The sequence below is a fragment of the Salarias fasciatus genome, chromosome 2 (genome assembly GCF_902148845.1).
Source record: "Salarias fasciatus chromosome 2, fSalaFa1.1, whole genome shotgun sequence".
Lineage (NCBI taxonomy): Eukaryota > Metazoa > Chordata > Actinopteri > Blenniiformes > Blenniidae > Salarias > Salarias fasciatus.
Genome location: NC_043746.1, coordinates 16,278,033 through 16,331,999, shown reverse-complemented (window position 1 = coordinate 16,331,999; position 53,967 = coordinate 16,278,033). Strand labels below are relative to the sequence as shown.

Below are 53,967 nucleotides of genomic sequence, written 5' to 3'. Positions count from 1 at the left end.
TACACAGAATCCACATTATGTAGCATGTGAACTATTCTGAAATAAAAAATATCAACAAATGTTTCTTTTATGATTATTGGAAAAAGGTGCTGCTTCCTTTTACTTCACTGCTTTTTAGTCAACTTTATTGAACAAAAGTTGTTTTTAAGCCAAGTACCATTCTTGACCAAGTGAGATTTTTTGTTTGTCGAGAGCTGACAAAGAAAAAAAATGTCAAGAAAAGGATGTAGAAATAACTTTAAAATCTGTTAAATTTGTAAATGAGACATCTGGCTGAACAGCCTCATGAAGCAGTTGGTAAATTTTGACTGCTTCCTGTTGTTGTTCTGGGATCTTTTCCAGCATGTCAGTAATAACAGTAATAATCTCATTTTTAGGCTCCTTGTGGGTCATTTTCTCTTTTTCTGCATTTTCTATATTTTGTAGTCTCTCTAAAATAATGAAACCACCAATTAAAATGTGTCTATTGCACATTACTGAATGCAGACCAACAAATGTAAATCATAGCGATGCAACCTGCTCACTAAAATGATTACAAATGTTTTTTTCTTTGTTGAAAAATAAATTCAAATAATTCAATGCAACTATTTCTGCTAAGACTATTTATTGATCTTCCACTAATAGGGAACGTGAGCTGGGTTTAGAGTTCTAGTCTACTGATGTGTTGTTGAAACAGTAATGTTGCTGTAAATGAACAGCAGGGGGGAAAACAGTAATAAAAGGATCACCAATAATACTAACACATTTTTTTTTTAATTCAGGAGGCACAAAATAAAGAAAAGACTGGAGGGTCACTGTGGAGCTATAGCAACTTTTTATTTATACTTCATATGTGTGCTTATTGCATGCAGGTTTTGCACATATAGAAAACTTCTTTCACAATCTAAAATACATTATCAGCAACTAGGGGTGGGACGAGACACAAATTTCACGGGACGAGATGTCTCGCGAGATTGAGTCCACGAGATCGAGACGACACGAGACCGGGGGGGGGGGGGGGCAGCGCGGTACTCACATGCAGCGTCGGAGCATGGAGTGTCGGGTCGGAGGGCCCCTTGTACGGCCACGGCGCCCTCCGCTCTACACTGCGCCCTCGGCGGCCGCCTCGTTCGCCTATTCCCATTCAAACCGCGGCGTACAGACGACGCCATGACTGCATTTGCACTTCATGCCACCAGGTGTGCTGTTTGCATGTTCAACCTTATTTTACACAGACACCACAGAGGAAGAAGGGCGCCGCAGCCGCTGCAGGCTCTCTCTGCTCTGCATGTTGTTAGAAAAAGAGTGTGAGCCGGTAAGACGAGGTAAAATGTGCATTGATGCGATGCACCGTTTTTTCAATAAAAGAGAAGAACTGAACGATCGTTTCCGCACATTTTCTTTACGTCGTATCAATTAAACTGTATCACAAGTAGTTTGTGGACTCAAAAGACCAAGATTCCTTGCAGATAGAACATGCGCAGAACAGTATTTCATGTCCTTTTCGACCAGGTTTTAAATATGAATATGAGCATATTCAGGGTTTTGCACGTGTTTATGTGGCTGTGCGCCATGTAATGTATCCGTCAATATTCCAGTTAATAAAGAGTTTTTGCCTTATATAAACGTGCTTAATCTCGCGGCATTCGATCTCGCGAGATCTCGCGGCATTGCGATCTCGCGAGATCTCGGTCCCATCCCAATCAGCCACCATCTGAATTTCAAACTCAAACATTTGAACTTGGCACTTTTATAGAAAACAGTAGGGGTGGGACGAGACACAAATTTCACGGGACGAGATGTCTCGCGAGATTGAGTCCACGAGATCGAGACGACACGAGACCGGGGCGGGGGCGGGGGGGGGGGGGGGGGGGGGGGGCAGCGCGGGTACTCACATGCAGCGTCGGAACATGGCGTGTCGGGTCGGAGTGCCCCTTGTACGGCCACGTTGCCCTCCGCTCTACACTGCGCCCGAGGCGGCCGCCTAGTTCCCCTATTCCCATTCAAACCGCGGCGCACAGACGACGCCATGACTGCATTTGCACTTCATGCCACTAGGTGCGCTGTTTGCATGTTCAACCTTATTTTACACAGACACCACTGAGGAAGAAGGGCGCCGCAGCCGCTGCAGCCTCTCTCTGCATGTTGTTAGAAACAGAGTGTGAGCCGGTAAGACGTGGTAAAATGTTCATTGATGCGATGCACCGTTTTTTCAATAAAAGAGAAGAACTGAACGATCGTTTCCGCACATTTTCTTTACGTCGTATCAATTAAACTGTATCACAAGTAGTTTGTGGACTCAAAAGACCAAGATTCCTTGCAGATAGAACATGCGCAGAACAGTATTTCATGTCCTTTTCGACCGGATTTTTAAATATGAATATGAGCATATTCAGGGGTTTGCACGTGTTTATATGGCTGTGCGCCTTGTAATGTATCATTCCGTCAATATTCCAGTTAATAAAGAGTTTTTGCCTTGATATAAACGTACTTAATCTCGCGGCATTCGATCTCGCGGGATCTCGCGGCATTGCGATCTCGCGGGATCTCGTGACACGAGATCTCGTCCCATCCCTAGAAAACAGTATTTGTCAATCTCACTTTTGTTCTCTGAAAGCAGAATGACTTTGTCCCAAATCACCCGGCTAAAGACAGATGAAGGTAAACATGACCACATTTCTTCTGGATTGTAGATATTGTAAGATATTTAGGCAGTGGTATCAGTGACACTTTGCTGATGATCTGGGAGTTCAGCTTCTCTGAGGAGGTGACGCTGGGCTTTGCATCAGTGTGTGGCTTTGTCTTCTTTGTACTTGTCTAATGACATAAGGACAGCCTCAACTACGGCACCAGGCAATCTCTCCGTGCTTGCAATTTTGGCAATGGCAAAGGCTTCCACTGTGAATTTGAATGCCGTCACGACCTGCACAGAGAAACAAGCATATTTCAGTCAACAAGCAGGACGTCATGGAGAACTCACTTCACAACATTCAGAAATTAGTGTCATTATGCATAATACAGTCTGAAAAAGAGTTTGTTTTTTTTACCCCCCCATAAACATTTTGAGTTTTACTTCCATCCATCCATCCATTATCAACTGCTTATCCGGGGCCCTGCGACCCGTGGGATGTTGAGGCGTTCCCAGACCAGCCGAGATCCAAGGTCTTCCCCGGGGCCTCCTGCCGGTAGGGCATACCCGGAACACCCCCCAGGGAGGCGTCCAGGAGACATTCTAAAAAGATGCCTGGGCCACCTCAGCTGGTTCCTCTCGATGTGGAGGAGTAGCGGCTCTACTCCCAGCTCCTCAAGCTATCTCTAAGCCCAGCCACCCTCCCAAGGAAGCTGATCTGGGGTGCAGTGTGGATTGGGCAGGAGTTTTACATTTAAAGCAATATTGCATTTTTAACAAGTTCAGCGAGATATATTCTGGAAGAAGAGTTTATCTCTCCACTCAGACAAACCAGCTCCAACAGGCCAATCTGTATCCAACATAAATAACCATTTCATGATCTCCTACCTGCTGGGACTCTGGCCTGCCGTAGCGCAGCCCAGTGGAAAAATGTTCGCAGTTCTTTTTGACGATGTCGTACGGCATCTCTCTGCCCACCAGAGCACAGGCCTCTCTCACGATGACATCCACCGACTGGGGTCTGTACTTCTTGTCCAGGATGTTGTTGACTGTCCAGTCGTCTGTTCCAACTACGTCCTGCAGCTTCTCTTTCATCACCAGGCCATTCGCATCCGGATCAGACGACAAACTGCCGGAACTGCATCCAACTGGGGACAAATATGATGGAAAGACTGAATAAAGAAATGCTTCATCTTTCTATTGAGGAAACACTGAGGGATATTCTGCATTTTGAGCAGTTTAGGATGACAAATGATGTAAAGGAAATTAAAAGGGTGTCGAGGGCGGATGTTTTGCGTATGAAGTTATGTTTGGTGAAAAAACGTTTTGAACATTGTAAAAGTGAAATTCATAGTTGTGTATAGTGAGTCATGAAGGGCAGGCTAGGGAGTGAAACGTGTGTGTGTGTGTGTGTGTGTGTGTGTGTGTGTGTGTGTGTGTGTGTGTGTGTTGTCAGTAGTCAGTATGTAAGGACTGTGAGTTAGACAGCATTCAGTGTTTTGGATTTGGAACTCACATCTCGTCAAGTGAACAACGTAGCCATCGCCAACATACACGGCCCAGTGCTGATAGGTGCCACGAGAGATCTCAATCAGGTCCCCAGGCTCTGGATTCTGATTGTAGTTGGACTGACAGACAAAACAGGGGGAAGGTCATATTTCAGTCCCCAAGCAGGACATCATGGAGAACTCGCTTCTTAACAGTGTCATTATGCGTGATCAAGTTTGAAAAGCACACAACATCCTCATGTTCTCAGAAGTTTCACATCAACCAAAATGTGTTGCTTCGCATGAAATGAAGGACCTGTAAAGTGTGATTGTCCTTGAATTTTTTTGTTTTGTTTTTAAACCAGACATTTGGATTTTTAATTTGGAAAAGTTATTTTATTTTTTTAATAAGTTGAGGTGTATTTCTTGCAGAAATGAACTTATCTATCCACTAAGCTAGACAAACCAGCTCCAACAGGCCAATCTGTATCCAACATAAGTAATAATTTCATGATTTCCTACCAGCTGGGTCCGCTTCTTGCCGTAGCGCAGCTCATTGGCAAAAAGCTCACAGCTCCTTGTGGCGAACCAGTATCTCCGATTTCTCCCCTCCAGAGCACAGGCTTCTCTCACGATGACATCCACCGGCCGGGGTCTGTATTCATTGTCCAGCATGTTGTTGACTGTCCAGTCGTTTGTTCCAACTACGTCCTGCAGCTTCTCTTTCTTCACCCGGCCGTCCAGATTCAGAGAGAAAAACAAAAATCTGAAACCAACTGGGGACAAATATGATGGAAAGACTGAATAAGAAAATGCCATTTCTTTCTATTGAGAAAACACTGAGGGATATTTTGCATTTTGAGCAGTTTGAGATGACAAATGATGTAAAGGAAATTTAAAGGATGTGGACCCCCACACCAGACGTAGAGGGAGGATGTTTTGTGTATGAATTTATATTTGGTGAAAAACGTTTTGAACATTGTGTGTGTGTGTGTGTGTGGTGTGTGTGTGCGTGCGTTCTCGTATTTCTATCCTTGTTGGGGCCAAATGTCCCCACAAGGATAGCAAAACGTGGAACGAGGTGCCTTGTGGGGACCTTTTTCCGGTCCTAAGTAGGAGAAACAGTGTTTTCTTGACCATGTTGTTGTTACTGAAAAAAGTAAAAGTGCAAAAACATTTCTTTAGGGTTAGGCTTTGTTGTGGTGTGGGTTAGGGTTAGGGTAAGGGTCAGGGTTAGGGGCTAGACATGAATGGGAGTCAATGGACGGTCCCCACAAGGATAGAAATACAAGACTGTGCGTGTGTGTGTGTGTGTGTGTGTGTGTGTGTGTGTGTGTGTGTGAGAGAGAGAGAGATATTTTGGATTTGGGACTCACAGGCTCTCGTCAAGTGAACAACGTAGCCATCGCCAACATACACGGCCCAGTGCTGAAAGGGGCCACGAAAGATCTCAATCAGGTCCCCAGGCTCTGGATTCTGATTGTAGTTGGACTGACAGACAAAACAGACTGTTTGACTTGGCAGCAGACTTTGTTTGGAGCCACCTTCAACATGTTTAACCTACTCAGACCATCTGATGTAGTCTAGACAAAGACAAGACAATCAAATATAACCACCTTGTGGATTCAAGGTGATGATGCCAGGAGATTTTCACTGATTATAGAACCAATTACAGCTTCAAAGTGCAACAAAACAACAAAGTTAGAAGATGGAAATAAGAGTGATCTCCTCACCGATGCGTTGCCCATGTTTGTCTTTATTTTGTTCTTTAACCTGTATATTCGACTGACTCGATGACTTTCAGTTCCTGTAAAAACAAATATTAGGACACAGCAAGATTTCATCTTTGAAATTAATTCATCAGTTTTGAAGTAATTGATTAAATAAAGCTCGGTATTTAAAGAGTGAAGTATATTCTGTCGTCAGTGTGCACTGTTTGCCTGGAGGTAACAGAAACAAGTCCAGCACCTCGTGTCGGGTCACTGCTCTGAATCGCTGAGTCCAAACTGCTCCGGCTGCGTCAGGAAGGACACCTGAGGTAAAAGATGAGAATTATCAAATCTTTTGGTCACGCTTTTACTCGCACTCATAACATTCTCACTACGGTCCAGTAGTTCTGTAATGAATAATGAACGTGAGGCGGTCACTGTTTGGCCCTGCCCCCATTTGGACCTTTCTGCTATAGCGACCCGGACCTGTACATTTTGTAATCCACCACCAACGGTGGTGTTGTCTGGTTGTCAGCCAGTTTACACATTATGTCAGTTGCTTCACTTAATATCCTCACATATTTTCAGAAAAAATTAATGTGCAAAAATGAATGATTGTGTTCATACATTCCAAAGAGAGAGGGATGGTGTCCAAATCTTTTCTCAGAATGAAATGTTTTCCTGTCACAAAATATTGACCCCAACCCAGGAACCTCCTTAACACTGATACTCCTGAAGAATTCAGAGGCAGGTCAGGGCTTGATATAACACACATTAAAGCGACACGAAGGAACTTTCAGTTTTCGTTGATTTTGGCGGCGCCAGTGGACAAAAGCGGTAGTGTTTTGCCTGAACAAATACCACAGTTCCCATGAGGACTAGCGCGTGGCCTCGTAAAATGCTGCTCCTGGTCGCATGCTGTCGGACTGAACTCGCCTACATTTGCTTCCAGTGGCTGTGTGAAGGATGGATAGTGACGAGGTAATGCATCTAATGGTGGCTAAACAATGTTCTATCATGATGCTGAAAATAAACATTTAACTTTGGTCAACGTAACTTTGTTTTTGTACCGCTTTCTTCTCTGTTGTCCACCTTCCGCCATGTTTGCAGTACCTGGAGTTTTGTCCTTATAACGAAAGGGGGAAGTGACGCATGCCGTAGAGCAGTCTGCACATTTGGAGTTTTTTAGTGTGCAGGGTTCCCACCACCCTCCTCACAGTTGCTCAGTCCAAGTGAAAGCAATACTGACGCCCTCAGCCCGTGACAGAGGGGTCATTCAACTAGTTGTAAGTCGATGTATCATCACAAAAGATATTAAAATGTTTTATTAAGTTTGAAAAGTTATCAAGTGTCGCTTTAATGAAGCCTGTTACCCAAGTTAGATCAAATCTAAATTTGGATTCAGTCCACAAACATGAGCTGTGGTTACATGGACCGAAATTATTCATGTTAAATGCAGACCTGATTAAATTTGCACCATATAAACACTTCAGTCTGATCACATTTCCACCATCCGATTGAAACCTTGATCAGAGCGGATGGAGTGGTGTAGCTGGGTTTTGATCTGATCGTAGCTCATGTAAACAGCACACGGGATTATTTCCTACAGTCAGAGCTTTGTGCATGTCTGTCACATCGGCTCACCTGACGTCATGACCTAACTGTGTAAACACGTCAACTTTTACATGATCTACGTCCAAGGATCGACTCCACATGTCTGTTTCTCTTTCAAGCGTCTTAGGAGGGAGACCAGACCGCATTAACCTGCTGTCCTCTTTAGTGCAGCAGCCTAAAGAAGGCCACAGTCCAGCTTCTCTGTGTTCACAGGCTGTTCCTCCCTGAACTCAAGGAACATGAGAAAAAAGTCCAGGAGAAGCTGTTTGCTGAGTCCTATGCTTCATGGTACCTACACACCAGTATGACAACAGCGTAGATCATGTTACAGTTGATTAGCCAATGGGCAAGGAGCTGACCCCCAAACCCCGCCCCCTCATTTACATATTGACACAGAAAAAAATTATGTGTGGGGAAAAAAACTAGAGGAAGAAAATCCAAAACTTGAAATAATAAATATGTAAATGTGACAGTTAGTTAAAAAAAAATGTCAACAAATAAATCAATGAATAAAATGTCAGATGAAGATAAAATACAAAAACAAATAATTGAGAGAAAAGAAAAGTGAAAATAAAACAATACAGAAATCAATCCAGGCATCAAAATTAATGAGGAAAGAAATTTTAAAGATCACCAAATAAATAAATAGACTGAAGCGAAAATGACAAAATAAATATATACTTTCAGTCACATTTTATAGATTTTCTCATGAAAAAAATACTTTGTATGATTTACTGGCACATACATTTATATATTGACCCATTTGAATATTTCTTTCTATTTTTATCTTTAATTATGTTAGTTTGGGTCCTTCATATCCAACGTGGTCTTCTTTTAAAAAATACAGTCAACATGCTCCATTTTTATTTTCACAAATCCAAAGAACCCACATAGCAGAGACACTTGGGCCACATCTGGCTGGAAGCTGGCACAGGTGGCATTCGGTCGGCTGCTGCACTGACGCTCACACTGACATCAAGGTGGAATTGAGGACGGAAATGAGACAAACGGTCGTCTGCATGTGGTGGGGGGAGAGAGGCAAAGGGGGAGGAAACTGAGAGCTTCTTTCAACTTTACTTGCATTTCTGATCGACTTATGGTTTACTTTCATATACAAATTCAAATAAAGAACAGGCAAAGCGTGTGAATTGTTGGTTATTGCTTGGGGAAGGTTTGGTTCTGAAGGACATTGGTTCGATCCTAGATGACACCATGAATATCTGGTGAGGATTATTTGAGTAGCTGTTGTGAACTTCAAGATTCATAACTTTGCCGTAAAATATGAGTGGTTTGTCGTAAATATATTGTTGGCTGGTCAGACCTGCAATAAAACATTTTATGTATGTGATATCACATTATGTAGTGATGAGATCACTGATATTCATAAAGTTATTTAAGCATTTGTTTTTGGCTTTTCTAATGGTGATGATACTCTTTCAAACAAGACCAGTTTGATCAGTTATGAAATGGTTTTGATTGTGAGTTCCTTAAATGTTGTTTTTAGCTTGACTTCACAAAAGTCTGTGTCTGTGTGACTTTTCTACAGATATTTATGTGAAAAACAATCCAAAAGCATTGCTGCTGAAATAAAAAGCAGATTTATTGAAAAATACAGACATTACTGGGGCATGACACAAAGAGATGATGGCGCTCACTCTGTAAAACAGAATAAGGGCTATAAACTATTTTACTAGAACTACAGTATATACAACACAATTAAAAAATACATAAAAATGTCATTGAAGAACTGTGCTAAGAGTGTTTCAAACTATCAAGAAAGATAAGCAACACAGACACAAATCATCAGTTCACACATCTAATGATTAGTCTGCTCTGATTCCAGAGATTTCTCACTCTGGTGTCACTCTGTCTCTCTTCTGAGACAGGAGCCATCTGAATTCCATTCCTGGAAATTCATCTCTGGTCCAGAGCAGTAAAGTTTTGGTTCATGTGGAGAGGCTGGAGGGAGCAGTCAGAGGTGGAGCAGAGGATGGGACACATGCAGAGGTCACAGAAGTCAGTGTGGAGGACAGTGGGAGGAGAGAAGCTGAGGAGACGAGCCTGATGCTTCCTGGTTGTTTCAAAAGAGCACTATAAAGACATCATGATGAAGATCAAATGATTATTTAAGTTGTGTTGATGTGGTGTCTGTGAAGCGTTTATAGGAGGGTCTCTGGTGTGGATTTGTGAGTGGCTGGGTGAGCACAGAGTTCTTGAACGCTTTGTGCTTTGTTCATTGATCCAGAAGTTTAAATTCAAAAAGTTTATTCATGAAATGTAATAGTGAACATGATCTCAATCAGGTCCCCAGCCACACTGATGATGAAGCTGGGCCCATTTTACTGAAATTCATCAAAGAGATTCTGTTAATTTGATCTAATCCAGAAACATTTGGATAACAACATTACATCTCATGAAATTCAGAAAATATCACACTCAGATAGAACATTCCATCTCTAGCTCTGATTCTCGAGTTGAAATGAGACGTTTTCTCTTTGAGAGCTCGAAAAACTGAGGCAGAACTTCACTGACTGGTTCTATTTACAGAAAAAAGATTAAAACAAAGCAGCGCCACATTGAACATTAGCAGAAATTGAAAACCTGTGTTTTGTATGTACCGAGTTTGTGTAATGAAGAAAAGAAAAACTGGTCTACAAAAGCAACAGAAAACCGGGTTTGAATGTAAAATTGAAAAAGTTGTTTAACTTAATGTTGTAAACGAAGTTCTAAATTCAGAACTGTAGGGACCAGAAGGCAGGAAATGTTTGTGAAGGAAATTAAAAGGGTGTGGACCCCCACAGCGGATGTAGAGGGATGTTTTGCGTATGAAGTAATGTTTGGTGGGAAAATGGTTTGAGGAGTGTCTTCCTGAGAACTTGAAGGCAGAACATTATCTCATATCAAAAGCGAAATTCATAGTTGTGCATAGTGAGTCATGCAGATGAGACCAGGGAGTGAAACTGGCGTTTGTGTGTGTGTGTGTGTGTGTGTGTGTGTGTGTGTGTGTGTGTGTGGCAACACACATCATTTTTGTTAAAGAGTTCAATAAAAAGCTCCCAAAATCAAGTTTTCGTCATAGTACTTTTTTCATAATGTTACATCTCACCGCAGAGTGTTTTCCAGCAAACCCAGGCTCTGGGGTGGATTGCAGTATTTCACTCTTTGTGTTTAAGATACACATTTCCTGTTTGTGCTGCAGAGGTAACACCTATGTCATTTCATAGCAGCCACTTATTTTTACTTGTATTTACCGTAACAGTTCTGTGTATTCTCACATGTTCCAGTAACGTGGTGTTCTGTGTCAAATAGTGAACGGCCGGGCTGTGCCATCTAAGCTACCTCACAGTTCAAATACAATTCAGCGTGCTATGATTAGATTAGTCAATGGTTTAAATTCAAAATACAGAAAAAACATTACATTTACAGGAGGCCTGAGCACAAGGACAAGAGACATGGAGCATGTAACCAGAGTAATCACTGAGGCCACAGTTAAAGCACATGCAAAGCATAAAACAAAGACATACAAGCAGGCAGCAGCAATGACCATGTCACATCAAACACACATACACTAACAAAGGTCAATGTGGACATTTAGTCATCTATGATCCATTTTTTTAGTTGTGTTGTAAAGATGGCGTATCTCTGTATATTTTTAATGGTGTTGGCGGAGAATTCCAGTTTTCTTTTGCTTTTACTGAACCTGACTGCTGATCAAAAGTGCTCTTACTAAATGGATTTAGAAGATGCCCTCATGAGCTGCTTCTGGTGATTCAACTGCTGTCATGTTGGATAATGAATGAACTTAGGAGGAGCAATGTTGTGCTGAATTTTGTAGACAAGGCAGATGTTTTTGTATTTGATCACATCTTCCCTGTTCAACAGTTTACAGTTTGCGACCTGAAAGACAGGAAGTTCTTTCTTGTTTCCTGTAGGAAATATCATCAGGAATGACTCCATTAATTTCCATTGTTATGCAGATGACACACAAATCTGCTGAAGCCAGATGACACTGATAAACTTGTCAAATTAGAAGCTTGTCCTGAAGACATAAAAACCTGGATGAGTCGTAACTTTCTCCTCCTAAATTCAGATAAAACAGAAGTTATTACATTTGGCCCAAAACATCTGAGAGAAAAAATATCTGAACAAATATTGACCCTAGATGGTGTTGCTTTAACTCCCAGTAACACTGTGAGGAACCTGGGAGTGACCTTTGACCAGGACTTATCCTTTAACTCCCACATTAAACAGGTCTGCAGGACCTCCTTCTTTCACCTGCATAACATTTTTAAAATTAGGGAACATGCTGACTCAAAGCGACACTGAGAAAGTAATCTATGCATTTGTCACCTCCAGAGGAGACTACTGTAATTCCCTGTTATCAGGGCCCCAACAACTTCCTGAAAAGTCTTCAACTGGTGCAAAATGCTGCAGCAAGAGTTCTCCCAAGAACCAGCAGGAGAGATCATTTCACCCCAATATTAGCTTCTTTTCACTGTCTTCCTGTTAAATCTAGAATAGAATTTAAAATCCGTCTCTTTATCTTAAACAGCTATCAGTCCCACACTGTCCCCGGAGAAGGCTTCGCTCTCAGAGTGCTGACCTGCTGGAGGTTCCCTGGTTTTCTAAAATTAGAACAAGAGGCAGAGCTTTCAGCTTTCAGGCTCGTATTATGTGGAACCAGCTCCCAGTTTCGATTAGGGAGGCTGACTCAGTCTCTGCTTTTAAGGTTTAAGACCTTTTTATTTTGTAAAGCTTACAGTTAGGGCTGGTTCAGACCTCCCTGGAACATCTTCTTAGCGGTGCTGCTGGAGGTTGAGACTCAAAATTGCATCCTCATAACAACAGTGAACAAACAATAGGAACAAAAAAAAGAAAAAAAAAAACTTCTCATTCTTCTCTCCTCACAGTTGGAGCGGCCAGTCCCGGCAGGGGGAGAGATTCAAGCCCATTCAGGCTCCCTCTCCATGGCTCTGGCTCTCTCGCACTCCTTCTCTCTAAAAACACATCCTAACCAGCTTAACAATAGCTGGTTAGCTGGTTAGAGGGGAAAGCCACCACCATTGAGCCTGGTCCGGAAAAGTTTTTTTCCTTTTAAAAGGGAGTTTTTCCTTTCCACAGTCGTTTACTTGCTCATGTGGATCTGTTGGGTCTTCTCTGTAAAAGCAGCCTTGAAATGACTATGTTGTATTTGGCCTGATATGAATAAATGCTGAATTGAATTGAAGTTGATTTGGGGCCTTTCTGTGTGGAGTTTGCATGTTATCCCCGTGTGTGCGTGGGTTCCCTCAGGGTACTCTGGCTTCCTCCCACGGTCCAATAACATGTATGGCAGGTGAACTGGTCACCCTAAATTGCCCCGAGGTGTGAATGTGAGTGTGAATGGTTGTCTGTCTATATGTGTTAGCCCTGCGACAGGCTGGTGATCTGTCCAGGGTGAACCCTGCCCTCGCCCGAAGTAGCTGGGATTGGCTCCAGCGGATTATAGTCAGGTCGACACCAATCCAAGTCAGCCCTGGACAACTCGGCACCGCCTCCGGGATACAGTCAAGTCGGCATCAAAGCCAAGTCGGCCTCGCGGGAGGGGCTCTCAAGTGGCCGAGTTGGTCGGTGCCGACTTGACTGTAACTTGACCTCAGCGGCACAGGCAGACGGCGTTATGCAGGTTGGGGGTATCAGAAATAAAGGCTTGTGACCATAGGCGTCAGTTTAGGGGGGGACGGGGGGGACGTGTCCCCCCCACTTTTTGCCAGGGATATTGTTTTCTCCACCACACACAAATCCTTCACGTGTAGCCATTGTAACCCCGGTTATTTTCAGTAATACAGAACATTCCGACGCTCCTGAACGCACCATCCGCTCGGCAGAGACGCAAACAGACGTTCAGGAGGATTAAAAAATAAATAAATAAACGTGCTTCTGCTGTAAATGTGCGTCTGTTCCAGTGGAAGCTCCGACCCAGAGCAGCTCTTTCTTCTGCAACACCTGTGGTGAGTTTGAAAACTTGGTTGCTATAGTTTAACCCTGTGATTATCCCATGTTATATACATATGCAAGAGGCGGTAGTTTGTTTTGAAAAGTGGATATGTCCCGAAGAACTTTACTCTCAACATGCTAACAACCCTCGTATGAATCATTTTTATTTTTTTTTATCGCTTTGTTTCATGGGATTGCAGTGGCGAGGTGCGCCTGCAGCGGGAGCGCTTGTTTTGTGCCGCCTAGGCCGCGTGCGACGGGCGGGTTCGTTCACTTCCGCATTGACGGGAGAGCTCCTTTTGAACACACGCGCATTCCAGGCGCATTCCAAACAACACAACAGGTCGGCCACGATTGTTTTTAATAAACTGGTTTCAACACTGCCCGCCTGGAATGCGCGCATAGGCGTCAGTTTAGGGGAGACTTTTGCCAGGGGTGTTTTTTTCTCCACCACACACAAATCCTTCACGTGTAGCCATTTTAAGCCCTGTTATTTTCAGTAGTATATAACATTCCGATGCTCCTGAAAGCACCATCCGCAAGCATCAGAGACGCAAACAGACCGTCCACGAGGATTAAACAAACATAACAAAAAAGTGCGGCTGTTCTAAATGTGCGGTTGTTCCAGGGGAAGCTCCACACAGAGCGGCTCTTTCTTCTGCAGCACCTGTGGTGAGTTTGAAAACTTGGTTGCTAGTTTAACCCTGTGATTATCGCATGTTATAAACTTTATGCAAGAGGCGGTAGTCTGTTTTGAAATGTGGATATGTCCTGAAGAACTTTACTGTCAACATGCTAGCACCAACATTTTGAGGCTGTTTGGCCTCATTCTCATCTCAGCTAATGTTCATCAATCAATATACTTATCGTCCTGGGGGACCTGCTGCTTTTGATTAAAAAGAAATGCGAGTTTTATTAAAATATGTGAATGGGAATGAATTTCATATTTTTATATTCAAACTATATTGAAGAAGAATGCATCAAAGATACTTTATTTCATTAAGGAAACACAATTTATTTTAAGATAGGTTTAAATGTGCACACTTTAGTGCAGATTTTTTTTTTTTTAAATCTGCCCCTTGGTTCAAATCTCACTGGACATTTAACACTGAACATAGAAAACAGCTAAACATACTCAGACACTGTCTTTTGTCCCCAACACAACTGCAGCTGTGAGGACTGGAAGTCCTACAGGTCCAGGGGCCTCACCTATGAAACTCTGCGGAAAAATCTGACAATAATTGTGCGTGGGAACCAGTGGCGGCTGCTGGTCTTCCAAAGAGGGGAAGCTCATTTTCAGCATACATTGTAATATGTGTAATCTGTTTTTTGTATGTAAATTCTATTAGCTTTCATGCCTTTTGTATGCCCTGTCAAAGTTAGACAGATCCTCAAAGCCCACTTGTGACCAGACAACACCTCCCTGAGATGGTTTCATCCAGAGGCATGGCCAGCAGGACATTTTATTGGTCACAGCGCTTCCAGTCAGCAGCTCACCTGGTCAGACCAGGACAGCTGAAAGGACCTGTTACTTTTTCCCACCTTTCGGCACCAGCTCAGTCTTCGGAGTTGATCTGTTATGCAGTGTAACATCAATTTTCTCTTCGTAAGGAAGACTATCAAATGGCTTCACCAAAATCCGGTCCACAACATTCACATTGTCTGCCGTTGTGTGCAGCTAGCGAGCAGCTGGAGCTGCTGGAGGCTGGAGCTGTGTGAGAGAAGGGGAGAAGCTCCACAGCTGCTCGTCGAGGACAGAAACTACAGAGTGACCGAAACGAGTCTCCAAACACAACGCTAGTCGTTTTTCACAAACACAAAGTCTCCAGGGATCAGCAAAGCCTCCGAATCAACTCAGCACAACAGAATGAAAAACTTCAGAAGCGCTTCGGTGCATTGTTTTACTTCAAGATCGCTGATTTGCTCATTTGGCTGTCAATCAAGCTTCACACAGATCATCCAATCACCACGCAGAAGCTCAGCGTCCAGGCGAGCTCACTGCCCCATAGACCCCCAGAGACGCTGAACGTCCGTGGGCGGGACCAGCCCAGCATTTTATCCAATGAGCGTCCAGTTTCACTGCAGCAGAACAACCCACTCTCGCTTCCGCATGGACGCTCAGCGTCCGGCTGTTTAAAGCGCCGTGCCGCTGCGAGGAGGAGTGAGAAAAAAGCCGAGTCAATTACTTGAGATAAGTAGCCGATTCTGAACAAAAGATGAACGTGTTGTAGCGCATATTTAGTCAATGAAATGTTCACACAACAGTAAATATTGGACCACTTATTTTTTGACATTTTAGGGGAAGTTGAGCTTCCCTTGCAGTCTTAGAGCAATCGCCACTGGTGGGAACGCAACGCAAACTTCTGTCCGCAAAAAAAAATTCAGGAGCAAAACCTAAAAAAAGTCCGCCGCACAGCTGTTCGCAATTTCCAAGTCATGGTTTCAAATCTTGCGGAGAACGTGAAGGTGGCCGATCACACCCACAATCCCGCCCCAACTCCACCCCTTGGCACCATATATGGGTATGCAAATGAACTCATGAATGAAATTTGGGTATATTAGAGGTGCGGCGCACCGCTGAGCCTGCAGATAACAGCGGATCGGGCGGATGAAGTGTCGAAAAATTAAGATTTTAATGACATTCGGGCGGGTTGCGGTTGAAGCACTCAAATAAAAAAAAAAGTAACATTTTAAATCTCATTCCAAACATAAAGAAACAAACGAAAACAATAGAAAAACACTTCTTGATCAGCCAAACGAGCAAAAGAGTGCATAATCATGGCATTTACAATTTAATCGCACATTCAGCAGAACACAACGCAGCTTTTCCTTTTCAAGACGATCAGCGTCTCGCTGCAGGCAGAACACAAGTGTCGGCCGGCAGGTGAGACGCGCGGCATGCAGGCGGTGGATCTGCCGCTGTGGAGGATTGAGGTGATGCTGCTGCCCTTATTGGTGAGGTGGAGAGCCGGTCTGCTGTCCTTTCTGGAGGACACAGCAGTGGAGAGACAAACGGAAAAATATTGAGTGGGAGCAGGTGACCACAACGTGGTCAGTGCCATCGGGCCACTACTGCTGAAGTGAAAGAAGTGGTCCGACTTGAAGGCGAGTTGTCATAATTCATAGTGTCTCAACATTGCAGAAACACCTTAAAAAAAAAAAAAAAAAGAAAAAAAAACTTAAAATAAAATGTAGTGAAATTGGTTGGACAGTATGATTGTGCGTCCATGCATTATCAAAATTGTTTTGCCTCTGGAGTCAACAGGGTTTAATGCGCTGCAGCACATAGAGGCTGTGAACCCGGGATGATTCGGGGTTCGGACGTCAGATATGGCCATGGCTAAATAGAAAGCATTTTTTGTGTCAATTTGCCATTTAATTGAGAACAATTTTGAAGTGTGTATCATGAGAAAAATTATGTGACAAGTGACAGTCGGTATTTGTAAGTGCAGAGACAAAGACATTGTACGTGTTTTTATTACGTGATGTGTCTGATTGCTCCCTTTGAACTATTTATTTTGTGTTTATTTTAGAAGATGTAGAAAGCGGAGGGTACAGGATGAAAACATTCCAAAGCGCACTGAAAAACGTGACTTCCTCAGTGTCTCTCCTCATGTGCTCATCACCACTCACTGTCTATCTTAAATGTATATTTAAATTATATCGAACTTATGTCTGTTATTCATTTCGTTATATCTGTCTTGGATCTTGGTGTAAATTCTGTTTGATTTATATCTGTAGGCTTCTATCTATTATTTAATTATATGTGTCTTCGATTTATTTCCGTTATATTTAATTTAACTTAAATAATTAGTTGTGTCGGTCAGTATATTCCTGTTATGCAGTTATATCTAATTATATTTAACTTTTCTTTGTATGGTTGGGCTTTGTATTTTTCTACTTTTCTTTCTACGTTTCTTGCTGCTGCAGCCCTGCATTTTCCCCATGCGGGACAAAAAAAGGACTTTCAATTCCGTTTCCTTCTGCTTTGTCGCCTCCACGTAGCTTTTCTGAATTGTGCGGTCCTGTACAGCAGCTATTTTGTTGGCGGTGAGGACCGCAAAGTCATGCGCATTTTTTCCCTTCGCAAAATGTGTATAGGTACCAGCAATATAAAAATTATTTCTGAGCTCTGCCTTCGTCTCATAGACCCCCATGTTATCCGAAAAAGCGCCAGTCAGCTTCAGCCAATAGAGTTCGAGCTTCCGCTCTGTCATGCTGTCAATCAACGTGCGTGCGCAGCCGGAGAGACTTGACACTTACCTTGGATACATCCATTGTCTGCTAAACATCCACTGTAAACAGCTAAACATGTAGGATGCTGTAGGACTCAGAGGCACTCATTTTCACCCAGCAGGTAATGCGCGAGCACAATTAAAGGGGCGTGGCTTGGTCGCTCATGGACGCAGAGGGAGGGCGGAACCTCGAGACGTTTGATTAAAAAAAACTCTCTCTTTCAAAACTCCGGACACGAGCTTTAATGCAAGCCGAAAGAAGGACAAGGGTTATTGCCCATGACATGCACGAGGAGTGGGCACACTGGACAACAGAGTAGGCGAGCCACCCAAGAACCACAAGATTGGAGACCCTGCGTTGTGCTGGTGAAACCATCGCTGCACATCAACAGATGGATTGGGGTAAAACTGCTGCCAGAGTGGTAGGAGTGTCAAAACCTCTTCATCCTATCTCCTCTTTCCTTTTATCAACGCAATTTGAGGACAGAACTGGATTTTTGGTTACACTGGATCAAGCCAACTGTTTTCTCTTTTCCTCCCTTTGAACTGGAAATCTTCGGTTTGATTTGGAATAAATTTTAACTGAAATTGAAACGATTTCATTTGATTTTTGATATTTAATACTGTACCTATGTTTGCAATATTGTCACGCCCTGTGCCCCTGCAGCCATGTGGGGGCGCTCGCGTCCTGTTCTGTGTTTGTCTGCCCTCTTGTTCTCCTGTCAAGTCACCTGCCCTCATGTTCTCCCGCCTTGTTAACTCCCTAATGTGCCTCACCTGCGTCTACCCCTATTTAAGTCTAGCTCTCCTGGTGTGTCTTGTCGGTTCGTTGTGGGTTGTCCGTGTGTTCCTGTGTCCCTGCCTGTACCTCAGCTCAACTTGTTTTGCGTTCCTGTACCCTGCATTCTGGCTAATAAACAAGCTCAACCCTGCCTGGCTGCCTGTGCGTGAGTCCTTCCATCCTGCAACTGTGACAAATATATTTCATGATTGATCTAAAACAGTATTTTGCCTGTTGAAAGAAAGCGTTAACTCAGAGATAAAGAAACTAAAATGGGAAAAACCTTTTCATCTAAACTAGGTATTGGTTTCTGACCGGTCAAATCAAACTAAAAGGTTAGATAATACATTTGAGTTGAAAACACTAAACAGTGGATTTTATTTTCTCTAAACCAGTTTTTATTCATTTGTTTAAATCCCTGCAGCGTATGTCATTTCATTGCTGTTGTTGTGTTGCCTTGTTTAAACTATTTCATAAATTTAGTTTTTGAACTTGAAGTTTCTGGTCTTTGGCCTCCTTCTCCACTGTTGTCCCACTCTGAGAGCCAAGATCTGGTCCAGTAGCTCTACTTTTACATTGGTCTATAAGAGTGCTACAATGGGAAGAAAAGACATATGTGTCGACTTTAGTTTGCACAGCCATCACTGTATTTTGCAGCGCTGACCTGAAAGGTGACACATTTGGCTGAAGATGGAAAGGCTCCCAGTCCAGACCCAAGAAGGATCAATGAAAGACAAAAAGTCACCAAAGGGAAACTGGTTTCAAGGAAAATTCAGTTTACAGACCCTTTTCTGTCCCATCAGGTGTAGAGGTGGAGGAAATCAAACAGCTTTCACACTGAGGTGGTGTCATATATTTGTTTATTTGGTTCTTCTGTTTATTGGAGACAGTACGGGAGCTTTTTCCCCACCAGAGCACAGGCGTTTCTCACGATGACATCGACAAGCTGGGGTCTGTAATTGCTGTCCAGGATGTTGTTGATTTTCCACTCGTTATTTCCAGCTTTGTCCTTCAGCTTCTTTTTTCACCAGAGCCGTTTTTTTGGGAGCAGACGACCTTTTGGACCTGGACACACGAAAATCTACAAGGGACAAATGTGATTGAAAGACTGAATTAAAAAATGCTTTATCCTTTCCATTCCTTCCCATCCCATTGGAATTACCAAAACGATGAGTCCCACACTGAAAGCGAATCCGAGTACCTTCAATACCTGCACAGAGAAACAAGTATATTTCAGTCACCGAGCAGGACATCAGAACTCGCTTCACAACATTCAGAGTTTAGTGTCATTATGGATTATACAGTTTGAAAAACACACAGCATCCTGATGACATCAAAAGTTTCACATCAGCCAAAATGTAATACTTTGCATGAAATAAAGGACCTGCAAAGTGTGATTGTCCTTGGAAGTTTTTTTTCCCCCCTCAAACATTTTGAGTTTTACTTCCATCCATCCATTATCAACTGCATATCCAGGGCCCTGCGACCCGGCCCCAGCAGTGTGAGCAGGGATGTCCAGTCTTCCCTGTCCCCAGACACTTCTTCCAGGTCTTCCAGGTGGATCCTGAGGCATTCCCAGACCAGGTGAGATCCAAGGTCTCCCCCGGAGCCTCCTGCCAGTGGGACCAGCCCAGAACACCCCCCCAGGGAGGCGTTCAGGAGGCATCCTAAACAGATAGCCGAGCCACCTCAGCTGGCTCCTCTTGATGTGGAGGAGTAGCGGCTCCACTCCCAGCTCTTCAAGCTATCTCTAAGCCCAGCCACCCTCCCAAGGAAGCTCATCTGAGGTGCAGTGTGGATTGGGTGGCAGCTGACAGCAGGATACCCGGCAACCCATTACCCGGACACAGAGACCGGGTCTGGGAGGAGTTTTACATCTAAACAATATTTTATTTTCAACAAGTTCAACAAGGTATATTTCTTCTGGAAAAAGAATTGATCTCTCCACTCAGACAAACCAGCTCCACCAGGCCAATCTGTGTCCAACATAAGTAACAGTTTCATGACTTCCTACCTGCCGGGACTCTGGCCAGCCGTAGCGCAGCTCAGTGGCAAAATGTTCGCAGTTGTGACTGGAGAGGAAGTACGGCAGCTTTCTGCCCACCAGAGCACAGGCCTTTCTCACGATAACATCCACCGGCCGCGGACAGGAATCGCTGTCCAGGATGTTGTTGATTTTCCACTCGTCTGTTCCAGCTACGTCCTGCAGCTTCTCTTTCTTCACCAGGGCCTTCTTATTCGGAACAGACGACAAACTGTTGGAACTGGAACCACGGACATCAGCTGGGGACAAATATGATGGAAAGACTGAATTAATAAAATGTTTTATTCTTCAATTGAGGAAACACTGAGGGATATTTTTAATTTTGAGCAGTTTAAGATGACAAATGATGCAAAGGAAATTAAAAGGGTATGGAGGGCGGATGTTTTGTGTATGAAGTTATGTCTGGTGAAAAATGTTGGTGACATGTTTTAAAAGTGAAATTTATAGTTGTGTATAGTGAGCCATGTAGGGCAGGCCGGAGAATGAAACTGGCGTGTGTGTGTGTGTGTGCGTGTGCGTGTGCGTGTGTGTGTGTGTGTGTGTGTGTGTGTGTGTGTGTGTGTGTGTGTGTGTGTGTGTGTGTGTGTGTGTGTGTGTGTGTGCGTGTGCGTGTGCGTGCGCGTGCGTGCGCGTGCGTGCGCGTGTGTGTACTCGTATTTCTATCCTTGTGGGGGCCAAATGTCCCCACAAGGATAGGGAAACCTGGAACAACGTGCCTTGTGGGGACCTTTTTCCGGTCCTAACGAGGAGAAACAGTGTTTTCTTGGCCATGTTGTTGTTACTGAAAAAAGTAAAAGTGCAAAAAAATTTCTTTAGGGTTAGGTATTATTTTGGTCTGGGTTAGGAGTTAGACATGAATGGGAGTCAATGGAAGGTCCCCACAAGGATAGAAATACGAACCTGTGTGGTGTGTGTGTTTGTGTGTGTGGTGTGTGTGTGTGTGTGTGTGTGTGTGTGTGTGTGTGTGTGTGTGTGTGTGTGTGTGTGTGTGGTGTGTGTGTGTGTGTGTGTGTGTGTGTGTGTGTGTTTGAGAGAGAGAGAGATATTTTGGATTTGGGACTCACAGGCTACCGTCAAGTGAACAACGTAGCCATCACCAACATACACGGCCCAGTGCTGATAGCCTCCACGAAAGATCTCAATCAGGTCCCCAGGCTCTGGATTCTTGAATTGACAGACAAAATGGGGGGAAGGTCATATTTTAGTCACCAAGCAGGACATCATGGAGAACTTACTTCCTAACATTCAGAGATAAGTGTCATTATGCGTTATCAAGTTTGAAAAGCACACAACATCCTCATATTCTCAGAAGTTTCAGATCAACCAAAATGTGTTGCTTCGCATGAAATAAAGGACCTGCAAAGTGTGATCGTCCTTGAATTTTTTTTGTTTGTTTGTTTGTTTGTTTTTAAACCAGACATTTGGAGTTTTAATTTGGAAAAGTTATTTTATTTTCAATAAGTTGAGGTGTATTTCTTGCAGAAATGAACTTATCTATCCACTAAGCTAGACAAACCAGCTCCAACAGGCCAATCTGTATCCAACATAAGTAATAATTTTATGATTTCCTACCTGCTGGGACTGCTTGCCGTAGCGCAGCTCAGTGGCAAAACGTTCGCAGTTCCTTGTGGCGATGTTGTACGGCATCTGTCTGCCCTCCAGAGCACAGGCCTCTCTCACGATGACATCCACCGGCCGCGGTCTGTATTCATTGTCCAGGATGTTCTTGACTTTCCAGTCGGCTCTTCCAACTATGTCCTGCAGCTTCTCTTTCCTCACCAGGCCGTTCACATTCAGAGGGGAAAACAAACGTCTGAAACCAGCTGGGGACAAATATGATGGAAAGATTGAATAAGAAAAAGTCATTTCTTTCTATTGAGGAAACACACACTGTTCACCAAACAGTTATATTTGGTGAAAAATGTTTTGAACATTGTAAAAGTGAAATTCATAGTCGTGTATAGTGAGCCATGAAGGGCAGGCTGGGGGGTGAAACGTGTGTGTGTGTGTGTGTGTGTGTGTGTGTGTGTGTGTGTGTGTGTGTGTGTGTGTGTGTGTGTGTGTGTGTGTGTGTGTGTGTGTGTGTGTGTGTGTGTGTGTGTGTCTGTGCAGTTTGAGATGACAAATGATGTAAAGGAAATTTAAAGGATGTGTGTGTGTGAGAGAGAGAGAGAGATATTTTGGATTTGGGTCTCACAGGCTCTTGTCAAGTGAACAACGTAGCCATCGCCAACATACACGGCCCAGTGCTGATAGCCTCCACGAGAGATCTCAATCAGGTCCCCAGGCTCTGGATTCTGATTGTAGTTGGACTGACAGACAAAACAGACTGTTTGACTTGGCAGCAGACTTTGTTTGGAGCCACCTTCAACATGTTTAACCTACTCAGACCATCTGATGTAATCTAGACAAAGACAAGACAATCAAATATAACCACCTTGTGGATTCAAGGTGATGATGCCAGGAGATTTTCACTGATTATAGAACCAATTACAGCTTCAAAGTGCAACAAAACAAAGTTATGAGATGGAAATAAGAGTGATCTCCTCACCGATGCGTTGCCCATGTTTGTCTTTATTTTGTTCTTAAACCTGTATATTCGACTGACTCGATGACTTTCAGTTCCTGTAAAAACAAATAATAGGACACAACAAGATTTCATCTTTGAAATTAATTCATCAGTTTTGAACTAGTTGATTAAATAAAGCTCGGTATTTAAAGAGTGAAGTATATTCGGTGTGCACTGTTTGCATGGAGGTAACAGAAACAAGTCCAGCACCTCGTGTCGGGTCACTGCTGTGGATCGTTGAGCCCAAACTGCTCCGGCTGCGTCAGGAAGGACACCTGAGGTAAAAGATGAGAATTATCAGACCTTTTGGTCACGCTTTTACTCGTACTCATAACATTCTCACTACGGTCCAGTAGTTCTGCAATGAATAATGAACGTGAGGCGGTCACTATTTTGGCCCTGCCCCCATTTGGACCTTTCTGCCGTTGCGACCCGGACCTGTACATTTTGTAATACACCACCAACGTTGGTGTTGTCTGGTTGTCAGCCAGCTTACACATTATGTCAGTTGCTTCACTTCATTTCCTCACATATTTTCAGAAAAAAATAATGTGCAAAAATGAATCATTGTGTTCACACATTCTAAAGAGAGAGGGATTGTGTCCAAATGTTTTCTCAGAATGAAATGTTTTCCTGTCACAAAATATTGACCCCAACCCAGGAACCTTCTTAACACTGATACTCCTGAAGAATTCAGAGGCAGCTCGAGCCGTGAGAGCTGTGGTTACATTGACCGAAAGTATTCCTATTAAATGCAGACCTGATTAAATTTGCACCATATAAACACTTCAGTCTGATCACATTTGCACCATCCGATTGAAACCTTGATCAGAGCGGATGGGGTGGTGTAGTTGGGGTTTGATCTGATCGTAGCTCATGTAAACAGCACATGGGGTTATTTCCTGCAGTCAGAGCTTTGTGCACGTCTGTCACATCGGCTCACCTGACGTCATGACCTAACTGCGTGCACACATCAACTTTTACATGATCTATGTCCAAGGTTCGACTCCATGTCTGTTTCTCTTGCAAGCGTCTTAGGAGGGAGACCAGACCACATTGCCCTGCTCTCCTCTTTAGTGCAGCACTAAAGAGGAGAGCAGAGGTAATGTGCAGCAGCCTAAAGAAGGCCACAGTCCAGCTTCTCTGTGATCACAGGCTGTTTCTCCCTGAACTTAAGGAACATGAGAAAAAAGTCCAGGAGAAGCTGTTTGCTGAGTCCTGTGCTTCATGGTACCTACACACCAGTATGACAACAAGTGGATCATGTTACAGTTGATTAGCCAATGGGCGAGGAGCTGACCCCCAAGATACCCCGCCCCCTCATTTACATATTGACACAGAAAAAAATATGCATGGGAAAAAAACTAGAGGAAGAAAATCCAAGACTGGAAATAATAAAGATATAAATGTGACATTTAGTAAAAAAAGTGTCAACAAATAAATAAATGAATGAAATGTCAGATGAAGATACAATACAGAAACATACAGCATAATTTAGAGAAAAGAAAAGTGAAAGTAAAACAATACAGAACTAAATACAGGCATCAAAATGAATGAGGAAAGACATTTTAAAAAATCACCAAATAAATAAATAGACTGAAGTGAAAATGACAAAATAAATATATAATTTCAGTCACATTTTGTAGATTTTCTCATGAAAAAAAAATTATTTTGTATGATTTACTGGCACACAAATTTGTACATTGACCCATTTGAATATTTCTGTATTTATCTTTAATTACGTATGTTGGTTTGGGTCCTTCATATCCAACGTGGTCTTCTTTTAAAAAATACAGTCAACATGCTCCGTTTTCATTTTCACAAATCCAAAGAAGGTTTCACCAATCAGACACAGTGTTTTGATGAAGGTTTAACATCTTTAGAATAATCAGCTGAAATCCACAGCTGTCCTGCAGAACACAGTTTCACCACATTCACAGCAGAGTTTCAAAGTGTCTTACCTTTTGAGACCTTGTTTGAGGAACGTGTCTGTACGCTGCTGCACATGAGCTCACACTGACATCAAGGTGGAATTGAGGACGGAAATGAGACAAATGGTCGTCTGCATGTGGTGGGGGGAGAGAGGCAAAGGGGGAGGAAACTGAGAGCTTCTTTCAACTTTACTTGCATTTCTGATCGACTTATGGTTTACTTTCATATATAAATTCAAATAAAGAAGAGGCAAAACGTGTGAATTGCTGGTTATTGCTTGGGGAAGGTTTGGTTCTGAAGGACGTTGGTTCGATCCCAGATGACACCATGAATATTTGGTGAGGATTATTTGAGTAGCTGTTGTTGAACTTTGTGATACTTCTGACTTTGGTGTAAATTATGAGTGGTTTGTCGTGATATCACATTATGTAGTGATGAGATCACTGATATTCATAAAGTTATTTAAGCATTTGTTTTTGGCTTTTCTAATTGTGATGATACTCTTTCAAACAAGACCAATTTGATCAGTTATGAAATGGTTTTGATTGCGAGTTCCTTATATGTTGTTTTTAGCTTGACTTCACAAAAGTCTGTGTCTGTGTGACTTTTCTACAGATATTTATGTGAAAAACAACCTGAAAGCATTGCTGCTGAAATAAAACCAGATTTATTGAAAAATACACACATATTACTGGGGCATGACACAAAGAGATGATGGCGCTCACTCTGAACAACAGAATAAGGGCTATAAACTATTTTACTAGAACTACAGTATATACAACACAATTAAAAAATACATAAAAATGTCATTGAAGAACTGTGCTAAGAGTGTTTCAAACTATCAAGAAAGATAAGCAACACAGACACAAATCATCAGTTCACACAGCTAATGATTAGTCTGCTCTGATTCCAGAGATTTCTCACTCTGGTGTCACTCTGTCTCTTCTTCTGAGACAGGATCCGTCTGAATTCCATTCCTGGAAATCCATCTGTGGTCCAGAGCAGTAAAGTTTTGGTTCATGTGGAGAGCTTGGAGGGAGCAGTCAGAGGTGGAGCAGAGGACACATGCAGAGGTCACAGAGGTCAGTGTGGAGGACAGTGGGAGGAGAGAAGCTGAGGAGACAAGCCTGATGCTTCCTGGTTGTTTCAAAAGAGCACTATAAAGACATCATGATGAAGATCAAATGATTATTTAAGTTGTGTTGATGTGGTGTCTGTGAAGCGTTTATAGGAGGGTCTCCAGTGTGGATTTGTGAGTGGCTGGGTGAGCACAGAGTTCTTGAACGCTCCGTGTCTTGTTCATTGATCCTGTAGTTAAAATTCGAATAAGTTTATTCATGAAATGTAATAGTGAACACTTAATCAGCCACACTGATGATGAAGCTGGACCCGTTTTACTGAAATTCATCAAAGAGATTCTGTTAATTTGATCTAATCCAGAAACATTTGGATAACAACATTACATCTCATGAGATTCAGAAAATATCACACTCAGATAGAACATTCCATCTCTAGCTCTGATTCTCGAGTTGAACTGAGACATTTTCTCTGTGAGAGCTCAAAAAACTGAGGCAGAACTTCACTGACTGGTTCTATTTACAGTATAACGATTAAAACAAAGCAGCGCCACATCGAACATTAGGAGAAACTGAAAACCTGTGTTTTGTATGTACCGAGTTTGTGTAATGAAAAAAAGAAAGACTGGTTTACAAAAGCAACAGAAAACCAAGCTTGAATGTAAAATTGAACTAGTTGTTTAACTGAATGGCGTGAATGAAGTTATAACTTTAGAACTGTAGGGACCGGAAGACAGGAAATCCCCCACAGCAGATGTAGAGGGCGGATGAGTCAAACTGGTGCTTGTGAGTGTGTGTGTATGTGTGTGTGTGTGTGTGTGTGTGTGTGTGTGTGTGTGTGTGTGTGTGTGTGTGTGTGTGTGTGTGTGTGTGTGTGTGTGTGTGTGTGTGTGTGTGTGTTTAAAACAGAATGAATTTTGCCCTGTAATCACATGGGAAGTCAATAATTGATAGATTTTTTGTGAATTGCCTTTCTCACAAATAATAGAGTCTGTTGGCTGCTTGTGTGTCTTATGGCCGTCACCGCTCTCTTAAGTGCAACACATTTTTAGTTCATTTACTTTGTGCAATAATAACATAATATCTGCATTTTGAAATCCAGCCTGTGTGTTACTATCAGGCCCGCCGACAGGGGGGACAAACAGGTCTGTTGTGCCGGGCCCAGGGTTGGGAGGGGGCCCATCCAGCACCCCACTCATGGCTCCCGACGCAGCATGCAGGCACCGCGCCTCCCCACCGCCCAGGCCTACACTGCATGTAAGCACTGTGCCGCAATGTTCCCCGCATGTCGCACGCTGCAACGTTAAATTTCAAGTCACAGCACCTGCAATCAGAACCATGTCTCCTACTCTGAGTTTACGGTGGACGATGCTCTACAGGCCGTTTTGTCTTCAGCATCCTCTGAGCAATCTGACTGAGCTCTGTAGAGTTATTCCATAAAAGATCAGACATTGCATTATTGTAGCCACACAGAAACAGAGCAGAACCTCGGAGTGCTGAAACATTCTTTAACTTCAACAAGGCTTTGTTCATATAAGCTGCAGTGATTTAATTTTTGTCTCACTGTCAAGATGCTCCTGCAGGAGGACTTTAGCTGTTTCAAAGCATCTGTCTGCACCACAGACTTCATATAAAAGGTCTGAACTCATGTGAAAACACTGCACAACATCTCTTGGACGCCCTCTTATGGATCTTTCTAGATAGTACATGCAGTACCATCTCGTTGCACTTTTATCTACAACAATGCTTTCATGAACATCTTAAATTTTAACGGGTCAGCTTCAAACACTGTATCTCTCTTGGTGGAAGTTGACTCTACCTTTCTTCTTGCAGAAACAGTTCAGATATATGATTTTGCTTCTGTAAAATCTGAAATATGTTATCCACTGTATTTTCAGCATTTTCATCCTTGCTTTCTCCTCTTTCCACTTCTGACACAGATACATGTCCTGCTTTATTTCCTGTCACCTCCTTGGATCGTGCATCAGACATTTGTTTGCTTTAGTTTGTGCTTCTCAACATACGGAGGAGTCCATTCCATCCTGTTCTGCTGAAAACGTTTGCAACACAGACACTTTGGCTTCTGGAGCTTCAGTCTCCATGAATAGATTCCAAACATAAGTTTTCCAGATATTTCATGTAAGTGAAGACTGTTATCATAGAATGACTTTCACTGAATAGCTTGTAAATCTTTAATTTTCTATTCTTATGTTGTGGAGCAGCTCACAGATAACACACCAATAACTAGCCATTAGTTCTGCAGCCAAGCACAGAGCTCCCACACAGAACTAACAACTAATTGAGTAAACCACTCTCAGACTGATCGAAACAGAAACAAAAAGGTTTTTCAGCCTTTGTGTGTGTGTGTGTGTGTGTGTGTGTGTGTGTGTGTGTGTGTGTGAGTGTGTGAGTGTGTGTGTGTGTGTGTGTGTGTGTGTGTGTGTGTGTGTGTGTGTGTGTGTGTGTGTGTGTGTGTGTGTGTGTGTGTGTGTGAAGAATACAATATAACTGGAAAAGATGCCAGACTGTTTTGTCCCTCTTATGGATGTTTTAATAGAACCAGATACTGTAGAATCACTTTTCACTGGCAAAGTGTAGATAAAGAATAACATGGAGGGAGCTGGTTGTTAAACAGTGAAATAAACCCAGACTGGACAGATTGAATCCCTGTACTCTGCCTCCAGGTTCTTCACAGAAAATACAGCTGACTTCACATTATTCACCATGTTACAGCTGCTTACTGCTTTGGGCAACTGTGGTTCAGTGGGGAGAGCAGTCGTCTCACAATCAGGATGTTGTTAGTTTGATTCCTGTCTCTCCCTGTCTGCATGTCAAAGTGTCCTTGGGCAAGACACTGAACCCTAAATTGCCCCCAGTGGACGGACTGAGCGCCTTGCATGGCGGCCGTCTCCACTGGTGTGTGAATGTGAGTGTGAATGGGTAGATGTGATGATGCAGTGTGAAACGCTTCGGGGTCTGTTAATGCAGAGGAAAAGCATATATATATAAGTGTAGTCCATTTACTGGTGAAATAAGGAACTTCAGACCCTATTTAGACTGAAATACATTAAATACATGAATTGCTTAGTCCCGCTGATCATGGTTTGTAACAAACTATGAACAATTATGATCCAAAAACTCTCATGAAATCATGAAATTATTAATTCTAAAACGTTTTGAGTTTTCAGATATTTAATTTTCTCAGTTTTAGGTTTTTTTGGGGGTTAAAATTTTAAAAACTGCAGCTTTTACTTTTCCCAAAGTTGGTTGACTTCAGTGGATGCTAAACCTGACCACAAGAAGACGCTGGGAAGATTGCAGGAAGATCAGGCTAAACCTGGACGAGGGACTCTGATGCTGGACACCATGGCCAGAACAAGACATCATCAATAAACCAGTATTTTATAGTTCTAGAAGTTTGTAGGTATGCAGATGTTTTAATGAGACAGATGTTGCATCCGAGGCTTTCCTGTTTATGGTATTTATCATGTTGAAACTCAGTATGAATCAAAAGAAAATATAATAATTAATATGGAAACAACAATATTGTGATGCCTCAATCAGTCTGAACAGTTTATGAGTTCATTTCGTTCTCTTTATGTCTGTGTGTCCTCCATGTCTAATGTTTATAATAAACTGGAATAGTAGTTGAACTCAATATGCTGTGGAAGCGAGGTCCATCCCGGAAAACTGGCCGCCAGGTAGGCTCGTCAGCTCTAATCCACAGCAGCGTGAAAGAGGCGTCTATGACGTCTGTGAGGCCGTTAAACAAACATATTTTTTATAAAGCATCTGGACTTTCCCTTAATATTAATGAGTGTGAGTTGCTTCCCATCCATTCATGCACAGATAAAGAAATTTCCTCAATTAAAGTTGAAACAGAGGTTTGGGAATTATGATGTGCAAAAACTTGATATGAAGAGAAGATAATATTGTTAAACGGACAGGAGAAATGAAAGAATCACAGAGTCGCTGGCTGTGCAGAGATCTTACTATTCTTGGAATAGTACTTTTATCCAGAACAGGTGATCTTTCTAAACTGATTTACCCATGTTATTCACTCTATATTTCAAATAGTAATGTTAAAAAAAGCAAACTCCATTATCTTTAATTTCATTTGAAGGAATAAAATGCCAAAAAATCCCAATTGGTGAAAGACTTTAAAAATGGTGGCATAAAAGCTCTAGATTTTGAGTCACTGGTTGGAATGCGAAATATTAAATGGTTAAAGCTGTGTTTTTCACATCCTGACTCCGTGTGGTACCATATCCCAAGATCTCTTTTTAAAAGACTTGGAGGGCTTGAGTTTCTCTTGAAATGTGATTTTGATGTGAACAAGATTCCTGTCAAATTGTCGAATTTCTACAAGCAAATTTAGCTTTTCTGGAAAACCTAAGCAAGATGGTGATTTGACCCATCTAAGATGGCGATTTGAAACCCAGCACAGCCAATCCTGTCCTGTTTTCTCTGACATCACGCCCTTTTGCAAGATAAGCCCCTCCCACAAGGACGTGCGACGAACGCCCCTCAACCAATCACTGTTAGAGCCTCATGGGCTCTTCTGGTTGGTCAAAGATACCTGGAGCTGTTGAGATTCCTTTTCAGCTCAGAACAAGACAGATGGAAATGCTGCGCCCTCGCGGTAGTGCAATTATGCTTCACTCCTAAAGGATTATCAATGGATACTCTCACATTTAATCCAAAGAAAACAGAAAAATTAGCATTGACTAGCAAAATCCTGCCTACAGCACTTTTAATTGACGTTGACTTGTGTTGATTTCCTTGCGCCATGTTTGATTGTTAGCTTTGTAATTGTTATCTTTTGCTTGTGTTCTTTTCTTGATTGTTGAGCATTTCCTCCAAGAGAGGTTTTAAAAAAAAACAGCAATTAAACAGAAGGATTGAAGTCAAGGAGCCTGAATCTAAAACTACAAGAAACATGTTAAAATGTCCCACGCACTAAAAAACAAACAAATAAAAACATCAGGGACGTAATATGAAGCTTGACAGCTGCAGTGGGTTTTTTTTTTTCACAAACAAAAGTGTAAACTTTAACTGAAAGGTAAGGCGGAAAATGTAAGAGTGGATAAACTGTCAGGCACTTTTATGGACTCCCCTCTCACTGCCGCTCCGCCAAATCCTCGGGTATAAAAGGCCCTGCACGTCTTCTCAGCGTCACTTGTGTCTTGTGTGTGAATCTTAAACATCGGCCGAAGGACAAACGGATAAATTGGTGAGTAACAAGGCTTGATAAAACCTCGAAATGAGCACGTCTTTTTCAGGCTTCCTGATGCTTCTGTTCTTTGGTAAAAGTAGGGTTGCCAACTCCCAGAGACTGAAATAAGGGACGTCTCTCGCGGGCAGCAAAAAAAAAAAAAAAATTGCATTTTGCCACAGTTATACCTATTACAGACTATTAAAGCACATTAGGCTACTGCATTACACTTACAGTAACAATATAAAAACTCATGATCAGTTTGATCTGTTTGTATTTGAGGCCTACGGTGAGACAGTTATCATTCAAATATCATCCATCATGGACAGCAGCTCTCAGCCACTGCACTGGACGGTAGAGGAGCTCAGCAGCTCCTTCAGTGGTCGACTGAGACACTCTCAGTGCTGGAAGGAGCTACCACAGGCCTCTCATCCCCACCACTGTCAGACTGTACAATTCTACTGGGTAGAATATGTGCAATAATCCTGGACATTATAATATCCTGCACCTCCCCCCCTTAAGACATTCAGCGACACTTTATCATCCATTCACTCTGCTAAAACATATTGTACATATTATATATCGTACTGTATAGTTGTATATTGCATAGTATATTGCATATTGCATTGTATATATTGTATATATTATATATTTTCTGTTATATTTTTAAGATTCATGTTGTACATACAGTTAGATCTTCATTGTCTTCAGCTTCTATTATCAATCCTGCTATGATTTGCACTATTACTTGTTAATTATTGCACCATTCATTACTTTTGCACCCCGCTGTGTGTTCTATGAGCCTATACACCTGTAAACTTCTCCACTGTGAGAATAATCAAGTCTTCTATTCTATATTTATTGCTAAATGTGCAAAATAACATTAAACAGCTGCTGTCTCTTCTGGATTTTAACATGTTCTTTTTTTATTATTTTCAACTGGAAAAGTGCAAAATCAAAACTGAACAACCTTCTGAACAAAAAAGCCAACAAGGTGCAGTATCTATACTGAAAACACCACAGTCTGCAGCAGCAGACACAAATCAATGAAATAAAACATACCCGATATGGAAACGGCGCAAACTTACATGTCTATGGACGCACAAGTGGCAGATCAAGAGATAAAAATGGAAACTTGAACTTGGACGAACAGACAGATACACCAAACTCCACATAGGGTTACAGTGTTTAAGCCTGGAAGGAACCCACGCGCACACAGGAAGAACATGTAAATTGACACAGAGAGGCCCCAGGCCCCCGCTTTTCTCTTCTTAGCTCTAGTCTTTCTCTGCACCTTCTTTTGAGTCTTTTTTTTTTAAATTTCTTCTAGTTATCCTTTCTGCACTTCTCTCTCTGTGAATGATTGATTGATTGACAGCTGTGGCCAAAGGGGTCACATCTATGTGAAGGTGTCCCTTTCACATAGATGTTTTGTATTTCCTCAAATTAGAAAAAAATTAGATTATCTTTACAGGACACTACCACTAAATTATGGAAAATCAGGGGCCCATTCTTAGACCTGATTTGAAGAATGGGCCCCAGCTGATTTCTGACTGAGGATTGTGTTGAATGCTAATTCTGTGGAACATTTGTAGGTCAAAACCTGACTGCAATTGTGGCAGGCATATAGCTCGTGTTGTGTGGCTGTGAGCTGATTGAATTATACATTTATCAATTTCATGGGGACATATTTGAACTTTTTTTTTGTTTGAGTGTTTTGATTCTCCCTTTTCTCCCCTTTTTCTCTATTTTTCTGTTTTCTCTATTTTATCTTAAAGCTCGTGTCCGGAGTTTTGAAAGAGAGAGGGTTTTTTTTAATCCAATGTCTCAGGTTCCCCCTCCCTCTGCTTTGATGAGCGACCAAGCCACGCCCCTTTAATTGTGCACGCGAATTCTCTGTCGGGTGAAAATGAGAGCCTCTGAGTCCTACAGCATCCTCCATGTTTAGCTGTTTACGGTGGATGTTCAGCAGACAGTGGATATATCCGAGGTAAGCACGGCGGCTGCTGCGGAGCTAACTCACCTCTGCCTGGGCCAGCGGCTGTGCTCTCTGGCTGCACGCACAATTTTGATTGACAGCACGAGAATGCAGAAGCTCGAAATCTATTGGCTGATGCTGACCGGCGCTTTTTCGGATAACATGGGGGTCTATGAGAGGAAGGCGGGACTCATAAATAAATTTTTATATTGCTTTATGCTAATATTGTAGTATCGAACCAGACTGACACATTTAAGCTCTGTTGAAAAATTATACATAAGTTGGAAACGAAACTCCGGACACGAGCTTTAAGTTAGAAATGTCATTGATGTAACTTTTCTTGGTTCGTGTTTTGTTTTTGTGATCTTTACTACTGTTAGGTTATGTACCTTTTTTCTTTTCTTATTTTTCTGTTTTTGAAGTTCAGCTGTTCTGTTTGTTGGGTAATTTGCAATTTATGCTGTTCACAGAGCTCTTCGTTTTGGATAAACACTATTTTTATTTCATGTGTCTGATTGTATTTCAATTTAAAAAACTCAGTTTGCAAAAAAAAAAAAAAAACACCGTCCAGTTCTTCCGCTTGCGTTTGACTTTCCTGCTTCCTGTTTACTGCGTACGTCACTTCGTACGAGGGAACGGATTTCCAGGGAACAAATAATCCGCCCGTACAATCCGCTCCACTGTCAGGCGTGGTTTATATGAGGCACAAGCGGATTATCGATTATCGCAGACTACCTAGTACAATCGGATCGGAAATATATAATCCTTAAAATTCGCCTTCTCCTCCGTCGCCAGGGCAGTGGGTTAGGCAGGTTAGAAGTATCTTGCATCTTTCGTTTCTTTGCTGTCTTCCATGCTAACACATATCACCAAAACGGCAGGACAGGTTCCACTGAGCTCCCCTAATAAACAAATGCAAATTAATATGATGATCTCCAAATTAAATGCTACAGTCTTCCTCTCTGCAACACATGGAATGTCCTCATTACAATGTAATAACATAAACCTGTGCAGAAACAACAAAATAACATGAGAATAAACTAGTAATGCTGTAAACTCTGTGAAAACAACAGGCACTTTCACAGTACAGTTGTTTATTTTTTTTCTTGTCTTTTCCAATGTCTGATTAATGTCATAGAACACTCATGAACTGGGAAACAGTACCACACCAGTGCAGTACAAGCAACAAACACAAGATACTAAATCCACAGCCTGAAAAATGTCATGTTACAAAGACCCTGTACTAATGTCGGGGGCAAATCCTGCTCTTTTATTGTGTGTGAGTGTGTTGGTGTCCACCTTCAGCAGCAGAGAGCAGGATGCTCCTGGATCGAAGACGAATGGAAAACAGTGACAGACACACACATAAGCAGAAGCAGGCTGTTTATGTATGTATGGGTTTTGGCAAACTATTTTAGAATAAAAACTTGCATATTTCATATTGATGCTTCAAATACAGAAAGAAAAAAACCTACGTAAAATTCATTTAAATGATTTTTTTATTTATACTTCATATGTATGTTAATATGCAGATGTTTGTAAATTATTTCAGCAGTGTTATCAGTGGTATATTGCTGGCTATCTGGCAAATGCTGGGCTTTGGATCAGTGTGTGGCTTTGTCTTCTTTTTAGCTGCTTCTGAACAGAGCGCCAGCCAGAGTTGCAACAAACCCAGTGACGACTACCACGACGCTTGACAACACAACAGCGTCTTGTGCCAGTTGCACCTGCATAGAGGAAAGGTTATATGTCAGTCACCATGCAGGACATCATGGAAAACTTACTTCCTAACATTCAGAGATTAGTGTCATGCATTATGAAGTTTGAAAAACACACAACATCCTCATAATCTCAGAAGCTTGACATCAACCAAAATGTGTTATTTCGCATGAAATAAAGGACCTGCAAAATGTGATCGTCCTTGATTTTGTTTGTTTGTTTTTGTTTATAACCAACTGACATTTGGAGTTTTAATTCTGAAAAGTTATTTTATTTTCAACAAGCTGAGGTTTATTTCTTACAGAAATGAACTTATCTATCTACTAAGCTAGACAAACCAGCTCCAACAGGCCAATCTGTATCCAACATAAGTAACCATTTCATGATTTTGACGTCAGCCATGACTGAACCTACCTGCCGGGACTCCGGCTTCCCGTAGCGTAGATCATTGACAAAGTGTTCACAGTTGCTTTTGAGGACGCAGTATGGCAATTCCTCGCCCACCAGAGCACAGGCCTCTCTCTTGATGGTTAAAACCTCCCGGGGTTTGTACTCCTTGTCCAGGCAGTTGTTGATTTTCCACTTATTGTTTCCAACAACATTCTGCAGCTTCTCTTTCTTCACCTTGCCCCTTTCAGTTTGACTGGTCATCATACTGCTGGAACCAGCACCGTTGACCTTAGCTGGGGACAAATATGAGGGAAAGACTGAATTAAAAAATGCCTATTAACAGTTTTTATTGAGGAAATATTGAGGGATGTTTTGCACGACCCTGATTGATGGTGCGGTTTTGATTTTTGTTATTAAGACTGATTTTACTATTTAGCACTTTGCACTGTTTTATTTAAAGTGTAAAGTGCTCTATAAATAAAGATTGATTGATTGATTTATCTTCATTTTAAGATCACTGTTTGTGTGTGTGTGTGTGTGTGTGTGTGTGTGTGTGTGTGCATGCGTGCGTGAGTGAGTGCGTGTGTGCGTGCGTGTGTGTGTGTGTCAGTAAATTAAGACCGTGAGATAGAGGGCCTTTTGTTGCACACTTTGGATTTGGGACTCACAGACTGTCGTCAAGTGAACAACGTAACCACCGCCAACATATATGGCCCAGTGTTGAAAGGTGCCGCGAAAGATCTCAATCAGGTCCCCAACCTCTGGTTTCTGTACAAGGATTAAAAGACAAAAAAAGAGTTAAAAATTGCAACAGAATTTGATCTGATGGAGTCCAGACATGGACAAGACAATCAAGTATGATCACATTTTGCATTCAAGATAATGATGCAAGGAGTTTTGCTCCAATTATATAACCAATTACCGCTCCAAAGTGCAACGATCAGATCAATAAAACAACAAAGTTATTAGATAGAAAAAAGAGTGATCTCCTCACCTGTGGAGCCATATTTGTCTTTACTGTGTTCTGTAAACCTCGACTGACTCGATGACCTTCAGCCGCTGTAAAAACAAATATTAGCACACACCATGATTTTTTTTTTTAAATTAATATTTTCATCAGTTTCAAACCAATTAATTTTGCAAAACTAGGCATTGAATAGTGATGTATCGCTGATTCAGCGGCTCGTAGGCAGCTGCAATAACGCCCCCAACCCAGTGGGCGAGACGCTGTGAGGACAGCGGGGCTCCACGCCCCCTGGTCCCGAACCGCCCAAACAGCTGGTCCGTGGTGTGAAAGCCAGATGTGCGCTCAACGTAGCAATCCAGAGCCCTGACTGGACACAGCAACTGCAGCCGAGGGTCATCCCCTGACGAGCCAGTCAGGGAGCCAAGTGTCCTGATCCGGATCACTCTCGACCGGAAGTCCGAAGCGATCACCTTGGGATGAAAGGCCGAGTTAGGCCAAAGATGCACCAGTCCCCCATCCTCACTGAACACCATGCAGGAGGGGTGGACCGACAGAGCGCAGAGACCCCAACCCTCTTGGTGGATGCCAGCGCCAACAGAAGGGCAGCCTTAAAGGAGAGAAAGCGGTCCTCCGCCTGCTCCAAAGGCTCGAAGGGGGGCCCCTTCAGACGAACCAACACCGTGTGGAGGTCCCACGGGGAAACCACATGCCTGGGGGGCGGTCACAGTCGACACGCCCCGCGCAGAAACCACTTCACCAGTGGGTGACTGCGCGAAGCAAAATGGTCGAAGCCGCCATGGCCCGCCGTGATGGCCGATGCGAACACCGCGAGAGTGAATGCAGCGCGACCGCTATCCAGCAGGGCCTACTCCGTCGATAGCACAGGAAACTGGGTCCAGACCCCTCTCGGAGCACCACGATGTGAAAAGATGCCACCGAGACCTGTAAGCTCTGACAGTAGAGGGGGCCCTGGCGCTCTGGATGGTGGAAACCACAGCTGGGGGAAGATCTAGTCCCACTAGTCTGACCCTTTCAGCTTCCAGGCCGAGAGTCTCCTGCCCAGGACGGGGCGTGACTGTAGGGTGCCTCCTGCCTGTGATAGGGCGTCAGGTCTATTGGGAATCGTCCACGGATCCTCGGCTGCCAACTGAACCAGGTCCGGGAACCACCTGGCGCTGGGGGTATCCGGGACCACCACAATCACGTGGAGGCCCCGCACCCTCACCCTGCGCAGCAGTGGGGTCAAGAGGTGGCTCGGAGGAAACGCATACAGGAGGCCTGGAGGCCAGACCCTGTCTGCAAAGGCATCCACCCCGAGAGGGGGTCCGTCTGACGACCTGAGCGAGAAGCAGAGCGGGCACTGTGCGTTCTCTGCACTGGCGAAAAGGTCTGTCACTGGGTGGCCGAACCGGGACCAGAGTCGGGCTGCCACTCATGGGGACAGGCCCCACTCGTCGTGGAGTGGGCCTTCCCAGGACATTCTGTCCGCACCGACGTTGAGAGCCCTGGGCACGTGTCGCGCTGTCAGAGAGGACAAGTGCCGGTCCGCCCACAGCAGGATCCCCACCGCGTTGCGATGAAGGTGGGGAGATCTTGTCCCCCCCCCTGCTTGTTCAGGTATGCCACCACCGTGGTGTTGTCCGACCTGACCAGCACGTGGCTGCCCTGCAGCCTGGCTTGGAAATGGAGCAGGACCCACTGCATCGCCGTCATTTCCAGCACATTGATGTGAATGGGTGTAGAGTCCCAGGCACCGCCCACCGCGAGGTGGCCTAGGGTGCCTCCCCAACCTGCGAGGGACGCATCTGTGAACACCTCGACGTTATGCGACATGCAGCCCATGGGAACTACTTGCAGAAGAAGAGCAGGATCCATCCAGAAGAGGAGATTCTGGGGCCTGAGGCGGGATTGAGACCTTCCTGCGCCTGTCCCCAAGAGGCGGAGGCGATTGAACCACCGTTGGAGCCTGCGCATGTGCAGAAGGCCCAAACGAACCACCGGGTGGGCTGCAGCCATCAGTCCAAGGACGGTCCTGACCAGGTGGACCCAGACTACGGGCACTGAGATCAGGGACCTCAAGGTTAACAGGAGAGAGACTCACCTCTCCGCGGAGCGGTGGGCTGTCATGGTGAGAGCGTCCAGCTCCAAGCCCAAATAGGCCATCTGCTGAGCTGGGATGCACACTTCACGCCACTTTACAAGTAGTTTGCGACTCGATTCGTGCCAATGCGTGCCACAGAATCGTGCAAGTGTAAACCTGGCTTTAGGGTTAGGGTTAGGGATGATGACATGATTCCTTCACATCTTCACTTCCGCTATACTTGCCGCTATGGGCGTGTTTTGTAGGGGCGTGTTTTGTAGGGGCGTGTTTTGTAGGGCCTGTGGTCTGCAGCTGGACCCTCCTCTTCCCGCCGGCAAAAACCAAAACACAGATGATAGAACTTGGTCACGGAGATTGAACAAATTGAAAAATCATATTAAAGTCTGCTCTGTGGCCAGTATTTCAACTTCCTTTATTTGATCTGTATTAACAAACGGGATATTGAAAAACAAACCAATTTTCATTTATTTGTTTTTATTTTAAAAACTATATATATATATATATATATATATATATATATATATATATATATATATACGTATATACATATATATATATATATATATATATATATATATATATTCAATATATTGTTTTTTGATTCTAAATTGAATATCAATTGAACAAATGATACACAGATTATTTATGCTTCATGTTAGCTCTTCATATTGTGTTTCATACATCCATTTCATTTTTTTTTGCATTTATTTGTCTATAATGTATTATCTTGTTGACTATGCTGATTGGGAATTTGGTTTCTTTAAATAAAAAAAGAACAACTGTTAATGACAAAGGTATCAAGTTTCTTGTGAGTATACAGGTGATACAAGGGAGGCGCCACCTAAAATCTTGAATAGGGTACCAGATTGGTCAAGCCCGGGCCTGGAAAGGGGTATTGTTGACTCATAGTCAGCATTAATAAAGCTTTCTTTAATTTACTTCTTTGTTCAGTTATGTTTTTCAGCAACAGCAATAATATATTGTAGAGGCGGCAGGTGCCGCAGGGGGCCGCCATACTGTTTGGTGCCGCAAGGCATCATTGGAGGGGATTGTTCTGGGCGTTTCATGACGCATTTTGTGTTTAATTGTGTGAAAATGTACTTCGTTTTGTTCTAGATGTGTTAAGTTATTGTTTTTCTATGAGTTGATGCCGTATTTCAGGTCTTTTTATGTTAAGTTTCATTTACATTATGTTGGACCAACAGTGAGAAGGGTCTGTGTGAGAGCGAGGGGGCCTGTCTGCCAGAATTGGCTTACCTGTGTGACAAGTTCCCAGCATGCTGTAATTGCAACAATAAAAGCATTGATTGAGTGAAAACTCAGCAGTCCCGCCGATCGTTGCCTCCACCACCACTGCCACAATATCATCTATTGATTACAAATAAGGTGACTTGTGATCCGCTGCTCTTGATATTTATTTTGCAGTTTTTTCAGTTTCGCTTTTACTATGCAAATATGTGCACACCGCTAAAAAGCGTGTCAGCTGACTTGACTGTTTGTCAGAGTGTCAGCTGGCTTGACCGCAGTCTCCTTCCACGTCATCTTCTCCACTTGCTCAGCTGTTTACTCTCTATTTCTCTTTGGTGAGAAAATACTACTTTTGGTGCCTTTGCTCTTCATTTCTGTAAATTTCAAAAGATCGTCCTTGGCAGACAAATCAATATGAGCTTTTTAGCCTAACTTACTCAGAAATAAAGTCAGAACCAGCTAATTACTAGTATAATTGGCAAAATAACATTCAACAACCTGACATTTATCATCTTAAAATCAGAATTTCAACTACTGTGCTTTCATTACGATCACATTTCTTAACAGAAAATCAGTTTTTACCTCTTTCCTCCCAGGGCACATCTCCTGCTTTCATGCGCTTTGAGACACTTTATTTATTCACAAACTCCTGCCACTCTGGCATCCCATCGTACTACGTTCCATGCAGTCGCACATTGGAAATTCATGGTCGTCAAAGTCAAGTCGGCCATAACTTTTGTTTTAATTTGTTGCTGTGAACTGGGATGGCAACTGGGGTGAAACATCATAACACTCACAATAACATTTCAGCGTCTTACCTTTTGTGTGCGCCAGACCTTGTTCGAGGAACTTGCACCAGACCGTGACTGTCTGTCCGCTGTTGCATATGCCTGCTCACCTTCAGGGTGAATTAAGGCTGAAATGAGACTCTTTTTTTTTTTTTTTTTTTTTTTTTTTTGGCACAGTGTTGATTCAGCGAGGTTATATCAGGTTATGTCGAGAACTGCATCTTGGATGCCAAATCAAACCTCATAATCTGCTGTGTTGTTCCCAGAATCTGAAAGATTGTGAAACACATGGCTGGATGGTGTTTTCTCGCTCTCTGAGGAGAAACGACACTCTTTTACTTTTACAGTTTGTTTTCCGTCAAGAATTATTGAGGTTGTATAACACACTAGTTCACAGTAGTTTCTTCATATATCTCCTCTGGGACTTCAGCAGTAATTCTACATATGATATGACAGAGTCTTTCTCTTCTGTAGCACTTACTTTTGAAATTATTATTGTAAGTGCAAAACTAAATTTGTGAACCACCTGTATGTCACTGCAGTCAAGCCAGCCTACATGCTGTTTAGCGGTGCACACATGATTGAAAATATTAAAAGCTAAAATAAAGAGGTGCTGAATCAGACTCTAGTAATGTGATTCACAAGTGATTTGGAATCAATAGGTCAAATAATCTGGGAGCTATTGAGCTCGAGTGCTGTATTTGTCATAAAAATATTAATAAATATGATTAGAAACATTAACAGAGTAAACAAAGAGGCGTGTCGGAACCTTTAAGCTTTTAATATTTTCAATAATTTTTATTAATATTTTTAAGAAAATACATGAATAATAATAATAGCAGTTGCGCCCCCCACCTGCCCCCCGACTCCATTCAGTGAGTGACTGTGTCTGGATGTCCCCCACCTGAATGTCAACAGATGTCAAAAAGACTTGAACTGTCTGATGTCCAGAGAAGAAAAACCAAGAAAACGAGGAGGAGAACCGAGAGAAAGATGGAGGCAATGTTACATGGAAGTGTGCCTCTGTTGCAGAACGTGATAGTAACCAGGATAAAGCTACATGGCTGCTGATCACAAATCAATAAATAGTGTTCTACCTAACTGTTTCGATGCCAGTCAATAATGTGGAGGGACTTGTTGTTATGGAAAATAATGCAGATCATGAAAGATCATGAAGATAACTCTACCACTGGTGTGTGAATGTGAGTGTCAATGGGTAGATGTGACAATGCAGTGTAAAGCGCTTTGGGTTCTGTTCATGCAGAGGAAAAGCGCTATATAAGTGTAATCCATTTACCATTGCACCTTACCTTCCTCAGGGAAATTTATGTTAGATCGTTTCAGACGGTGTTTACATTTTCTTTCATTCTTTGTAGACGTTTTTATTGCCATCTGGTAACGTTGGCCCTGCTGGTAATAGTCACTTTTCCACCCATATCTTATAGTTGTGAGCCAAGTTGTTAAGGCTCATCGTTATGCTGCTGTGAATATCAGCACTGCTGTCATTCAGTCAGATATGTATTATAACATCAGTACTGCAGTTTTCTGCTGCTTTACATTGTGCTGTTCAGCATTCCACTCTAATGTCAACAAACTGAACATCTAATTTGCAAATCAGAAGCAAGTGCATTGTATATTATACATATAGTGAACATCATACATGTATCTCGTTGTTTTGTTTTTTTAATATCATTTCATTTTAATCTTGGCATCATGTATTTTTATTATTAGATACTCAGTGGTGTCACATACTCTATTCAGGCCTGCTGTTGAAGTTTCTAAATCCGACATCTGGACCATCTACCACATCTGGTGCTGCTGCCTCCACCTCAGCAACACAGTCCACCAGTGATGCAGCAGAATCAAGCGCTGCTCCTGGTGCTCCACCTCAGCTACACCTTCAAGAGAAGAAGCTGGCAGAACTTTACCCCAACATGTGGGCTGCACTGACAATCTCTGCCACTCTTCCTGCATGCTGATTGGGAATTTTCTTTTTTTAAATAAAAAAATTGTCAAAGACAAGGCCATCAAGTTTATTGTTAGTATACAGTACACGCTGGCAATGCAAGGAGGGCGCCTTATAAAATCTTGCCGAGGGAGCCGGATGAGTTAAGGGCGGGCCTGATATGTCTTCTATTAATCATTGATAAGGTGAGTTGTGATCCGTGGCACTTGACGCTACAAGTCCTTTCGGTTTCGCTTTTACTGTAATGCTCAGAATATGTGCGCATCGCTGAACAACGTGTCGGCTGACTTGACTGCAGTAGGTTCGGCGTATGAGCGAAAAGGACATTTTCTGTCTTTTCTTCATGGAAAAAACTGTCGGTTGGGAGATGAATGCAAGGACAGAAAAAGTAAAAGAAGATGTGGAGAGAAGTGAAAGACTGCAGAGCAGCTCACCTTTCAGCTGATCCCGAGATGGAATGAAGAAAAATCACCTGTTTTTTTTTAATTCATCATGACTCATAAAGTTGTCGTTAAAGTAAATGTATATAACTCATGCATCTCATCTTAAAAGGAGTAACACTTTTTAAGGAGATTATATATAAATTATAGGATATCTGATGTATACATATACATGTGCAGTGGATACGAATGTTTTAGTTTCGCTCTCACAAAACAAATTCAAGGCTTAAAAAACAACAAATCAGTCCATGCATGCACTCGTGTCGTCATGTGGCTTCATGGGCAGAAAAGACAAATGTGTTGACTTTACTTTGCACAGTCATCACTGTATTTTGCAGCACAGACCTGAAAGGTGACACATTTGACTGAAGATGGAAAGGCTTCCAGTCCAGACCCATGAAGGATCAGTGAAAGACAAAAAGTCAGAAAAGGGAAACTGGTTTCAAGGAAAATTCTGTTTACAAAGCCTTTTCTGTCCCCTGAAGTGTCGAGGTGGAGGAAATCACACAGCTTTCACACTGAAGTGGTTTAAAGGCTTTGTCATGTATTTCTGTTTATTCAGGCATAGCTCTCTTAAAATTTGGGGTATTTTTAAAAAGATAAGTCGAGCCGTCAATAATTTTAGCCAATATTAGGCGATCAGCCGGTACAGGAAGTGGTTCTTTTGTTTGTGCCTTTTCTGAAACGCAGATCAGCTCTGTGGGATCACATCCAAAACTCATCATCCAAACAGAAATGTTCAAAAGTGGACCTGAAATGTCTGAAGCCTGATCAGAGCTGTCAGTGTGACCCCACAACGTGTGTGTGTGCGTGTGTGTGGTGGTTAAAGTGTACTTCTACTACGAGCCAGAGGGCAGTGAGCAGCTCGTGTTGGAGGCGGTCGGGTCGGCTTGTGCAAGAAACTTTGCTGCTTCAGTCTGAAGGCAGCTCGGTGCATTGTTTTACACAGAATCCACATTATGTAGCATGTCAACTATTCTGAAATAAAAAATATCAACAAATGTTTCTTTTATGATTATTGGAAAAAGGTGCTGCTTCCTTTTACTTCACTGCTTTTTAGTCAACTTTATTGAACAAAAGTTGTTTTTAAGCCAAGTACCATTCTTGACCAAGTGAGATTTTTTGTTTGTTGAGAGCTGACAAAGAAAAAAAATGTCAAGAAAAGGATGTAGAAATAACTTTAAAATCTGTTAAATGTGTAAATGAGACATCTGGCTGAACAGCCTCATGAAGCAGTTGGTAAATTTTGACTTCTTCCTGTTGTTGTTCTGGGATCTTTTCCAGCATGTCAGTAATAACAGTAATAATCTCATTTTTAGGCTCCTTGTGGGTCATTTTCTCTTTTTCTGCATTTTCTATATTTTGTAGTCTCTCTAAAATAATGAAACCACCAATTAAAATGTGTCTATTGCACATTACTGAATGCAGACCAACAAATGTAAATCATAGCGATCCAACCTGCTCACTAAAATGATTACAAATGTTATTTTCTTTGTTGAAAAATAAATTCAAATAATTCAATGCAACTATTTCTGCTAAGACTATTTATTGATCTTCCACTAATAGGGAACGTGAGCTGGGTTTAGAGTTCTAGTCCACTGATGTGTTGTTGAAACAGTAATGTTGCTGTAAATGAACAGCAGGGGGAAAAACAGTAATAAAAGGATCACCAATAATACTAATAACACTTTTTTTTTTTAATTCAGGAGGCACAAAATAAAGAAAAGACTGAAGGGTCACTGTGGAGCTATAGCAACTTTTTATTTATACTTCATATGTGTGCTTATTGCATGCAGGTTTTGCACATATAGAAAACTTCTTTCACAATCTAAAATACATTATCAGCAACTAGGGGTGGGACGAGACGGGGGGGGTGCGGGTTCTCGGGGGGGGGGGGGGGGGGGCGGCGCGGTACTCACATGCAGCGTCGGAGCATGGAGTGTCGGGTCGGAGGGCCCCTTGTACGGCCACGGCGCCCTCCGCTCTACACTGCGCCCTCGGCGGCCGCCTCGTTCGCCTATTCCCATTCAAACCGCGGCGTACCGACGACGCCATGACTGCATTTGCACTTCATGCCACCAGGTGTGCTGTTTGCATGTTCAACCTTATTTTACACAGACACCACAGAGGAAGAAGGGCGCCGCAGCCGCTGCAGGCTCTCTCTGCTCTGCATGTTGTCAGAAAAAGAGTGTGAGCCGGTAAGACGAGGTAAAATGTGCATTGATGCGATGCACCGTTTTTTCAATAAAAGAGAAGAACTGAACGATCGTTTCCGCACATTTTCTTTACGTCGTATCAATTAAACTGTATCACAAGTAGTTTGTGTACTCAAAAGACCAAGATTCCTTGCAGATAGAACATGCGCAGAACAGTATTTCATGTCCTTTTCGACCAGGTTTTTAAATATGAATATGAGCATATTCAGGGTTTTGCACGTGTTTATGTGGCTGTGCGCCATGTAATGTATCCGTCAATATTCCAGTTAATAAAGAGTTTTTGCCTTATATAAACGTACTTAATCTCGCGGCATTCGATCTCGCGAGATCTCGCGGCATTGCGATCTCGCGAGATCTCGTCCCATCCCTATCAGCCACCATCTGAATTTCAAACTCAAACATTTGAACTTGGCACTTTTATAGAAAACAGTATTTGTCAATCTCACTTTTGTTCTCTGAAAGCAGAATGACTTTGTCCCAAATCACCCGGCTAAAGACAGATGAAGGTAAACATGACCACATTTCTTCTGGATTGTAGATATTGTAAGATATTTAGGCAGTGGTATCAGTGACACTTTGCTGATGATCTGGGAGTTCAGCTTCTCTGAGGAGGTGACGCTGGGCATTGCATCAGTGTGTGGCTTTGTCTTCTTTGTACTTGTCTGATGACATAAGGACAGCCTCAACTACGGCACCAGGCAATCTCTCCGTGCTTGCAATTTTGGCAATGGCAATGGCTTCCACTGTGAATTTGAATGCCGTCACGACCTGCACAGAGAAACAAGCATATTTCAGTCAACAAGCAGGACGTCATGGAGAACTCACTTCACAACATTCAGAAATTAGTGTCATTATGCATAATACAGTCTGAAAAAGAGTTTGTTTTTTTTACCCCCCCATAAACATTTTGAGTTTTACGTCCATCCATCCATCCATTATCAACTGCTTATCCGGGGCCCTGCGACCCGTGGGATGTTGAGGCGTTCCCAGACCAGCCGAGATCCAAGGTCTTCCCCGGGGCCTCCTGCCGGTAGGGCATACCCGGAACACCCCCCAGGGAGGCGTCCAGGAGCCATTCTAAAAAGATGCCTGGGCCACCTCAGCTGGTTCCTCTCGATGTGGAGGAGTAGCGGCTCTACTCCCAGCTCCTCAAATTATCTCTAAGCCCAGCCACCCTCCCAAGGAAGCTGATCTGGGGTGCAGTGTGGATTGGGCAGGAGTTTTACATTTAAAGCAATATTGCATTTTTAACAAGTTCAGCGAGATATATTCTGGAAGAAGAGTTTATCTCTCCACTCAGACAAACCAGCTCCAACAGGCCAATCTGTATCCAACATAAATAACCATTTCATGATCTCCTACCTGCTGGGACTCTGGCCTGCCGTAGCGCAGCCCAGTGGAAAAATGTTCGCAGTTCTTTTTGACGATGTCGTACGGCATCTCTCTGCCCACCAGAGCACAGGCCTCTCTCACGATGACATCCACCGACTGTGGTCTGTACTTCTTGTCCAGGATGTTGTTGACTGTCCAGTCGTCTGTTCCAACTACGTCCTGCAGCTTCTCTTTCATCACCAGGCCATTCGCATCCGGATCAGACGACAAACTGCCGGAACTGCATCCAACTGGGGACAAATATGATGGAAAGACTGAATAAAGAAATGCTTCATCTTTCTATTGAGGAAACACTGAGGGATATTCTGCATTTTGAGCAGTTTAGGATGACAAATGATGTAAAGGAAATTAAAAGGGTGTCGAGGGCGGATGTTTTGCGTATGAAGTTATGTTTGGTGAAAAAACGTTTTGAACATTGTAAAAGTGAAATTCATAGTTGTGTATAGTGAGTCATGAAGGGCAGGCTAGGGAGTGAAACGTGTGTGTGTGTGTGTGTGTGTGTGTGTGTGTGTGTGTGTGTGTGTGTGTGTGGGTTGTCAGTAGTCAGTATGTAAGGACTGTGAGTTAGACAGCATTCAGTGTTTTGGATTTGGAACTCACATCTCGTCAGGTGAACAACGTCGCCATCACCAACATACACGGCCCAGTGCTGATAGGTGCCACGAGAGATCTCAATCAGGTCCCCAGGCTCTGGATTCTGATTGTAGTTGGACTGACAGACAAAACAGGGGGAAGGTCATATTTCAGTCCCCAAGCAGGACATCATGGAGAACTCGCTTCTTAACAGTGTCATTATGCGTGATCAAGTTTGAAAAGCACACAACATCCTCATGTTCTCAGAAGTTTCACATCAACCAAAATGTGTTGCTTCGCATGAAATGAAGGACCTGAAAAGTGTGATTGTCCTTGAATTTTTTTGTTTTGTTTTTAAACCAGTCATTTGGATTTTTAATTTGGAAAAGTTATTTTATTTTTTTAATAAGTTGAGGTGTATTTCTTGCAGAAATGAACTTATCTATCCACTAAGCTAGACAAACCAGCTCCAACAGGCCAAACTGTATCCAACATAAGTAATAATTTCATGATTTCCTACCAGCTGGGTCCGCTTCTTGCCGTAACGCAGCTCATTGGCAAAAAGCTCACAGCTCCTTGTGGCGAACCAGTATCTCTGATTTCTCCCCTCCAGAGCACAGGCTTCTCTCACGATGACATCCACCGGCCGGGGTCTGTATTCATTGTCCAGCATGTTGTTAACTGTCCAGTCGTTTGTTCCAACTACGTCCTGCAGCTTCTCTTTCTTCACCCGGCCGTCCAGATTCAGAGAGAAAAACAAAAATCTGAAACCAACTGGGGACAAATATGATGGAAAGACTGAATAAGAAAATGCCATTTCTTTCTATTGAGAAAACACTGAGGGATATTTTGCATTTTGAGCAGTTTGAGATGGCAAATGATGTAAAGGAAATTAAAAGGATGTGGACCTCCACACCAGACGTAGAGGGAGGATGTTTTGTGTATGAAGTTATATTTGGTGAAAAACGTTTTGAACATTGTGTGTGTGTGTGTGTGTGTGTGTGTGTGGTGTGTGTGTGTGTGTGTGTGTGTGTGTGTGTGTGTGTGTGTGTGTGTGTGTGTGTGTGTGAGAGAGAGAGAGATATTTTGGATTTGGGTCTCACAGGCTCTGGTCAAGTGAACAACGTAGCCATCGCCAACATACACGGCCCAGTGCTGAAAGGGGCCACGAAAGATCTCAATCAGGTCCCCAGGCTCTGGATTCTGATTGTAGTTGGACTGACAGACAAAACAGACTGTTTGACTTGGCAGCAGACTTTGTTTGGAGCCACCTTCAACATGTTTAACCTACTCAGACCATCTGATGTAGTCTAGACAAAGACAAGACAATCAAATATAACCACCTTGTGGATTCAAGGTGATGATGCCAGGAGATTTTCACTGATTATAGAACCAATTACAGCTTCAAAGTGCAACAAAACAACAAAGTTAGAAGATGGAAATAAGAGTGATCTCCTCACCGATGCGTTGCCCATGTTTGTCTTTATTTTGTTCTTTAACCTGTATATTCGACTGACTCGATGACTTTCAGTTCCTGTAAAAACAAATATTAGGACACAGCAAGATTTCATCTTTGAAATTAATTCATCAGTTTTGAAGTAATTGATTAAATAAAGCTCGGTATTTAAAGAGTGAAGTATATTCTGTCGTCAGTGTGCACTGTTTGCCTGGAGGTAACAGAAACAAGTCCAGCACCTCGTGTTGGGTCACTGCTCTGAATCGCTGAGTCCAAACTGCTCCGGCTGCGTCAGGAAGGACACCTGAGGTAAAAGATGAGAATTATCAAATCTTTTGGTCACGCTTTTACTCGCACTCATAACATTCTCACTACGGTCCAGTAGTTCTGTAATGAATAATGAACGTGAGGTGGTCACTGTTTGGCCCTGCCCCCATTTGGATCTTTCTGATGTAGCGACCCGGACCTGTACATTTTGTAATCCACCACCAACGTTGGTGTTGTCTGGTTGTCAGCCAGCTTACACATTATGTCAGTTGCTTCACTTAATATCCTCACATATTTTCAGAAAAAATTAATGTGCAAAAATGAATGATTGTGTTCATACATTCCAAAGAGAGAGGGATTGTGTCCAAATCTTTTCTCAGAATGAAATGTTTTCCTGTCACAAAATATTGACCCCAACCCAGGAACCTCCTTAACACTGATACTCCTGAAGAATTCAGAGGCAGGTCAGGGCTTGGTATATCACACATTAAAGCGACACGAAGGAACTTTCAGTTTTCGTTGATTTTGGCGGCGCCAGTGGACAAAAGCGGTAGTGTTTTGCCTGAACGAATACCACAGTTCCCATGAGGACTCGCGTGTGGCGTCGTAAAATGCTGCTCCTGGTCGCATGCTGTCGGACTGAACTCGCCTACATTTGCTTCCAGTGGCTGTGTGAAGGATGGATAGTGACGAGGTAATGCATCTAATGATGGCTAAACAATGTTATATCATGATGCTGAAAATAAACGTTTAACGTTGGTCAACGTAACTTTGTTTTTGTACCGCTTTCTTCTCTGTTGTCCACCTTCCGCCATGTTTGCAGTACCTGGAGTTTTGTCCTGATAACAAAAGGGGGAAGTGACGCATGTCATAAAGCAGTCCGCACATTTGGAGTTTTTTAGTGTGCAGGGTTCCCACCACCCTCCTCACAGTTGCTCAGTCCAAGTGAAAGCAATACTGACGCCCTCAGGCCGTGACAGAGGGGTCATTCAACTAGTTGTAAGTCGATGTATCATCACAAAAGATATTAAAATGTTTTATTAAGGTTGAAAAGTTATCAAGTGTCGCTTTAATGAAGCCTGTTACCCAAGTTAGATCAAATCTAAATTTGGATTCAGTCCACAAACATGACCTGTGGTTACATGGACCGAAATTATTCATGTTAAATGCAGACCTGATTAAATTTGCACCATATAAACATTCAGTCTGATCACATTTCCACCATCCGATTGAAACCTTGATCAGAGCGGATGGAGTGGTGTTGCTGGGTTTTGATCTGATCGTAGCTCATGTAAACAGCACATGGGGTTATTTCCTATAGTCAGAGCTTTGTGCACGTCTGTCACATCGGCTCACCTGACGTCATGACCTAACTGTGTAAACACATCAACTTTTACATGATCTACGTCCAAGGATCGACTCCACATGTCTGTTTCTCTTTCAAGCGTCTTAGGAGGGAGACCAGACCACAATAACCTGCTGCCCTCTTTAGTGCAGCAGCCTAAAGAAGGCCACAGTCCAGCTTCTCTGTGTTCACAGGCTGTTTCTCCCTGAACTTAAGGAACATGAGAAAAAAGTCCAGGAGAAGCTGTTTGCTGAGTCCTATGCTTCATGGTACCTACACACCAGTATGACAACAGCGTAGATCATGTTACAGTTGATTAGCCAATGGGCAAGGAGCTGACCCCCAAACCCCGCCCCCTCATTTACATATTGACGCAGAAAAAAATTATGTGTGGGGAAAAAAACTAGAGGAAGAAAATCCAAAACTTGAAATAATAAATATGTAAATGTGACAGTTAGTTAAAAAAAAAATTCAACAAATAAATCAATGAATAAAATGTCAGATGACGATAAAATACAAAAACAAATAATTGAGAGAAAAGAAAAGTGAAAATAAAACAATACAGAAATAAATACAGGCATCAAAATTAATGAGGAAAGAAATTTTAAAGATCACCAAATAAATAAATAGACTGAAGCGAAAATGACAAAATAAATATATACTTTCAGTCACATTTTATAGATTTTCTCATGAAAAAAATACTTTGTATGATTTACTGGCACATACATTTATATATTGACCCATTTGAATATTTCTTTCTATTTTTATCTTTAATTATGTTAGTTTGGGTCCTTCATATCCAACGTAGTCTTCTTTTAAAAAATACAGTCAACATGCTCCATTTTTATTTTCACAAATCCAAAGAAGGTTTCACCAATTAGACACAGTGTTTTGATGAATGTTTAACATCTTTAGAATAATCAGCTGAAATCCACAGCTGTCCTGGAGAACACAGTTTCACCACATTCACAGCAGAGTTTCAAAGCGTCTTACCTTTTCTGGGTATCAGACCTTGTTTGAGGAACGTGTCTGTACGCTGCTGCGCATGAGCTCACGTTCATATCGAGGTGCAACTTATGTGGAAAAGAGACTATCAGTAGTCTGCATGTGGTGGGGGGAGGGGTCAAAGGAAGAAGGAGGAGGAAACAGAGCTTCTTTCAACTTTGCGTGCCTTTCTCATCGACTTTGGTTCACTTTCATATTTAAATTCAAATAAATTTGAGGCGAAACGTGTGAATTGCGGGTTGTTGCTGTTGGAAGGTTTGGTTCAGAAGGTCGCTGGTTCGATCCCAGCTGACACCACTAATATCTGGTGAGGATTGTTTGAGGAGCTGTTGTTGAACTTTGAGATACATCTAACTTTGGTGTAAAATAGGAGTGGTTTGTCATAAATATATTGTTGACTGGTCAGACCTGCAATAAAACAGCTTTTATGTATTTGCTATTCACAAAGTTATTTAAGCATTTTTTAAGCTTTTCTAACTGTGATGATACTCTTTCAAACAAGAAGACCAGTTTGATCAATTATGAAATGGTTTTGAATACGAGTTCCTTATATGTTGTTTTTAGCTTGACTTCACAAAAGTCTGTGTCTGTGTGACTTTTCTACAGATATTTATGTGAAAAACAACCCGAAAGCATTGCTGCTGAAATAAAGGGCAGATTTATTGAAAAATACAAATATATTACTGGGGTATGACACAAAGAGACGTTGGTGCTCACTCTGTACAACAGAATAAGGGTTGCAAACTATTTTATGACAACTATATACAACACAATTAAAAAAATATATAAAATGTCATTGAAAATTTGTGCTATAATTGTTTCAAACTATCAAAAAAAAAAGGCAACAGAGACACAAATCATCACTTAACACAGCTAATGATCAGTCTGCTCGGATACCAAACATATCTCACTCTGGTGTCACTCTGTCTCTCTTCTGAGACCGGATCAGTCTGAAATCCAGCCTGTCAGCCATATTCAGTTGGTCTACCTTGGTCTCAGTAGAGGAGATGGAGTTTATTCTGCAACCACCTGAGTTACATCTCAGAATCTGACCTATAAAGTAATAACTGTCAACATCTCAGACTTTGCAGCTCTCTTGTGTATGCCAGCACCCGTGAGCCGCTATCTGCACACAGGGCAGTACAGCTTCACTTTCCACAGGTGAGGCAGCATCCATGAGAAGAGCTGGAGGTGAAAAAGCCCTCTGCAGTAGGAGCCTGCTGGTAAATAAGAGCAGGCTCTGGTGGCATGCACCATCACTTCAGGTCTACACATTCTTTGGTTTTTCCAGACAAAATCCATCTGTGGTCCTGAGCAGGAATGTTTGGGTTCATCTCTGCTGGGAGCCAGCAAGGCCCCGAACCTGGAGGAGTCTCCACATCTCCTGCTGGAGTGTGTCAGAGAGTGCTGGAGTGTGGAGAGCTTGGAGGGAGCAGTCACAGGTGGAGCAGTGGATGGGACGCATGCAGAGGTCACAGAGGTCAGTGTGGAGGACAGTGGGATGAGAGAAGCTGAGGAGACGAGCCTGATGCTTCCTGGTTGTTTCAAAAGAGCACTATAAAGACATCATGATGAAGATCAAATGATTATTTAAGTTGTGCTGTGAAGGATTTATAGGAGGGTCTCTAGTGTGGATTTGTGAGTGGCTGGGTGAGCACAGTGTTTTTGAACGCTTCGTGCCTTGTTCATTGATCTAGTAGTTGAAATTCAGAAGTAAGAAAAGTAATAAGGAATTTATCCATCAAATTTAATTGTAAATGCTTAATCACTCACACTGATGATGAAGCTGGGCTCGTTTTTCTGAAAATCGTCAAAGAGATCCTGTTAATTTGATCCAGAAACATTTGGATAACAACATTACATCTCATGAAATTCAGAAAATATCACGCTCAGATAGAACATTCCATCTCTCGCTCTGATTATCGAGTTGAACTGAGATGTTTTCTCTGTGAGAGCTCGAAAAACTGAGGCAGAACTTCACTGACTGGTTCTATTTACAGTAAAAAGATTAAAACAAAGCAGCGCCACATCGAACATTAGCAGAAATTTAAAACCGATGTTTTGCATGTACCAAGTTTGTGTAATGAAAAAAAGAAACACTTGTCTACAAAAGCAATAGAAAACCGGGTTTGAATGTAAAATTTAACTACATGTAGTTGTTTAACTTAAAGGTGCATTAAGGAGTTTTACAACCTTAAAAATACTTATTTTCCACCATAAATATGTTACACATTTTTAATGATGTGTACAATGTGCCCTGACATATTCATTGCAAGTACCTCTAACAGCGCTAAATTGTCACTTGAAAGTTGCAGTGCCGTCCGGCACCAGTTTTTTTTGGGGGGAGAATTTGAAAGGAATGACGTAATGCACGCTCCGGCTGGTTAGGTTTCATTATGTCCGCCATTACTCTGCCAGATGCTTAGTGAGCAACAACTGAGCAGGATCTTCCAGAAAGTAAGAAAAGACTGGCTTCTAGCACTGCCACAGCTCCAGCACAGACTCCACCAGGTAAAAGAAACTTAAATCTTACTTGAGCGCTTCTAAACGAGTTAAGACGGAGTCCCCCTCTTCCGTGCACGCGAGCCACAGGGACGAGTTTTTCACTAAGCTGCGTTACGCCCAAGGCCTGCAGGGGGCGCTGTTTCGCATAAAACGTGCAAACTCCTTAAGGCACCTTTAATGTTGTGAACAAAGTTCCAAATTCAGAACTGTCGGGAACTTAATGTCCCCACAACCATAGGAAAACCAAAAGAAATGTCATTTGTGGGACCTCATTTGGGTCCCCATGAGAGGAAATAGTGTTTTCTTGGCCATGTTGTTGTTACTGAAAAAAGTAAAAGTGTAAAAACATTTCTATAGGGTTGTTT

The 53,967-nt window shown here is 42.5% G+C and overlaps 2 protein-coding genes across 8 annotated transcripts; both read right to left on the bottom strand.

The window, feature by feature from the left end:
- Positions 1–2,556: 2,556 nt before the first annotated feature.
- Positions 2,557–51,160, bottom strand: LOC115403164 (uncharacterized). Of its 7 annotated transcripts, none has more exons than XM_030112013.1 (10): positions 51,086–51,160; positions 48,720–48,784; positions 48,485–48,558; positions 48,128–48,242; positions 47,545–47,798; positions 21,519–21,624; positions 4,618–4,871; positions 4,125–4,236; positions 3,497–3,756; positions 2,557–2,902 (listed from the first exon to the last, which is right to left on the bottom strand). In XM_030112013.1, the coding sequence occupies exons 3-10, from the start codon at positions 48,497–48,499 to the stop codon at positions 2,765–2,767; spliced, it is 1,254 nt and encodes a 417-aa protein (XP_029967873.1). In that variant the 5' UTR covers positions 48,500–48,558; positions 48,720–48,784; positions 51,086–51,160; the 3' UTR covers positions 2,557–2,764. The 7 variants fall into 7 exon arrangements, with proteins under 7 accessions (XP_029967873.1, XP_029967839.1, XP_029967890.1 ...); XM_030111979.1 differs by lacking the exon at positions 21,519–21,624 and adding an exon at positions 5,472–5,586; XM_030112030.1 differs by lacking the exon at positions 21,519–21,624 and adding an exon at positions 5,472–5,586 and having other exon boundaries at positions 4,125–4,173.
- On the bottom strand, positions 34,747–39,812 carry LOC115403207 (phospholipase A and acyltransferase 3-like). The gene is made up of 5 exons (XM_030112053.1): positions 39,659–39,812; positions 36,328–36,392; positions 36,002–36,101; positions 35,358–35,626; positions 34,747–34,951 (listed from the first exon to the last, which is right to left on the bottom strand). The coding sequence occupies exons 1-5, from the start codon at positions 39,678–39,680 to the stop codon at positions 34,853–34,855; spliced, it is 555 nt and encodes a 184-aa protein (XP_029967913.1). The 5' UTR covers positions 39,681–39,812; the 3' UTR covers positions 34,747–34,852.
- Positions 51,161–53,967: the final 2,807 nt, after the last annotated feature.

Coding starts and splice junctions, on each gene's coding strand:
- LOC115403164 (XM_030111979.1), bottom strand. Junction 5,587..47,544: donor GCAAGAAGCGGACCCAGCTG/GTAGGAAATCAT, acceptor TTTGTCTGTCAG/TCCAACTACAATCAGAATCC. Junction 4,237..4,617: donor GCAAGAAGCGGACCCAGCTG/GTAGGAAATCAT, acceptor TTTGTCTGTCAG/TCCAACTACAATCAGAATCC.
- LOC115403207 (XM_030112053.1), bottom strand. CDS start 39,680: ATGCTGGGAACTTGTCACACAG. Junction 36,102..36,327: donor AGACAAATATGGCTCCACAG/GTGAGGAGATCA, acceptor ATCCTTGTACAG/AAACCAGAGGTTGGGGACCT. Junction 35,627..36,001: donor TGTTCACTTGACGACAGTCT/GTGAGTCCCAAA, acceptor ATTTGTCCCCAG/CTAAGGTCAACGGTGCTGGT.